The following is a 72,089-nucleotide window of genomic DNA, read 5'->3' on the forward strand; positions in this document are numbered from 1 at the left end:
CAAGTAGCTACAAGTAGTACAGTGGGGCTTTAAAAGTTAAGTTGTAAGTTGGGCCAAACGTTTCCCATAGATAGAAGATGGAAGGTAGCAGGAACCCCCCTGTGGTATAGAGTATGTTCTTGCCAGTAAAGTTGAAATAATATTTAGTTCTATATATTCATCAAATTAATGATCGTGACAAAACAATGTTCTTAATAGATAAAGTTTATATCTTCTCAGAAATTCTCTGATAAATCGCTATAATGTCTCTTAATTTGGATTGAAATAACATATTTAAAATGGGTTACAGCGTATACTTTTACTATTTTTTAGGTGATGCGAAAAATGTGTTATAATACCTTTATGCAGCTTTAAAAATAAATATCAAACAAAATGATGTCAAATTGCAACTTGATCAATTGATGATATCTGTGCTAGCCCCAACCCCCCCCCCCTCTCCCCCCAAAAAGAAATAATAATAATAATAATAATAATAATAATAATAATAATAATAATAATAAATGAAATAAATACATAGAAATAGAATAAAATAAAATTACAAGTTTAAAAAAAAAGATAAGATTTAAAAAAATGGTCCCCGGATTTTTTTTTTGGGGGGGTTGCAACCCCCCAAACCCCCCCCCCCCTCTAGATCCGCTTCTGTCAACCCACAAGTTTGACATTCCACTCTTGTCTAGGATACTTTTAACTTTCACAATCCACCTTGATTCGAAATCACCACTTTCATGTAGCTTACGTAACAGACTATAAATAATGTATGAAAGCTTAGATTTTTTACCCTGACTAACCCTCGCCCAAAAATTGATCATACGTTTCTCCACTTTACTAGCTAAAGCAAATCTACCAACTTCGCCATAAACCATACAGTTTGCAGTTCCACGGTTGAGTTAAAGCAAGCTTTTAAGGAATTTTCTATGAAATATTTCAATACAGTCTAACTTCTGAAAACCCCAAGCTTCACTACCATATAATAAAATCGGAACAACTAACTGATCAAAAAGTTCACATTGAATATCAAGAGGTAAGCACAACTTCCTTGCCTTGGAAGTTAAATTGAACATGGCTCTCCTGGCTTGATTAACCTGTTTGTTTATAGCCTTATTGAAAGAACCATTATAATTGAAAGTGGTTCCAAGATAAGTATAATCATCAACAACATCAATTGTACTAGCACCAAAATTAAAAATTGGGTATTTACGAACTTTCCCTCGAGAAAAAAAAATCATTATTTTACTTGTTTTACTAGTATTAACAGACAATTTCCAGAGCTCACAATACTGATGTACGGCTGATAAGGCAGCTCGCAGCTCATCAGCCGACTCAGCCATAACTATTGTGTCGTCAGCATAAAGTAACACATAAAGTCTTAGAAAAACTTCAATATCGTCATCCCTGAGGTTTTTCCTAATCTCGGAAGCACACATATCAAGACCCCTATAACTCCTGCTCACGAAATATTCAAAGTCATTTAAATACATAGCAAACAATAAAGGCGATAAATTTTCTCCTTGTCTAACTCCAATATTACATGCAAAAGAATTAGATAAATTGCGACCATGCTTAATACAGGACTTGGCATTTTTATACATGTTATAAATAACACGGATGACATTACCACTGATGCCATTCGAAATTAGTTTAGACCAAAGGCAAGACCTATCAATTACGTCAAATGCTTTTCTGTAATCTATAAAAGCAAAATAAATTCTCTTATGACGATGCAGATGTAAATCAATTAAACCATGTAAAGTAAAAATATGATCCATTGTGCTATAACTTCCTCTAAATCCAGCTTGTTCCTCACCAATTATTCCAAACAATCCAAATATCCAGTTAGCCTTGCATTTATACAGGCAGTAAACAATTTTCCTACACAACTTAGAAGTGTGATACCCCTATAATAATCAGGATCGTCCAGCGAGCCTTTCTTTTTATACAATGGTTTAATCATACCCATACACCACACGGAGGGCACTAAACCAGATGACAATACAATATTAAACACTTTAACAATAAGTGAAACTAACATAGCTGGACAGTTTTTCAAGTATTCATTAATAATATTGTCAACGCCATATGCCTTATTGTTACGCAGTTTCTTAATAATGGTTATAACTTCCTTTTCAGTAAATGCTCCATTAATATACTCATTAGTAGAATGGTTTATAGTTGTAGGATAAAACTCGGCCTCAACTTCAATATTCGAATTTTTAGGCTTGGTGCTTAAGGTTTCAAAATGCCTCATGTACTCGTCAAGTGAAATATTACCAGACTTTTCAGCTGAATTAGATGCTTTATTCAGAATATTCCAATACTCCTTCGGATTATTGCTTCTCAAATTACGCATAGATACATGTAAGTCTCTGTTATAGTCTCTAAAAGCCTTTCTGATAAATTTCTTATACTCCTTGGCTTTACCCCTCAATGCTGATTTTGCTTCATCGGTATTCACTCTTTTCAGTTTATGCTTATCCTTTAAGTACTCTTTCCTCTTCAGGTCACATGACTTATCGAACCAAGGTTTATTCTTTGAAGGACTGGAATTGTTGACATTACGAGACTTATGGATATTCATTACCTCTTTACACATACCAAGAGATTTGGCAGTATCAATGCATAAATTGTTTAAATCATCTACAATACTATCCAATTCACACTGAGTAACAGAATTACAGTCTAGGTCGCTAAGTTTTTCATCAATAGTCTCCATCTCATTAACATTGAACTCATTTTTATAAACAACCTTAAGGTCATTATTCCACAGAGTTTTAAGAGATTTAAATGTGACATCAGATTGGTTTACCGGTTCATCACGTTGCGTATTATCAACATGATTTATGGTGACCCGATTATTTGTGTTAAAACAAAATTGAACAGCGACAGCACTGTGGGCATCAGACTAGCATTTATCCAACACATCTACATGAAAGTTAGTTATCTTGGGCATAAATATTGATGAAACAAGAACATAATCTACTACACTGGACCCTTTTGCGGTATGACAAGTATAGTTCCCAATACCATCATCACTTCCAAACCTTCCATTTACAATTTTTATATCAAGACTTTTACAAAGTTCTATTAAGCCGTAACCATTATTATTAGTACACTTATCCATGCTACAATGCTTGGTTTTAACATTAAGCTTTTCAAGGTCAGATTTGATACTGAAAGAATTATCATTTGCCAACTCCAAACCAATAATATGCACATTAATTTCCAATTTACTGAAACGTGTAAATAGGCTGCATGATGGCACCTCAGTAACAATTTATTAATTGTCATCGGACCGACAAACTGGAAGGCCAACCATTTGTTGTCATTTCGGATCAATCTCATAAAGATAATTAGTTTTATAGTAATATAGAATGGGAGATGGTGTTTTAACGATCGAGCTCTACAATGCGAAGGTTAGATAGGCATATTACTGCGTTCTGTTAATACAACATACAATGCAATACAATACAAAACAAAGACAATACAAATTGGCTTCTTACAACTCTCATTTATTATCATTATTCTTTATATTATTATAATTATTATCAATATCATTATGATTATTATCAATATTATTATTAGTATTATCATTATTATTATCATCATTACAATACAATAAAATACAATAATTTTATATAATACAATTATTATAGCAGTACACGTACATGTACTTCATAGGCGCCTTGAGTTTTCGTGGGCTGCATTATCTATGGGCTGTACCTATTAATATCCTTCGTCGCCATTCGGCTCTCACTCCGAATCTTAGTCTGTGAATGAATACACCTAGCATTGTAAACCACGGCGTATCGTAGCTCGCCTATCATTGGTGCCAGCTTAACCACGTGATCATTAAGACGGCCAATCAGAGCACGTCCTTCGTCGTGTGTACTAAACACTACTACAAGCTGAGAGCGCAGTTAGCTACCAAACACGTACTTGTTGGGCAGAGTAACCTTTTAAAATTCTAATTTTCAAGATGACGTCATTTCGGCCTTGCCATCAGAAACCTTCTTATTGCGCTCTGTCCTTATGATGTCTTACATCAATCGTTTATATGATTAATATCTGTGATAAATATAATTTCATTTTGGCAGATCAATACTTTGCAATAGCAGGATAACTTGTGTAACAGTTTTTAGAGTTGTATCGTTAAAGTATCGCAGCAGCTTCTCAATATGTGGACAATAATGTATATTATTAGGTATAGCACACCAAAAATAATTACAACAAACACATGTTATTTGATGATTGAAAATGATCAAGCTTTATGAAAGCTTCAAAAAACAAAAAAACAGAATTGAAATCGGTCAATGCGTTGTGATTTTATACCATTTTTTTGAAATCGCAAAATTACCGAAAAACCTGCCAGAAATGGTGTCAAAAATGGCATAATTCGACAAAGTTGACAACTTAATTCATCACTTTCTGGGACACAAATAATGAATTAAATTATCAGACACTAAAATATCATCTTTGTGGTAAAAAATACAAAAAAGAAAATACATATATCTATTACCGTTTTGAAAACAGAAGCCAACAAAATAAGTCATTTTTGCCATTTTTGCGAATCTGCAGATATAAAAAAGTTGTGAAAATAACTAAGTCCGCCGAATTAATATGCGCATATGTAATCAAATCAAAACCGAACATGATACATCAGTGAAACCTACGTATATCAGACAGGTATGGAAATATATTTCATTTGAAATAAAATAAAATCATGAATATTCATCAAATATGCAAATTAGGTCATTTCAGCTAATTATATATTCGCGCACTCATTATGCAAATTAGGAAAGTCAAACTGTTCATTTTTGGGGCATTTTTTAAATCATATATTCATAGATCATAATATTTACACCAAATATTTACCTTTAATTCCTAATATTTTTGCAATGCCAATACAATATGGCGATGGAAATTACTTGGATCACCGTCACAGCTATTTCCCCATTAACAAATTATTCAGAAAAACCGATCATATGATAAGAATTTGTAGACTTTCAGCTACATTACAGTATATGTTTTTTTTCTTCAAAAAATGTCAGATTTGAGGATTTATGACGATTTTCCGAGAAACCATTCAACAGGCCACAACATTCCACTTCAACAGGCCATAACATTCCACAGGGACTGAATTTCAGAAAAAAACAAAATTTGGTGATCCCAGTACAGTTGTGGCTACCTTGAGTGTAAATAACAAATTGATTCAATGAGTGAAACACATGGGAATATTGCATGTTTGTAGGGGAGTTTTATACATTGAGGTGCAATTTTTTCACCACGCAGAATAGCAGCGCGAGTCAATGGGCGATCAGCGGGCCATGTCACACATGGCTGAAAAGACAATATTCTAATTCAATAATTAACATATTTCCCACATGCCTATAACAATGAAACTACACAGAATTGTAGTTAAATTAGGTATGCTTGAAATATATGTGAAATAAAAATTTAAAAATATTGTTTAGTTTTTTTTAAATACATTTACAAAAAATGCTTTTTCTACCAACTGACTGCTGTTGTGTGTGTGTGTTCGCGGGGCAGACTGTTTGCACAGGCAGTGCGATCACCCTAATATTATACTAGTCGACGATATGTATACTTTAATATCGTGCATGAAATGGGCCAGCCTTTTACATGAATATGAAGGGAATTCTTGCGTTATGATTTCCTGTTAATTATTTAATTGTCGCTTTAACCATTTGCCTTAGATAAAGGCTGAATTTTTTTTTGAGGGGGGGGGGGGGGGGGTGATTGATAGAGATAGTTATCCGATAATATTTATGGATAATACCCCAATCATATCACAACTATATTCTTTCTTCCCCTTCATCGGCATGATCAGGTAGGTCATACGAGCGTAAGAGGAGAACGCCTACTTTAGAAATGTTTCAACATACCTGGAAATAGAAAAGAGCGTGTAATGATATTGATATTTCTGTATGATTTTTGTATAAAGAGTTTCAGGCTTTAATTGTCAAAATTACACGGGAATGAGCGACTTGTGAGTAGACTAGTATGCCTTTTATTCCGCCCACGTAAGTTTAGTGTCGTTAAGTTTAACATCCATTTGATATCAAATATTTCCCTTTGTGTTCTCTACATAATCGTTAGAATAACTCATGATTTCGCGCTTGATTTATTACTGGTTAATGTTTATAGTTGTGTATCCAAGAATGAAATATGACTTTCGGTTTCGTCTGAAAACGTTCATGATTATTGTTTCCCGAACCTATATTTCAGTTTTCATTACTAATTAAAAATATATATGATAACCACAATTTGTTATGGAAAAAAGATCCGAGCGTGTTTTCATAGCTCAAAATGAGGCTGACCGTCTGCAGCAAAGGATACAAATTTGTTTACGCTTATATTATATGAGTGTGTTATCATAATATAATCAAGATCGATATATTCCGACAAGGGAGTACCTTTCCTTCTCAGAGGTGATATATTGACGTCATGGCAAACGGCTCAATCTTGTACCCATTGCTCGTCGTTTGTCTCCTCGTCAGCTCGTCCTTCCAATCTTTACATCGACACGATGGAGATTCGGAGATGCCATTCTTAACACTGGGCATGGACAAATCTTTCCATGGATGTGATCAGAACCTTGAACTGAAAGAAGCTTCTTGCAGCAATAAAGACCTGGACACGGTTCCCCAGAATCTTTCTGAGGATACCGAGGTGCTTGACTTATTTAAGAACAATATCACCAAACTCTTGAACTCCTCGTTTGAAGTATACCCTCTAATCAACACATTGGACATTTCTTATAACGATGTAAGAACGATAGAATCCGCCACTTTTTACCCCCTCAAGGGCTTAATGGACCTGGACCTATCCGCTAACTCGCGTCTTGTGCTTCCAGCTACAGGCGTCTTTATGATGTCTTCACGTCTTTCCATTCTCGTATTAGCATCATTAAACTTGGAGTCGCTCCCCAATGACATTCTAAAATGGATTCCAAATCTAGATGTTGCTGATCTGACCTCCAACCAGCTTTCCTTTATCAATGTAAGTTCTTGTGGAATGGTCGACAGTGTACTCCTGACTGGTAATCTACTACAACACCTTACGGCGAGCGATTTCACCTTTTCGTGCCACACCGTTACTCTAGATCTTAGATATAACCATATCCAATCAGTAGACCCTGGTGTGATCGCATCACTACATGTTCGCTCTCTGTATCTAGGTGGCTACCCTTTGAGTGACAAAGTGTGGGCGAACATCATCCTCGGAATCTCAAGATCAGACATCGAACAGCTTACAATCCTAGAAGGCTCCATTGGTGCGTTTCCTAAAGGTTTCTTTGATCCTCTACGTGACTCATCCCTCTCTGTTCTAGACTTCTTCAACAACGAACTGCAAAGCCTCCGTCCTTTAGTCTTCTCAAATTTGACAAAACTCAGAGAACTCAGATTCAGATATAACCAACTCCCCATAGACGAAATTCAACCAGATTTTTTCGAAGGCATGAATGCATTAAAGGTACTGACAATCCACGACAACCGAGTAAGACAAATAAATCCTCACAATCAGACTTGGACAGTGGACATATCGGAGTTTGACTTATCCGGTAATCTGTTTACAGAAATATCCGCATCTGTATTTCGTGGTTTAGGAAATTTAACTGTCTTAGACATGAGCATGAACGAATACCTTTCTGTCTTTGAGCTGACAGCCTTTTCGGGACTTGACAATATTCAAATCATTGATTTGACCGGAAGTAAAATTACTGTTCTGGAATTGAAAATCCCAATATTAAGATCACTTTCCCTAAACTCTCTTCGAACATTTAACTTGCTTCCTTTGCAACCAGGAAAATCTTTTCAACATTTACAATCCCTTGTTAATTTAGACATAAAAGACTCCCATCTTTACATGGGGAACTTATGGAATTATAATATAAACGCGTCTCTTTTCGATGGATTATTGGATCTTATTCATTTAGACTTGAGTGGTAACCGTTATCTGAGTTTGGGAAGTGAGCTACCGCCAGGGATATTTGGTCAACTCGCTGTTTTACAAGAGCTAAATCTGGATGACTGCGATATTACAAATCTACATCCTCTTGTCTTCTCGGGGTTGGAATCGCTTCAGAAGTTGAGTTTAAAAGTAAACAACATCCTACATATTCATGTTGATGTATTGTCGGGGTTGGGTCATATACAAAGTATCAACTTTGAAGGAAACCGTATCGAGTACTTAGAGGAGCTAATGTTCTCAAATAACCGGAAGCTCACAATTCTTTCCTTGGCCAACAACAGATTAACGCGCCTTAACCAAAGCACTTTCAAGCCGATCTTTTCCTCTATTTCATCACTTGATCTATCAAAGAATCCAATTGATTGTAACTGTGATCTAAAGTGGCTTATTGATTGGTTAAATGAACATATACGCCTGAAAGAAAAGGACAAGACTATCTGTTCGTCAGCATCTCTGGAGCCTCTCCGTCAGAAACCCCTGCTTGATTTTGAACCAAATGAACTCTGTATAATAAACTATGGTCTATTCTCTCTGATTCCCCTCGCCTCCATTAGCTTGGTTGTAATCAGCGTGCTGTTGTACCACTACCGATGGCAGTTGAGGTACAAACTATTTCTCTTGAAACTGGCCGTACTGGGCTATAAAGAGATGCGAGACGCTCGAGATCACAATGACTACGAGTTTGACGTGACCATCATTTTCTACGACGATGACGAAGAATGGATTCGCGAACAGCTCAGACCGGCCCTCGAAGAACGGCTTCCACAGTTTCAGAGGAACGTCTTCGGTGACGAAGACCTTGTATTGGGTATGCATTACTTAGATTCTGTCGATTACGTGGTGAGCCATAGTTACAAGACCATCATAGTGCTTAGCAGAGCTGCTGTGCGCGACCACTGGTTCATACTCAAGTTCCGTACGACCATGGACCACGTGAGTGACACTTTGACTGAATTCGTAGTCGTGGTTTTCCTCGAAGACATCCCAGATGATGAAATGCCATTCTTGGCGAGGTTGTATCTCAGTGATGGCAGACCCTATATTCACTGGACTGAGAACGTAATAGGACAACAATATTTCTGGGTTGAATTGACCAAAAATCTTACCATTAATCTAAGGACGAATGACTTGATCCCAAACGAGTAGCAGTCATGTAGGAATCTAGAAATACATGTGATTGTTATCAGTAATGAATGTAGTAGTAATAATAATTAATAATAATAAACCGTATATATAGCGCATATCACAATATGTCTCTTTGCGCTGTAAGAAAGAGTAAGAAGGAAAGGTGGATAGAGTAACATAAAAACAGAGAGGTATGCTAAGCATACTTCCTCTCGTTAACATTGTTTTAAGACGCGTCTTAAAATTGTCAACAGTACCACAATTTTTTTTAGATTTTCCGGTAGTTTATTCCAAAGTTCGGCCGATGTGACCTGCAAAGAGCGAGACCCGTAGAATTTAGTTTTGATATGTGGAATGGTGAGGAGAGACATTGATTATTATTATTATTAGTAGTAGTAGTAGTAGTAGTAGTAGTAGTAGAAGTAGTAGTAGTTAGTAGTAGTAGCTGTAGTAGTAGTAGTAGAAGTAGTAGTAGTAGTAGTAGTAGTAGTAGTAATAGTTGTAGTGGTAGTCGTAGTAGTATAAGTAGTAGTAATCGCGCTACTTATATTCTTACTATTATACCATTATCATCATAATCTTCTTAATTTTCTTAATCACTATCATCAGTATCATTATCACCGTTATCATTAATAATTATTATTATATTCCACATACTAAGAATCTTGCTCTACGATTGGTCAAAAGTAAATCACGTGATGAAAGATAGTTCGCCCATTATTGATGGGAGAAGCAAAAAGTTTGTTACACTGTGTAGATAGTTCTACTATCTACACGGTGCAACGCACTTTCACTGAAGATAGAGGTACTATCTACACAGTGCATCGCACTTTCACTGAAGATTATCCAAAAGCGCACTAAAACAGGCGTAGTTAAGCGCGCATTACCAATGAGCGCAATTAAAGCAAACACATGCGCGCACCGTACCCTCAAGGGGTTGGGTTAAACTTTTAACTTTTTTGGTGAGAATTTGGGCCTAGGTGTCTTTTATGTAGATGCATATACACGTCCTTTTCTTTTTGTAGTTAAATTGTTTTAGATGTGGAATATAAAGCAAATAATCACCTTTTGGTTTCAGGCGATGGCAAACTATCACTTCCTCGTCGATCAGAGTGTATACGCATATATCTTTCCTCAGCTTCGCTTCGGAAAGATAGCTACATCCAGATCGCCTCGGAAGTGATAGTTTGTCCCATCACCTTCACCAACGGTAGTTATTTGCTTACTATTGTCATTATTATTATTTTTGTTATCATCATCATCATCATCACCGTCGCCATTAGCATTGTTGTTGTTGATATTGTTGTTCTTGTTTCTGTTAAAGGTATACATTGAAATTAAAATATGTTAGAAAATCGGTAAGATATCTGGCAATCATAGACTATGACGGCTTTATGACATAGTCGTATGCAAATCTTTATAGTACTTGTATCGGCTGTTTCTTTCAAAATGATGATTGCAATCACCATGACTGTAACTGTATTAGCGCACACTACACGATCTGACTGCGATCTGATTTTGGAAGTATTTACAGCAGCACTTTTATATGAACATTCCAACATGTTAAATCTTAATGATAGAGGATCTGCTTATTCATGTAATTAATACAATTTAATTTTTAGGGAATTTCAAGCCTACTTGACGGAGGAAAAGGTCAATCGTCTCAGAATCTTAGTGACGTCATACCAGTATCACGATTGTCTACGATTTAAAGCCGTTTCGGAATTAATTGTGACTAAAATGCTTAAAAGCACTGAATTGATTGTTGTTCAAATAGTATTCTTATCATTATTTACAATCGAAATCAGTAAAACGTTCTTTGTTTACATTTCCATTACTAATATAATTGCCATTTCTTCAAAAATCGGATCGTGTAGTGTGCGCCGGTAAGTCGTGTACGTATTTATGGTGAAGTGAATCTCTTAAAGATAACCAAAAATCCACGTCCATTAAATCTCTTTAACCAAGAATTTTCCTGTAGGCAACGATTTGGAACATAACACGAGGATTTATATTGATAGTTCGACCTAAAATTAAGTTTTTTTCTCATTGTCTCATTGGCTGTTTTACAAAAATTAATCTTAAATCTCTCGGTGTCAATGAGATTTCCTCAAGAATACCGATCTCTGAAAATATAGAAATTCTCGCCATCGAACACGTCGTCAGCAAACACGTTGAACATGACAATGTAATAGTTTAATGCTTAATACATGTTTATATTTTATGTACATTTCTGTAAATGATGCCAGTCGCAACAAAATTTGCTTGTTTTCAACAGCATTTTTAATACTTCACGCATACTTTCACATTGTTGTATTGTAGTTCAACTTGTCAGTGTAAAACGCTGTGTCAAAGGAATATTATATTGTATTACAGCAACATTAATATATACCTGTCTTTCTCACAGTTTAAACGAAAAGGTCACAACTATGGGTGTACCGAGCGAGAAAAAAGGAGGATGGAGTGTCCCCGTCCAATTTGAGTATTTTTTAACATAATCAAAACTGTGTTGCACTTTTTAAGTAACTGAATTGGGCCCTGATTCACAAAACTTGTTATCAATACAGTGAATGCAATAACATTCATGCCTTAATATCGATGTATTGTGTTATTGCTTGGTGTGTTTTATGTTGTCTTTAGACTGTATAAATGCTTCTAAACATTACGGGATCATGGACATAATTATGGTTTACATGATTTTGTTTTATCCCGCCATATTTACATTGTATGTTTTTCAAGTCGTGTAAATTTGTCCTTTTATCTTCTTAATTTGCATGTATTTGATGTTTGTTTACTTGTTATGCTTTTATTTTGTATATAACTGTGTTCCTGTATTTTTAATGCAAATGTAGAAATAAATTCAATTCAATTCAAAACAATGACAAATGCTAAATTTCTATTTATTATTTGCTCTCAGCTAATCATATGTCAGGATTTTCAGTAGCTCATTACAGTTATTCTAACTTGTTATTAATTGATGACAAGTTTTATGAAAGTAACACAAAGGGCACTTGTTTTCTTTCTTTGTCTATTAATATGACCGTTTGAGAAACTGAAAACTAGCAATCTTTTTCCTTTTCGGAACGAACTTACAAAAGATAGTTATGGAGTGAGAGGGATTTCCCTCTGACCTGCAGGAAAATTTAGGACATTATTTTTACCCGGAAACACGAACGATATAACTGTATTAAAGGGATGTGCTCCTGAAATTGTTTTAACAATTATAGTCATGCTAGCTACTATTCGCATTAAAATAAGTATTTCTTTATTTCTTGAACAAAATTCTTTAAAGGTACTATGTCCCATTTGCAGGCCAACAAAATGAAAAGGTTAAATTCCAACAACATTTGAAAGATAATACTAATTTAGAACTTCCCTTAAAAAAGGGGTGCTTGAAAATGTCTTTAAGTGGGAAAATAACGACTATTAATTGTCGAATCGACTTAAGAGCTATAGAGCCAGTAAGTAATATTCTGATTTCTCAGACCATTGTACCGAATGGCCGTACGTTTATGCTGCGCAAAGATTCAATCAGTTAATTTTGGCCATTACAAGAAGTGGGTTATTGATGAAGACAAATGCTCATGTACCCTTTACAGCTCATTTTATGTATGTTATTTATACCAAAGAAGAACAAAAAGCCAGTCAGTTACTCAATAGTGTCTGACAGTGAAGTCTAGCAAGCAGGCGCGGATCCAGGATTTCTTAGGGGAGGGGGCCCAACTTTTTTTTTTTTTTGCTCCCGAAAATTTGAAAATCGCGCCGGCCGAAAAGTCGCTCAGTGGGGGGGGGGGGGGGGGTACAGAACACAATTTTTTTTTTTTTTTTTTTTGCTCTCGAAAATTTGAAAAACGCGCCGGCCAAAAATTCGCTCAGTGGGGGGGGGGGGGGGGGGGGGGGGGGGGGGGGGGGGGGGGGGGGGTAGTGAGCACATTTTTTTTTTTTTTGATCCTCAAAAAAATTTCAATTTGCACCCCCCCCTTGAGCGCCAGGGGGGGGGGGGGCCCAACCCCCCAAAAAGGTAAAAATCACGTGATTTTACATGATTTTTTTCTCAAGGGGGGGGGGGGGGCCCGGGCCCCCCGGGGCCCCCCCCCCTGGATCCGCCACTGCTAGCAAGTAAACGGGTTTCCTTGCATAATTTGAATATAAGGACACTGCTAAAGTTTAAATTTCACAGATAGGACATAAATGACATATTCATAATTCCTGCAAAGTTCTACAGAAATTGATGTTGGCTGCAAAAGGGACATAGTATCTTTAAAGTATTAGTCTTTGCTAGATATTTCAATTTGTCCTTTAAAGGATATGTGCTCTCTATACATGTAATTATATCATACTCGCGGGAGTGTTCGAAACCTCGAACCCCCTGCCGCCAGTCCGTACATAACTTCGTAAATGTTATCAGCATAACTTGGAAGATATTACAAAAACACACACCATGATATCATGAGAAAGAGAAATGGATTGGGACAGACATTAAGGGAAGGAGATGGTGGGGGGGGGGGGGTGGAGAGGAAACAGAGACAGAGAGAATGGAGGTGAAATATAGAGAATGATTATGATGATATATATAAATAAAGACAGAGAGAAAGAGAGAGAGAGAGAGAGAGAGAGAGAGAGATCGTTAAGAGGGAGAGGGGGATATGGCGGAGAGAGAGAGAGAGCTAGAGATAGGGAACAGGGAGAGATAGAGAGAGAGAGAGAGAGAGAGAGAGAGAGAGAGAGAGAGAGTTAGTTGTGTGCTCGAATTCACGGGGTATTCTAAATTCTTAAGGTAAGTCTTAATTCACTGGAACCGATTAAGAAATAATTTTAGATGAATTAATGGAAATAAATTGATTGGCAACATACCGGTATCAAAAATTAAATTAAAGATATGTTGTCAATTTAAATGAAAACCATCATTCTGTTCAATATATTTTCGAGTTTACATCGTTCAGACTTCAGGATATATATATATATATATTTGGATGGTTTACACGAGGAAAAAAGAGCTTTAGATTTATTTTTAGCGAGGGGTATTATATTTATTTTCCTATTTTATTTGTTTAGTCAATGACACCCTATTTCATAGGAGAACTCGTGTGAGATCCGTGATTCTGATTTGAAAGGACAGAACTGAAACGAAGAGAAATGAAAGATCCAGTTTTATATGGTGAATTTAGGAGACAGTTAAAAGCAGTTCAAATAGCCATAAGAGTACATGGAGCTTCTAATAATAGTTTTACTGACAACTGTCAAGGGTAAGTAGTAGTACGTTAGAAAGTAAAGGAAGTTGCCGGTCCGCGACGGTTGAGGCTTTGTTTGAGGGAGCTCAGCTCCGCCGCACCTGGAGGCGTGGCGCGTCGGTGGCGCGTAGCGTGGCGAAGCTTCGCGTATGATGTTTGCCAGCAACTTATTCGCCTTTGATGGCTTTGCTAATGCTAGCACAAGATTCCGTTCAAATATTACAATCCATTCAAATCATTTATTTTTACACTCTTCAAGGATTTTACAATATTGATAAATAAATGGACCCTTGGCCTTGTTCTAAACTAAACCTGTATTAATTTTGTGCATTGCCATGGTCGCACAGGCAGCACAGCACAACTCAACCACCCGGCATTTGTCATTCAATACATGCCATTGCCATTGGTTTCCCATGGTCTTTCCCACTCCATGTAGACTCTACACGTAACTTGTGTGTGAGGGAATGAAGCACACGTACATACCTCCCGGTGCAAAGGTACATTAGTGCCAATAAATGTACTAGTCTAGTGTTCATGGTGTTGTAACATTACGGATATTTCCAATTCCGTTTAACCGCTAGTCAAAACCGGACGTTGTTCGGTTAAACAAAAATTATTCACGTTTGCCAAGGTCGCCGCTGATTGAAAGTAAGACTACCACACACCAGTGTTCTAGCTCCGGTGGTCGGCACTGAGCGGGCCCGATCTTCACGGGGGATTTAGGCCCACCACTCCTGATGTAAAAACACTGCTTCCGACCACCAATAATTTCACATAAAAACTGCTTTAAATGTAACTATTTGTGAAGAAAAGTAGTACTTGCATTCATATTTTCTTCTTTAATCGTGTTTATTTGCAATTTTACCAGAATCATGTTTCAATGTGACGATAAATAATTATTTGCCAAGTAGTGTTATCTAATGTTACGATTCATGAAAGCTGCCTATTGATAGGGGTTTCAGAGTGATGACGTCATGAGTTCGCACTGGGCGATCGAGAGAGCGAAAGTGTAGTATTCTCTGTGTGTCTTTCGATTATTACGTAAACTCCGTAGCCACACACAACTTCGCTCTAAAAATCACGGAGCGTTGCGAAGGCACCGCAATATCGTACTTTTCGGAAAACATCGTTAAGACTTCGCCTCCTTTCGTCTCTCCCCCGCTCTTAGTATTTGTTGACAAATAAAATCCGAACATACCCGATTGAAGCCGAGAAAGTGCCCTCCGTGCTGATATAACCTAAGTGTTTGTAGTGCAAGGAGAACTGACGAAACAATGCCATGAAGTTTTAAAAGCTACGATTTCATCATTTTCCCGTAATCTGCATCCAACTTAGGATGGTGAGTATGAAAATATAGAGTCTGCTGATTCAGAAAATGTATTCATTGTCGATGTTTTATCAAATTTGAAGAGCGGAAAAAACAATTATTAAGGCCCGATTCATGAAAATAAACGATCGAATTTGAGCTTCGTCGTGAGCGAGCTGTGCGAAGACCGCTTGAGCTTGCACAGACACATGGGCAGGTCCATTTTTCGGGTGGGGGTGTTAAATTCAACAATATGACAAATACGTAAATATTTACGTTTTTAAGCGAAATTCCACGAGTTTAAACTAGTTCTAGTAGATAATTAAGGACTTTGATTATGTTTGGTAACATTTAAAGCACATTTCTATATTTTTATTTAAAGTTCGGTTCGGGAAAAAATCCAGATAAATGCGATAGTTACCTGTGTGAAAAAATGGTATTTACCACAACAACGATAAATTTTTGACGGAAAATTCTTGAAACAAATCGGATAAAATGTTGATCTTGTGACTTTTTGGTTATTTTGGAGACAAAATATTACATGGTATGTATGTTTGGTCATATAAACATTACAAAATGCCACTTTTAAAAGAATAAGACAATTTTAAGGACGGAATTGAGGCCTCCGGATTTTATTCTTGCGCAACTTGTGTGAACTCACTCTAGTCCCATACGTTGAATGTTACGTTTGCTTGAGTTTATAGTTGCATTTCTCCACGATTCTCTGTACTCCCTAGCAGTTTTCTGATCATAAATAATGTGAAATCTATGTTCTTTGCGCAAGATTCTCGTTGATAACATATTTTATTTATTGTGTGGAACTTCTTTATTGATCCATTTCTCATTTATTTACCTCCTCCACCTGTCTGAAAACCCGGCTGAAAACTAAATCACTGTCAATGAATGTGCATATTAATGTTAGTCTAGATCTATTTGTTATTCTAACCAAATGTTTCTGTTCAAATATTTCACTGATTGTTACTTCTTGAACTGGATAATCAGTTACATAACTTATTGTAGACCCTAATTTTAAAAATTGTTATAAAAGTACTCAAAATTACAATCAATTTTCAAGTTCGACCGAACTACATTAAGTAGACTACCCTAGACAGTAATTATAAATAATCAATTTTTTTTTCTTCTCAAAAATAATTGTGCCTTCGCTAACAAAGGGGCCGGAGGCATTACTTATTATTATGACAATATTACATTACATGTTTTGTTTCGGAAATGAACGTTATGTGAACATTTCTTTGATTGATTTTAATGTTTTATTTTATATTTGTAGATGGCAAACACAGAGTCAGAGGAGCCAGCAAGTGCAATGGATGAGGCTAAAGACAAGGGGATTTTGTCAGGGACTAATCTTGAACATGATGAAGCTGAAGGTAGGTATCATCTTTCATTCTTTATAAATTAATTAGATTAATTTATTTTTGTTAATGAAATAATATTAAGTGTTGAAGATAATTTGGTAACCAACTTATATTATACTGTACAAAGAGTCTATGTTTTAATTCATTTAGTTTGTTGTTGGTTAACTCAATTTCATTGCCCTCAATCTGGATAATGATACAAAATTAGCTCAGGAAATAAGAATGGCGTTAATTTATTTATCTTTTCTAATTTTGTTTTGTAAATAGTAACAGCTCCTGTATCATCAGCAGCGGGATCATCAGCTCCAGGATCGTTAGCTCCTCAAGCGACTTCAATCCCAGGAGGAAGCAATGGTAATTATTGTTGTCACTGTTTATTTTCAAATGGTAAATCATGCATGAATTAAATGAACATTTTAGTTTTAATTAATAATTGTTGCCTTGAATCTTTATAGTAGTATTTATCATGACAAAATACGCTAAGGAAATAAGAATGGTGTTATATTATTCATCTTTTCTAATTTTGTTTTGTTAACAGTAACAGCTCCTGTAGCACTAGCAGCGGGGTCATCAGCTCCTGGAGTAGCGGCCGGATCATCAGCTTCTCAAGCGACGGCAATCCCCGGAGGAAGCAACGGTAATTATTGTTGTCACTGTTTTTTATTATGGTTAATCGTCCCAAAATTAAATGAACATCTTATTTGGAATCTGTGATTTATGATGAATGGAATATACATATGTTTTCAAATTTTAAGTTCATCCAATCCTCATCAGTAAATAAGCATTGTATTAATTTAATAGGCAGAACAATCACAATGAATACACATATGACACAACAATTACTCAGTTACTAAATTAAAGCTATTGACTTGACAATAAATGACATAATATGATTCATAAATTAATAGTTTGCTTTTCTCTTTTATGTTTTTCCCCTGCAGATATTGGGCCATACTGTACAGCCATGGATCTTCACCGGGACCTCTTCACGGGACAGGAGGATTTGCCCACTGTGGAGAAATTGCAAAATGGTCTTGTAGTAGAACTGTACGACTTCTTGAAAGAGAATAGAATGTCAAATATGGGAATTGCTAGAATATTGATCAAGTTAGGTGGTGTTTCTGCTAACGACCATAAAGTTTGTAATTATGTTAAAGAGGTTGTAACAAAGTACAAACATATTAAAAAAAATGCTAAAGGTATTGTACAGGTACAGAAATTGTCAAGTCTTCTAGATAAGGAATTCTTAGTCTTGAGAAGCAAGCAATTGAAGGAGCCAGACACACCTAGGAAGAAGAAAATGAGAGCGCAAATCGCTGAAATCAAGACAGACAACAAAGGAGTGAAACGGAAATTGGCAGGAATGGAAGGAACAATAGAAGACCAAAGGCATCGTCTGGAGTTTTTAGAGGAGGAGCTCGACATGCGCAAAGCAAGACAGAAAGAAATTGCTGATTTCAGCACGCTACAGGATAGTTTTGTATTCCTGTGCAAGAAGATGAAGCAAATCACTGCAGAGTTCGATCCAACTTGTCAGGAACTGAACGCATACAAGAAAAAGTATGAAGAAAAAGAAAAAGAACTGCTCGAATTGGAGAAAAAACTTGTAGCATGTCAAGGAAAACTTCAGAAAGTAAATGCCAGGAATGTTAACAAGAGGATCAAAAGGAGAGATGAAAGCATAACAAAGCTGAAGGATGATAATTCAGAATTATCTACTCTCGTCAAAGAGTTAAAAGAAGATCTCGAACAAAACAGAAACCAACTCAGCTCATCAAAAGATAGAGTGCAATCCATGGAAGCGCATTCCAAACATATCAACCAGTCTCGGAGAAAGGTCTATGACCAAGCCAGGTATCTCCGGCGACGACATACATCTGGTGCAGACGTGCAGGATCTGATGGACCTGAAGGAGAGAGTGTCGTTCCTAGAGAAGAGGGAAAAGGAATTGGAGGAAGTGATAGGTTTAATGGAGGACAATACCATCATGACATTCGAAAATGGTAGATATAACGACTGCATCCGCAAAACTATCATGGAGTTGCTTGCGCAGAATGTGTCCTTACGGAAGGTTACTTCCGTCATTAGAACTGTCATCAAAAACTTGACTGGAAAAAACATCGGGCGTCTCCCTTCGGCAGGGACAGTATCGAGATTGGCCGTGGAAGCAAACCATCTAGCAACGATTGAAGTTGCCCTGGCAATGAAGTCAGCAACACCAGAAAAAGCACTTGGAAACTGCATTCACGGAGATGGTACTACCAAACATCATCGGAAATATCAAAATTTTCAAGTGACATTGCCAGATGGGACATCGCGAACAATGGGCTTAGTTGAGATGGCTGCAGGTGATACTGAAGCTGTAATGGATGCCTTCAAGGACAGAATCAACACACTGGCTTCATCTCTCGCTCAACTTGAGGGTGGTAATCAAGAAGACATGTACAAGGAATTGGTTACAACTGTGAAGTCAACAATGACTGATCAAGGGGCTACCATGCCGCAATTCAATGATAGGTTGAGAGCACTTCGTCAGGACCTCCTTCCTCAAGTTGTCAAACAGTGGAATCAGCTTCCAGGTGATGTTCAAGCTTGTGTAAGTGACTTCGGGAAATTTTTCTGTAAAATGCATCCCCTAATAAACTTCGCTGAAGAAGTGGACAAAGCCCTGAAAGCGTTTGAAGATATTACAACATCAGGAAGGCATGCACACACATTGCAAACATCAGAATCTGGCGCCACAAGACTCATCAGGATATCGAGTAAGGCCTTTCATCACCGGGGATGTGACAAGTCGGGAGTTGAAGATGTCTTTTCAGCCTTTCTGTCAAACGCTTGTGGGACGAAGAATCATCTGGTTGATTACATTGGAAATCGTGCGAACATTCTTTTTGAAGGTGCCTCCGCCCTTTATTTCCACGTTCCTCACATTCAGGAGTTTCTTTCAATGATTCAAAATCGTAACAACCTTCTCCTGGCAATCGAAGAGGACATCAATGAGAAGCTCTTGGTGGCCGAGATACGAGCACTTGGCATATTTTACATCGCTGCCATCAAGCCCCTTTGGGAAAGGATTATCAGCTCGGGCAACATTTTCGACACGAATGAGCCACTCCATCAACTCCAAACCAAGCTCATGGTATGGAAGGAAGACGCATCCCCTCTCCTGGCAGGTGACAGCCCCTTCAACATTAGCACAGGAGATGACATCTCAAAGAAGCTCCTAGACAGTACTGATGCTGAAGCAGAGATGCTGACCACCCAAGCCCTTGAGTTGATAAGCTGTGCTGTCCTGCTCATCCTTCAACGCCAGTGCAAAGACCAGCTACCTGGAGGAAAGTATTGGGACCTGGCTGATGACGTCAAGGCAGCATACCACAATGTCCCAAGCACCAACATGATTGGAGAGAGGGATTTTGCACAACTCGATCTGCTTGTCCGCAAAAAACCCTCTGCCAGAATCACCACTCTTGAAGCACTCATCATGTGGACCAACAATAAGATGCCGGAGTGGCTTGACTCTCTGTCAGAGAAAGAAAGAGGGAAATATATGAAGGCGGCAAGGCAGTGCTCAGACGATGTTCTTAGGAGATATGCCGAACGGAAGAAGGCTATCAAACAGCAGAAATGGGAAGCTCTTCAAAAGGCATCACAAAAGAGGAAGGATCTTGAGGAAAAGAGAATGAAGTCGACAGCAGACTTGGTCAATGAAGTAGTTGAGCTTGGTGGAGTGTGGACTTCAGAGCAGAAGATAACAGAGATGGTTGGAGACATTGAGAGCACAAAATCAGACGAACAAATAAGAAGAATACTGTACACACAGCTGTTATTCTTACAGAAGGTCCTTAAATGTCAAGGTCCGTCAAAAGAACATTTCCAGCTATCTCATCAAGGGCAGCCGTTTACAAGAGGAGAGATGATGCAACATTTAGTAGATGTTGTGAAGCACAACAATCTACAAACCCAACCACAACCTGACCCAGTAGAAGCCGCTGCAATTCAGCAAAGGGAAAGCAGTGCTGGAAGCAGCTTCGAGTACACAGCACCTGAAGATCAAGTTGAAAGCTTTCAAGAGCAGAAAAATAAGATGTTCAAAAAAATAGAAGAGGAAAAGAAGAAGAGAGCAGCAATTGCATCAAAACAATATCTGGATGAACTTCTTCTGAACCCAGAGTTACTTGTAGGCAAGAGGATCGAACACGTCTTCCTAATTGAACATGTGAAAGTCTGGATCCATGGTGTGGTGACTGGTATTAGTTCTTACAAGACTGATAACCTGAAGACCCTCTTCTTCATTGATTATGAGGATGAGGATGAACTCAAGGAGTACAACCTTCTATCTGACTTGAAGAAGAATGAATTAATTGTGAAAGATTGATTTCTGCTCAAGCGATTAATAAAGTTTGAAAAGAGAATTCAAAACTGAGCAGTATTAGGTTGAGCAAGAAGGAATTGTTTAATATTCATTTCTGATCAACTGATTAGTAACATTTGAAAGCAGTTAATCTGAAAATTCGAAGCTGAGCAGAACAAGAAGGAATGAATTGTTTAATATTATTTTCTGATCAAGTGATTAGTAACATTTGAGTCAATCTCACAAGTCAAAGCTGAGCAGTGTTAACTTTAACTAGAACAAATTAATTTTAATTTGGTGCAAATTGAAAATTGAAGTATACCCGAGAAGTTGTGACGGAACCAAAACAAATTATCATGCAAAGAAGATGTAACAAAACAAAAATAATTACAAAGAAAATGCAATGGAACCAACCTTTAAAGAAAAGAATAGCAAATAAATAAGAACAAATTCAAACATTAAATATATTAGTCTTTATTGTATGTACTTATATGTTTGGAAACTTGTATGGTATGAAAGTTGGAAGTCTCTGTTAATTGTTATTGTGTGTGTATTTGTCCGTATGTGGTTATGTTTGTAAGTGAGTGTGTGAGCATTCATGTTTGGCGGTGTGCATAAAGCTGTACATGTGTTTGTTTTTCTTTATTTGAAAACAAGGATTACATTTCTGTATAAATTTGAAAAACCTTGAATTAAAATATATTGTATCTTGCAAAGATAAGTACACAATAATGTGAGAAAAAAAATGTCTGATTCCTTAAATTTAAGGGATATCATAGTTTTTTCATTTTATTGAATAAATTCGCATAAATTTGCATATTTAATTATTACTCACTAATGTCAAGAAATATGAATTACAAATTCCTGTATCTTGCAAAGATATGCATAACATTTGTGAAAACTAGATTTCTGACTCTTTTAATTCAAGGGATATCACCATTTCCCATATAATTGAATAAATTTGCATAAATTTGCATAAATTTGCATATTTAATTATTACACACTAATGTCAAGAAATATGAATTACAAATTCCTGTATCTTGCAAAGATATGCATAACATTTGTGAAAACTAGATTTCTGACTCATTTAATTCAAGGGATATCACCATTTTCCATATAATTGAATAAATTTGCATAAATTTGCATATTTAAAATATGATTAATAATGTCAAGAAAATATTAATTACAATCTATTGTATTTTGCGGAGGTATATACAAAATTTCATCGCTGTTGGATTCTGCATCTCAGAGATATTGATAAATATGTTGTAAACGTACATGCCAAATTCCTATACAAAGAGTACCACAATGGTGCCATCTTTAAAACAATAGGAATAAAAGATTTGATCATGTGACCTCTGTGAAAAAATTCCCTAAAAAATAATTCTTAAAAAAATTGTAACTCTTTAACGCTTTGACCGATTTTCAAAATTTAAACTGCATTATGCTTCTAAAATTACATTCTATCAACTTTTGAAGGAAATTAAGCTTCAGCTATAAAAGACAAAAATCACCTGAAACCCCTACTATTGATCATAACACTGATAACATTGACCAGTGTAAAAGACAGTGTTAAAATTTCAATTCTAGAGAAATATAAGGGGCTGGGTTTCACCCACTTAAGAACAAGAAAAATTAAATTTTTGGACTGTTTGTTCCAGAATTATTTTCACTTCTTATTGAAATCATGGAAGTACATTTTGTTTCTCGGCATTGCATCGGTAGTATTCAGCCACATATACTAAGCCCATAGGGAGCTCGCTTGCTCACTGTTTGTTACAGAGAAACATTAAAGGCCCACTGTACTACTTGTAGCTACCTGCTCCCTCTATATAGAAAACAATGCCTAATCAGTGACCATTGGTCCCCATGATCCTCTTTTTCTTATGTTCATTGAGAGCTGAGTTGATGAGATCTGCCACCTGTCAGTGACCTCCCTGGGTGGTCTAATTCCTCCTAGCTAAACTAGTACAGACGGCCTTTAAACTCATCTCATATTTGCAGGAATCCCCATCAAGCACCATACAGCATAGAAGTTAGATCAGATGCCATCAGCCTGGTTCAAGACAAACCACTCAAACAATGGACATTTCTCCTCCCCGAGGGGCTCCGAGCTCTGCCTGGATCCTGTAGTGGACTGGAGTGGATCCAGGGAGAAGGGATCCAGATGAGACTCCAGCTGGAGACTGATGATTTAAATGGAGCACAGGAGGCAGAGCCAGAGAAGGGAGGAGAGCTGGATGAAGAGACTGGTGACCTGTTTCTCAAGGCACTGGAAAATCCAAGCTGTGAGGTGTCTTGCTCAAGATGTGGTGCGCCTCTTGTTCAACCTTCTGGGTGAGATACTAAAGCCTCATTTAGATATAGTAAACAGTGGGATTTAAAGCCCCGTCTTAATAGAAATTTTTGATCTCACCTGAGCGATGAGAAACAGTGGGGGGTCTGATCGTAAAACATGGGGTGAGCTTTTGGACACCGTCTTAATCAGCCATCTGCGAAAACCTCACCCAGGTAGGTTACCAAACAACCGCACCTGTCTTATCGCGATCAGCTGGCGCGGGCTGTGTGTATGTATACTTTTTTTCACGCCGATTTACCCGGGTACAGTTCCGCGAGCGTCTTAATAGGCTGTTTATCAGGATATCACCCTGGCTCGACTAGAGTGAGTTTTACCTCGATATTGTCCGGACGTTAATTGGAAGTGGGTAAATTTCATCCAGCCAACGTCCGGACGTCACCGCTACTTTATTTTCCAATTAAAACGGGGTTTTATATACAAGGATGTAAATGTATTAAATGTGCTTCACATTTCTGTATTATAACTAAGTGAAAACGGGTTGAACCTTTATTGCAAGCAGTTTCCATTCATTGACGGTGGCTTACTGTGTCATATCAGAACCTAACCTTTAGTCGAGTGTTTGATATAGGAAGCGTAGTGACCAATGTAGCCTTTAAATTAATGGGATCTCCGTAATCAATGCCTGGACGTTACTATCATGCCCCCATTTAAAATGCACTCTGGGATGGCTTGATGACTTAGTCCCTTCTGGTCTATTTTGTGCGGCTGTACTGTGCTGTCATGTCTCGGCCGGCACTGGGTGGCAGCAAAATTCCAAACAAATCCTACACACAGGGCTCTAATTAATTTTTTGTCCACGGGGGCTCTTCCCCCAAAAAAGAGCCCCCATGAGCCTTCTCACAGGGGCTCTTTTAGTACTGACGGGGGCTCTTGTTTATACAAATATCCATACAAGCTACATAGCTGTTACTGACTTTCATCCCCTGATGACATTCTCTCGATTTTTTCCCGTTCTGCACATTATTTCCTCCTCATTATTCGGAGCAACCTTTACATCCTTTCTTTACTGAACCGCATAGCGGCGAGGCGATTTTGTGTGTGTGCTATTTTGGACAGGCGCGGATCCACGGGCCGATTCTACCGGCCACCCCCCCTAGCCTCACAAACCGGTAAAAAATAGGATAGTAACGTACATTTTACCTTAAGAAATAAAATAGAAAACGCCCCCCCCCCTGACCTGCCAGTGACACAAATGCGGCATCAAAATATTTTTGCTTCTCTGACCGTAATTAAATGCCTAAAACCTCTGGACCCCCCCCCCCACCAATTTACGCTCGCTACCCTCTACCTGATCGTAAATACTTTAGACCCCCATTTTGATAAACGTTCCGCGGGGCCTGTGTATATAATATATACACATACAACACTGATCTTTATGATGTCTTTAACGTGGCATATCTTCTTCTCCCCTTTCAAACGAGAAAGAAAACAAGGTCATCAAAAGGGATTAAGCGACAAATAATGATTGTGATTCAAATTGATGCGAATATTTGTTTGAATAAGCACTGCTATTCACCCGAATCTTCTTTGTAAAAACAACTTTTACAAATCTCTGCCATGCTTACTGAGTTGAGACGTTCCATTCAATGTAAAATACTCATTAAAGAATACATTTCTCCTAATCTGAAAGTGATCCTACAACACAGTGGCAGATTTGCATGGCTGTGATTTGTAAAAGTCGTTTTTTCAAAGAAGTTTCTGGTGAAAAGCATTGCTTATTCAAAAAAATCCTTGCAACAATTTGAATCACAATGATTATTTGTCGTATGATCCTTTTATTAAATAACCTTGTTTTCTTTTTTGTTTGCAGGGGGAGAAGAAGCTATGTCACGTTAAGAAATCATAGAGATCAGTTGTATTATGCGTATATACATATGATGATACCAGAACAAAATATTGATTATCAGAATGTCATTTTGGAATACCTCTATACAAATACTTTAGCTCGTATCAGTATTAGTATGAGCCAATATAAAGCTATTATTCTTCATTCAGTTCAGTATAATGATTTTCCTCAAAAATAGTTTTGCTATTTTTTTAGGGTTGAGACGCTAAGAAATGGTTTCAAATGTACATTACACAAACCCTGAACCATTGCAAAATGATGGTGGTTCCCTCTCTCTCTCTCTCTTTATTTTAATCATGCATTATCAACTAAAGCAGCAACCAAAAACTTAGGGTTATCTGAGATAGGTGAAAGTAAGAGTTAAAAAGAAAGTCATGCTAAAACGGCGCTTCACTCCCCCCCCCCCCTTGAAAAAAATAAAATAGATCAGTAGTCCTCCTCTCCAGCATCCCCCCGCTTTAATATTCACCGGCCGGCTGAGTCGGCCCAAAAATGTTCCCAAAAAACTGGACCCCCCAAAACAAATATATGTGCATTTATCCAGCCCCCTCACATCTGACGTCCTTTTAAGCACTGGCAGTGCCTTAAAAGGAGGTCACACGTTGCAGTCCACGTTCTCATCGTGCAAATCTAAAAGTCCCTAATATTGATTTACTGGTCGTGGTTCATTATTTGCTGGTCATTTAAAATTACCAGATTTTAGCGGGTTTACGCTTTCACAACAAAAAACTTCTCCATGACCATGTTTCTGCCCTTGCGCGATCGCCTCCAGCTCCAGCAGACATGGCGCGGCAGCGTGCACACGTACCGTTACTAACGGCGCAGTAGGCCTATAACCACTGCTGACGGCGGCACTGCACTGCAAGCTGAATCGGTAATAATTAATAGGCCTATTCATAGAACGGGAAATCTTGCACGCTAATCTAATTTCCGTTTCATTGGTTTAAGGTTTGAAAATTGAAACTAAATATTGTGTTAAAGTTATAACAGAAAAGATAATCTTTATTCTATAATTCCACGGGGGCGATTTTTAATTTTGCAATCGCCCCCGTGAGCAACCTGACGGGGGCGATTATGTAGCTCACGAGGGCGAATCGCCCACCGTCTCCGTGTATTTTGAGCGCTGCCTACACAGCTTGCGACCTGGAAAAGGTTGTTCCGAAGGAAGGACAAGTTTAAAAACACTCCACGATCGCGATTCTGTTCACGGCATTTTGGTTATATCTACATCCAAAACTTGAAAAGTTATTAATTTTATTCAAGAGGCGACTGCTAAGCTCAGTTGTACACATATATTTTGATTTGACTAACCTTAGATTTCAAAATGACTTGTATAACTATTTACATACGTGTATTTCTAATCATGATCCCTGCACGACCAATCAACATACTTGTCAGTGTAAATGATGCAGTTATTTGAAAAGTTTTATAATGATTACTGTTGTTCTGATTTTGTTCCAGTGGTTTCAAGAAGGTTCTTCCACTGCCGTCAGGAGACTGGGGCGACATGGCCGCCGACATGTGGTGCTGTAAGAGCAAGGTCATCGCCGAGGAAAGAGGCAAGATGAGCCCTCTACAGTTGAACCCAGAGGAAGGATCCATCATGGTGGATGACCTTCATCTACTGATTAACTCAAGAATGCTGACCAAAGGGTCAGTCCAGATTGAAGTAAAGAAGATGACTGGTCTGTCAAATACCAAGGTAGTGTACAGTTGTTGTACTTCATCATATGCACTAGTGACAATAATACCTTAGTCCAAAGGTTAAAATCCTTTTCCTGTATTATACTTTTTGTTATCTGCTAACCCAGAACCCTAGCCTTAAAGTGACTCAGTAACTTTGTCTCAGATTCTGAAACAAAATTCTGGATTTAGCTCATGCTGCATTCATAATTATAAACCTTTAGGTCAGTCAGGAATTCCATGACTTTTACAAGCAGATCACCTGTTTAATTATCAAGATATTTACGATTGGAAATCAAATCCATTTTTTGTTTTTTTAATGGTTTTTATAACACTACAGTATATTGGGGAAAATAGGTATGGTGAAACCGGTCACTCACAGATTTTTATTTTTTTGAGGCACTTCATGATCATTTTGATGCTCAACTTTTTTTTAGGGCTTCAATATTACACCATATCACAGACACTGATAACACGTAGGGCCGTGCATCTCAGATTTAACATTGTAAAATGATGCCTTTAACGAGACCACAGTCTGCATCTGTAATGAAACAAAGCATGGAGCAGATGTTGTGGGATTCCCTTATGTAATACTTAAGAATGTAAACTGTACCATAGCCTTAAAGGTAAAGACCAGTTATGGTCATGCGATTGCATTGTGAAAGAAATGTGGAATCGATCAGAAAAGGTTGATCATTTAGCTAGCATATAAGTATTGGAGTGCACTGCAAGGTTCTGGAATCATCAAAATGATAAGAAATTTGGCCAAGTCTTCGTAAAGTTACAAGCACTGTACACAGAAAGATGTATATGGGACTATACGCACACGTGCGCGACACGTACGTTTATCTCTCACAGACCATGTAGGATAAACTAATTTACCAAATATATCAATTAGTAGGCGATTTCCCGGTAAAATTTTTATCATCATGCATTAGTCAAAACATATTCTTTCACATGATTGGTAATAAGAGCTTCCATTTCATTTTTTGAAATTGGGGCTTTTCCAATACTGGTCTTTACCTTTAAGACTGCCCAATTCCCTCTTATTTTATTTTGATCATCATCTGAATTTTCCAATGGAATGAATAAATGTACATTGTAATAGCAGTGCATGCGTCTCATAAACATAGACGTTAATCATTTAAGACGATACATGACCATAAATATTTTCAACCAGCAATTGCAGTAAATACATTGATTTTGTGTAATTAAGTATGTATATTACAAGAATTGCATTTTTTTAAATATCACATTCATAGTCATTTTCTTCTGTGTATCTTATGTTATGCAGCAGACTGGTAAATCATTCAATGTGCTGTGTCAGAGATGTGGTAACATTCTGGGATCTATAGATAACTCAGGTGAGTAAATGATTTAAATAATTAATTCTTCAATATAACTTTTGGTGAGACAGGGTCATTAGAGTCTTTCATGCTAGCAGGGTTAATGAAACCTATGGCGAATGCGAAACTGTTCAGTGAAAACTGATTTACTTTTAGGCTTGCTCTTTGTAACTCTGATGTTTGAAGGTAATTTATGGGTACCACTAGATTTGTTACAACTTTTCAGTCATGAGAATACTGAAATGTTCTAGTGAATGTTTTTAACTCTATAGCATTCATCACAAGATGATAAGTATCATGTCTTATTCTTGTCAATAGGGGGCAGCAGTCAGCTAGAAACCACAAAGCTCTACCGCTATGCAGTCTGTATCCAACACAAAAGAAATCATCTCTCTGATAAAATGTAAGTTGGTGATCCAATATTTTATCCAGGCTTTATTTTCGTCCAAGATTTAAGTTAATGGTTTGGTTGCAATTAGGTTTTAGCTTCAGTTTTTAGAGATAGGATTAAACAAATATTGTGTGTCATCTAGATTTCAATCTAGGAATTCCAGCAATTGTTCCAGGAGCGTATACTGTGAGTTGCTTGTTTGTACTAAAATGGATTTTACCTGTTTACCTGTTTACATTCATGCATAAAACCTTTAAGTTTTTGAATTGTTCATGATAAAAGGATATTTAACGATTAATCAACTGGAAATCGGAAGTTGCCAAAATCAGAATTAAAAAATATTGGAAAGATAATGAAACAAAGATATAACTTTACATTAAATGTGTTGGTTTTGAACACTGAACATGATTTTGTAACATGATAATGATGAAAAGCAACATTTTATGTTCTTAGGAATAATCCTCTCCAGCAAACAATATGCAGTGTGATGGTTTCTCTGTTCAAGAATCAGATGACCTTCAAGTATATCATTGAGGATGAAGAGGAACATAAACCAAGGTTACTGGTGAGTTAGAATTTCAGAAATAAAATGATTTCCTTTAATCACCAATAACAATAACTGTGATCCAGTGATCTATGTTATAGAAAGAATTAGTCAATTAGTTTATATGTAATTGATAAAAGGTAGAGGGCGCATAGTAAATGATAAGTTTACATAGGATGAATAGCAATATTCTTTAAGTGGTATAAATGCCTAATTACTGATGCATATTAGCATTAAAAAAAATAGGCATGATTGGGATTGTTTTCTACATCTTGTTAATACATGTACATCTGAATCTGTAGAAAAAAATGAGACATGAATATCATTTCAAATGAAGATTTTTTTTTCCAGCTAGTAAAATTTTTAACAGTAAACTGAAATTAAGCTTCTGGTATGGTAAGATTAAGAGATTATTACTACAGGGTTCTTACTGGGAGTGGATTTCATATTTCCTTTTGTACTTCGAAAAAGAGATGGTCAAAACTTTGTAGTAATCGTGCCATTTTGAAATGCTTTGTTTGAAATGCTTTGTTTGATAAGATTTCTTCCAGTAATTTCATAATTTTAAAATGCAAATATAAATTTGTTCTCCTCAGATATGGCTGTTGGGAATAGACACCAGACTTCTATTTGGAGGAGCGCCATCTACCATCAAAGATCAAGCAGGCTCTTCATCTCTTCATCAACCTTCCCCTCCTATACCCCCTGAGGGCAGCAGATTAGAAGTTCAGCTGAAGAGTCTACCAATCGTCAAGGTCCTCTATCAGACATGCAACAGTGACACGGGTCAAAGGTCAGGATTTATCTTGTGAAGTCGTATTTTAAATTGAAACATAGAGCAGCTGAATGTGAGTTCTCTACCTGCACCTTCAGAAATATCAAAATTATTATGTTGGTTTAGTTTCCCTTCAACTCTCATATCTAATACATGTATTACCCACTTATACTCTCAATGACACTAGCATTTCAACAACATTTTAGTTTTCATGTATTTTCATGAATATTTATGAATTCTAATGAATTTTCATGAATTTTCATGAATTTTCATGTATTTCCATGTATTTCCATGCATTTCCATGTATTTCCATGCATTTACAAGTATTTTTTGTGAATGTTCTATGTACTCGCATACAAAAATCTGTTTTTAGGTGAAGGTAATTTGTCATTCATGAAAGCTTTTAAATCCTTCTCTGCCTTGAGCTTTCAAATCCCTCCCATGAATACTTATGATATTCTATTTCCTCCTGAAACTGAAACAGGCACATGCATAGTATACAATATTCCCTTGGAAAATACCTATTAGTAGATCAAATTAAACAATAATAAAAAATTAAAAAATATAGGAAAAAGACATATACCCCTAATTTGGATCTTGAAAACTCATTTATATCAATATTTGATGAACCTAGTTCCATTGTGTACTGCACAAGTTATTTCCCACAGGTTTCTACATCAATTAAAACCCCTTGACACTTCTATAAGGTAATTATCCAGTGTTCCTACTCTCCACAAAGGTCTTGCGTTCTTATTATAACTTAACACAATAAGTAGCTGGGTCTAATGACATCAGCATATGCCTAATTGTCTGGTAATTAAGAATGATTGCAGTAAGCTAAGGTAATGCCACATGTAGATGACGTCAATGTAGAGATATCAATAACAGTCTTTAATCACCTTAAAAATGTCTAGATCAAGGTCAGTTATGTTAGCACTGTCTAAACAGAGAAGCAGCCTGGATACCCATTATCATTGTGTTGGGAAAATTGATATCTTGCTAATGGTATGGCTTTGCAAATTCTAGTTCAACTCTTTTGACTATTTGGTTATAAACTTAATGCCCTCTGACCTTTATCTCACATGAAGTACTCCAAAATATGATATTTTACGTCATGAAATATAAAGATTATATTTGAAGAATACAGGTAACAATTTCTATTTCTGTTAATAAGTTTATCATGTGAATGTGGAATGTCGGTATACCTATTTAATTTTGATTTTTACCCAAATTCATAGTTGAGTATTGTTGACCATTTTCTCTCTTTCTGCTTTTTTCTCCAACAGGTTAGGTCAAGAATGGAACAAGGATCTGATGGTTCACGGCATCACACTCACCATGGAGGCGTGTTTACAACTAGGGTTACTACTAGCAACCAGTACACTCCAGGCCCCGCCTTCTATGAGGCAAATGAATGGATTTAGGGTGAGTGGTGGTTGGTGTTGTTTCAAAAGTTCCCCCTTAAAAAAAATATATATAATAATAATAAAATAATGAATAAAAAAATATATACAGTGCATCCCAGAAAAAACGAAACCGAGAACTATCAATGTTTTATCATAACTTAGTCATAATTATAATTGATAAATGACACATGTTTGGAAAGCTTAGATCCTCTTCTTTCATTTGATGCAACTCATATGATGCATATTTCACGCATGAGTGATTAAAATCAATTTGAAGAGAGGAAACCAAAAAGTCATTTGGCGGAAGGTATCTGAATTTCAAAGAGAAAATCACATTTCTAGAAAGTTCAATTTCTGCCCTTTCATATGACACCTCAATCATGAAAAATGAGCAAAAAATAACAAAGTTCTGTTTGTTTAAAGTAGTGCTTGCATTTTCATAATTTGATTAAACTAATTCATTTTCACTGGCTGCCTGCCGTAGCAACAAGCAGAATTGACAAAAGACTTAACTCTGTTTCGTTGACAATCAGCCGTGCATAAATTATTTCGACTATGGCTGATCTTCGCTAATTCTCGGTTTCGTTTTTTCTGGGACGCACTGTATATGTTGCCAAATATGCCTATCTAAAATCATTAATTTACCTGTCCATATCTTTGTAGTTAGTTTTTCATTCGTCTTTTTATATAATTTTTTGTTCACACCTCTATACATGTATGTGTCTGTCTACACACATCTATTTATTATCTTCAATAAGTATATTTTTATATGAAAATTGAATTCATTTTGACATCTTTTGATGTTAATTACTTTTTATTCAAATCTATTTGTCCCATTTTTAAAAATATGAACTTCATCACTGAATCCACAGTTTGATGAAGCAACAAATCATGAAAGCCTTGAGGTAGATAGGATGCATCCTTGGAAGTAATCTTTTGCTCTAATGTCATGAAGACCCTGTTATTCGTATTGTATACCTGCCAGTAAAGCAGTATCTTTGGCTTGGCCTCAGAGATGATTTAGCCCCAAATTTGATTTGATTTGATTTGATTTTATTTATTCATCATCAATAACATCAGTGATTAAACATTTGAATACATCGTGAATGGTACATGTTCATAAATGAATATTATAGATCATATTAAAGAAAAACCTAACAAAGTATTGATATGCTAGACATATGTCTTTTCTCATAGAATATAGAAGGTGATGAAAAGGAGCCAAATAATAGCACATGTGCTAGTCGAGTCTGGCCCCTGTTCTTAGCACACACTTGGCAAAAATAAATATATCATTATCAAAAAATAAAACTTGACAGTAGAAGTATACATGTTGAGTAATACCGTAGCACAATTTCTACACTCCAAATATAATTATGAAGAGGATATACCAGGTTAAAAAGTCATAGATACATGTATCTACAGATTATTTATACAAAAAAATTGCATTTTTTTGACAAAAAAAAAACAACAAAAATGTAATATGGAGATTATTTACAATATATACATGTGTACTTGCATAATTCAATCACTTATTCATCAAGTAATCGTTGAGATGTTTACGAAAAGTGTTTCTAGACCCTTTGTTTTTGATTTCATCAAATTAGCCTATTAAAAATCAATGAGTATATGTATTACAGTGCATCATCTTCATACATTAAATATTTTCCCCCTTTTTTATATTCCTTTTTCCAGGTGGGATCTCTGAAGCTTTGATGGAGGTTAATGGCTCTTGCCAAGTATGATGAATTACCATGAAATGTTTCAAGGACTGGTACAGTGTCATCTAATGTTGCACCCGTAGTACAAGTAGAAGGAGGAGGAGAAAGAGATGAAGAAGAAAGAGATGGAAGAAAAGAAGAAGATGGAAAAGAAGGAAGAGGAGAAGAAGGAGGAGGGGGAGGATGAGAAGAAGAAGAAGGAAAAAAAGCAAGAGGAAAAAAGGAAAAGGAGAAAACAAATTGATAGAACAACAGTGCCTTTTTTCACTAAAAAGATAAAAATGAATAAATGAAATAACATGATTGTCAATGACAGTGTGAATTATTTTTGTAGACAGTGCAATATGAGCGTTCATTAAATGACATGGCATGTAAACAGTTGTTTTGTTGATGTGATTCGTCTTTTAGTGAGTGTTCATGGTCGGACCACATGAGAGAGACAAGTGAAAATAAAAGATTCAGGCACCTTGGAGCGACCTTTTCACTTGGGATACTGAAGTTCATAACATTTTATACCAACCTTTACATTCCAAAATGTGCTGTCTCTATAGTGTGTCAGCACAACAGGCTCCCAGTTTAATGCCCTTGCTATGGGTAGAGTTTAGATCTTTCACTCCTGAGTATTGTAAAACTAGAACATACTAATATATTATTGAGGCTCAGAAAACAGTGATGCTTACAGTCTTTCAATAATTTATGTGTGCTTGGAGTGTGTCTGTGAGTGAGAGGGAGAGGCAGTGAGAGAGAAGAAACTGTGTGAGAGAGGGAGAAGGGAGAGAGAAAAGAAAGGGGGAGGGGAGAGGGGGAGGGAAGGAGGGAGGGAGAGAGAGAGAAAGAAAGGCTGGCATGATGAGACAAGTAGATTATAAGTGAGTGAAAGAGAGAAAGAGCGACATGAATTGAGAACGAGAGAAAGAGGCAGTGAGAAAGAGAAAAGTGTGTGTGTGTGTGTGTGTGTGTGAGAGAGAGAGAGAGAGAGAGAAAGATAGAGAGAGAGAGAAATGGAGGGAGAAGAGAAAGAGGGAGGGGTAGGAGAGAGAGAAAGAAATGCATGATGAGATAAGTAGATTATAAGTTTATAAAGTGAGTCAGAGTGTGAATTAGTTGCATTTACAAATGAAATGGGATACTAACTCACCTAAAGGTATTTAAAAAAATATATATATATAAGCCTAGAAGGTATGCTCATTTTAAGTAATATGTGAAGTACAGTTGCAGCTGACTCCACATGTTCAGTAGTTTCATTAGAAAGTGAGGCTCGTCTTGGTACATGACATTGATTTAAGGACATTGTCAATCCCTATATTTTCGTATAAATTACTGTATTTTATGTGAGAGATGAGGAATTAAAATGAATAGGTCATGAATTGAAACCAAGGAAAACATTTTATAAAGATAAGATTTTGTATCATTTTACATTCAGTTACAAAATTATGGTGATTTGTAGAGACTAAAGTTGTATTGACAGAAATCCAAAAAGTGTTGGACGATCGTCACGCATGTTAGCGATATTTAACCTATCCTAAATTAAGTCTGCTTCTGAGAACAGTCTTGATGTCCGGATGTACTCCATATTTTATTTATGAGGATATTTGGATTACAAAAATCTATGTAATGATACACCTTTTGAATGTTCTTGACTACATGAAATGCTGAAATGTATTCGATTCAGAAGAGTCAATTTGTAAATCAAATGAAAGCCTCGGGCCTGCATGATGGCGCTTTCTATGGTAATGTCATGGTCGATGTCGCTATGGAGATTTATTCGTCGGTGAATTGATATTTCACTCATGGTAGCGATCCCACGTGTTCAAGTGATTTTAATTTTAGTTGGCGGAAAAGAATGTTTACTTGATTATGTCCAAGTTCAAGTGTGTGCGAGCCCGGAGTCTGAGCATATAGGTGAATTAAGATAGTGATATGTTATCCGCCGAAAGGTGCCTAGGTCATGTTTAAGACATTAATAATAATAGACGCAGAAAGATGATCGTTTGTCAGCATGGTAATTTGTTCCTAGGTGCTCTGTCGGCAGGTTAATATTAATTCAATCGACACTATTCCCTGTCAGTCGTAATTTTTCAGATATTCTCTAGTATGTGCCATGGTGTAGTTAAAGTCAGGGGTTTAAGGGGGGGGGGGGTGGACACGTGTCCTCCAATCGAATGGCGCAAACAAAAAGCAAATGAACTAACAAACAAACAAAACCAGAAAGACAACGGATAAAGAAAAAGAGGGGGGGGGGAGAGAGACAGTGACAGAGAAATGGAATTGGAGAGGGAAGGAAGAAGAAATAGAAAAAGCAACTTAAAGATAAAGATAAATAGAAGAAGAAGAGAAAGAAGGGATAAGCAGATGAAGAAACCACAACAATATCCTTATTTTACTCCGATGAATAACGTAGTACTTGCAAAGACCTCCAATGTGCCCCAATCAATATCTACAGATTTCTTAAAGCCCCTCTAAAATGTTGGGAGCCCCAATTCGCCAACAATTTGATGGTAAAATTTTACCTTGATTGTATCGTAATGTGTGAGAGGATGTCGCTTGAGACACACTTCTGCAAAGATCCCCCCAAATGTCTATGAAGACAAATATCGATAAAAGTATGTAATTTGGGTTTTCTGTTGTATGCAAAAAACCTAACTTTTGTATTCTTTCATCAATATTCGACTTCAAACACATTTGTTTATGACACTCCTTGCAAAAATGTGTCTTAATTGACATCCTCTTTCACATTATAATACACTTGATAAATTTGAATGATCTCAGTGTTCCTAAATACAACTATCAATTATCTATGAAATAGGTTGGAAATAATGCTTCAAACAATTTGTTCAAAATGCAGAAAAAGAATAGCCTTGCAATGTATCCAAGTAAGCTCCTTATTAATATAGTTTTCAATCTACATGTATGAGGGATTTCATCTGTCGGTTTCGTAAGCGTTTTGTTATCATTTACGCGGTTAACGTAACGAGCAATGGCATTGATGATCTTTATGATATGACTTGGCAGTATTAAATGTCGCATCTTGTTTTGAAATCCGATTAATATGTGAATATTGCGGTTTTATGATCACGCACAACTTGGACTGATCTGTACAGTGATGGGAATTAAGATCAGAGAGAGATGATCGTCAAGGAAATGAAAGTTTAGAGAAGTAGAATGGCTAATAAGAAAAGAATGGAGATTAGAAAAATTGAATAAAGTCATGAAGATATCATAGGACAGAGGAGATAAAAAGGAGCAGTGTTATAACGAGGGGCCGGCAAATGAGGGACACACACAGAAGAGGGGGGATGGGGGGGGGGGGGACACCGGTCCTTCTAGGTTTGTTTAATGCGATAAAAGAAGGCTATCGAGTGAGGGCGAACCATTTTCTTATCACTTTAAATTTCACGTTGCTTCCAACTTTTCTTTTTGTTTCCCCTCCCCATCTCTCACTCGTCATGATTAGGGTCAGAATGGCTTCACCACTGACAAAGGGGGCTTGAAGGGAAAGTCCGTACCGAAATGGGAATCTAAATGGAGAGGGTTATTTATGAAAAGTTACAAACCAGAATCTAAAATACAGCTGCCATGGCCAGACTTCTAACGCCCCTTGAAAAGACATGAATCTGTATAGGCCTAGTAGGCTTACCTGACAAGAATTACTTGGATTCTTAAGCGCCTATTTGCGATAGCTAAGCTTAATCAAAATCGCTTTACGAATCCAATACTGATATTCCAAAATGAACAAAAGGGTTAGTTTATTACGTTAAGATTTTCAGACAAAACTAAAAGACAGATAAAAAGATGATGATCAATAAACACCAAAGGGACCTTTTTTTTAGGGGGGGGGGGGGGGGCATAACTACAAATGACAACAATATATTAAACAGAAACTAATGCTTTAATACAAGTAAAAAAATAAATATGGTCTGTTACTGGCCAGTAGATATGACATCTTATACCGGAAGATTTACGTTGACCTCTAGTTGAAGAAATACTTTAGAAGGAATACTTCATAAGTTTTTCGAATTACTCGGACCAATGCTAAAGTCACTGACCATGCACCTAGATTAACTCGTCAATATCACTATTTACGACTAGGACTGGTCATCTATATTAACAGCTGTAGAAAGTATCATAATTCGTTAATGAACTGACTTGCACTTGGAAGCATCTTCGGTATAGAGTTACTCATTAATAATTTCCGCATACTTGCACTTCGACAAAGTCATTTGATCTTTATCTATTTGCATTCCTTGCCCTCGCCATATTTCCCTCATACGAATAAAAACAAGAAAGGGGGGGGGGGGGTGTACTACTGCCCCGTTCCCCTATTATACACGCAAGTGTGCATACCAGTAAGTACAAGAAAAATGTGCCCTCTTTCAAATGTTAGACCCACAATTATGATAACCTTTATTATCATCAGTTTTGCTTGTCTGATATTGTGAAAGTAAATCAGCAGCTAAAACATGAATATCTATTTCTTTGCTTGAGGGAGTTTTCCGAAACATTATGTTCTCTTTAGAATTCCTGGACCAGCTCCTGTTTAGTATATAGTCTCAAAGAATAATCTATCAAGAAATTTTACCAACGGAGTGGGGTGAAATGTTCTCCAGAGAGGGTATGGGAAGCCCTTAGCTAGGAGCCTCGTGTAACGTATTCATGTTGAGGATTGTCCTTATTTGTTACCCTATTTGAGTAATAGCAATCAGTCACATTATTAACCATTGTGTATACTATAGACATAACTTCTAAAGCATATGATATTAGCACTTTTTTTTAGCGGGATAGAGTTAATGTAAGCATGATCTTATATTTGAAATAAAAAGTGTTTACTGTTGTATAAATTTTGATAGTGCATTATATATTGGCTGAGATTGTTTCACATCTCATATAGATAACATCAATCATCACCCCTTTTCCTACCCTTCTTTCCCCGCTCCCTTCCTATTCTCTTTTCACCTTTTTATACACCTTCTATGTCTCTCCATTTCCCCTCTTGAGTTCATCAACCTCCTTTTTTTTCTTGCTTTATTTTGCGTCTGTTATCATTTCTGTACATATTTTTCTGCTCTCGTTATATTTCTAATTCCTCTAACGTTTTTTCTTCTCCCCTTCTTTCCCTACTCCCTTCCCTTTCCCTCTTCAACCTCTTACACACCTTCTCTATCTCTCCACCTCCCCTTTTGAGCTTGCCCTCCTTTCTTTCCATAACTCTTTCATTTTCTTTCTATCCTTTCACAGTCAAGCTCCTCGTTTCATCCTTCAGCTCTTCCCTTTCTTGTCCCTCACCAAATCAACAAAACCTCCCCATCTCCATTTCACCACTCTAAACCTTTTCTCACTTTATTACGATCAAAGGAACACCCCCTCGCCTAAATCACGAGCCAAATGTCAACTATTACCCATATTGGAAAATGGCATTATTGCGAAATCAGATGATGCGAGCCCTATATTATATGAACTTTGTTTTAAGCACTTCTATCGGAAATGTATTTGTTTAGGATCCGAGTGAGGAATATCGTCTGATAATTTGATGTGTATACGTATCCAGTTTATTGGATTGTTCTTCAGCTGTATGTCATGTACACAGCGGCACTCGATATTAGAATGGTATTATGATGATCACGTAACTCCCTGGCTTGCTGGGGTATCAAACGGTGCCCTTTTAAAGGGGCGGTTTAATAAAAAGTAGCAGATTCTTGATGGACTTTTCGTGAACTTTTGTTTTAGTTTACGCTACATATTGACAGCTAGTACTTGCAGGAATAGACCCTACACGAATATAATTTTTAATGAAAGATTATCTGAACGGGATTTTAAATATGAACTGAAAAGCCAAACAGAGATTTCGTGGATTTATATTTTTTTTATAGATATTTTAAAGGTAGGCTTTACTACTTCAGCCAGAAGGGATTAGACCACACAGCGAGCTATCGAGGTCACTGTGACAGGTGGCTATCTCATTAACTCAGCTCTCATTTAACATAAGAAAAAGAGGATCATGGGGGACCAACAGGCACCGATTTGGGAAGTTTTCACTATAGAGGGAGCAAGTAGCTACAAGTAGGACAGTGTGCCTTTAAAGAAGTATGCCTGAACGTTGATCACATTTTGCAATTGAGCTATCAAATTAAAGTATAACAAAGTAGGACAGTGAACTAACAAATCTGTCAATTCTTTTTCAGCTAGGATGCTCATTTTCATGAAATTCTCAATTTGAAATCCTTTTAAGACGGAAATATTATAGTATATTATCTTTTATATTTTATCTGAGGTCACTTAATGTGTTAAGTGTAATTATTGTTATATTTAGGAGCTAGACTGAGACCACGCATTTGAAGAAAGGCAATGAATTTACAATGAATGAGCGTCACCTGAGTATCAAGTCCGACGTCACAGTCTCAACGTCATGAATGCTACATAGGAACTCGTCATTAATGGTTGTATCGACTAGTCATGATAGCCCCTTAGAGAGATTCAATGCTAAGATAAGGTATCCTTATAGGAATCACCATGATTTCATTGACCTCATTCTCCCTACCTTGCTCTACACGTTATCATGATGGCGATGTCACACAGGGAGTTCTTCATGCTTGGCGTTGGCGGAAAAAAGGAGGTTGAAAATGGATGGTGTGGTATCATAAGAGATCTACCGATCGCGATGTCTTGATCTCAGTTTGGGTCTCGAGCTACAGAGGAACAACTCGTGACGTAAATGAGATGGAGAGAGAGAGAGAGAGGGGGGAGAGAGAGAGAGAGAGAGAGAGGAGAGGAGAGTGAGAGAGAGAGAGAGAGAGAGAGAGAGAGAGGAGAGGAGAGGTTAGGAGAGAAAGAGAGAGAGAGAGAGAGAGAGAGAGAGAGAGAGAGAGAGAGAAGGGGATGGGAGAGAGAGAGTGACAGGGGCATAGAGGGGCAAACGGAGACAAAAAAGGGAGAAAGAGTTCACCATGCATTATTTGGATGGAAAGGTCAAAATAGAATTTCTCCAGCCCGTTACATTGGCTTGATGTTTTCTTTGTCACGTCTAAGGCGGTATATAGAATCAGTACGACTTCTTAAAAGTCACCTGCCGATAAAACCAAAATACTCTCTGAATATGGTAAGTCAGACAATCGTACACCCTAAAGCAAATGCCAAGGAGCTGCCGCATTGGCAATAGTGTGCTGTTACCTGTACGAATATCCAACGTATTGTGATACACGCTTTCTGCCATGTATGACATAGGCCTACATCTCGAAAGTGAATAAACTTATAACTTTCTCCTTTTTCTTGCCTTGCCTCCAATTTCCCCTTTATTAACTGTAACCTGTTCGTTTGTTTTTCTACTAAAAACGACCGGAGTGTATTTATTATATCACGTTGGTAGTGCCAAAAAGGAAAAGTAAAATGAGAAGAGGAAATTTCGGACTTAAAAAAAGATCACGGTTAGAAACATTTTAGTAGATATGATGGCGGACAAAGGATTTTGAACAAAGGGTCGTCGATGCAACTGCTATGCTATGAAGAAACATACAGTATGAGGAGTACTGCACATCCTGTTCCCCTAGCTATCAACATAAAATCATTCCTGAGTCGAATTCGTATTCTCGAACTCCATGAACTATTAAAGTTCTTTCCTGTGAAGCAAGTGTAAAAATTGAAGCGATCTTTCGCCTCCATCCATCGCATCACTCGTACAATTATCACGGCGCATCAAGTCAGCTATCCATGTGCAACCAATATCAATTCAAAATCAGATAGTACTAGAGAGAGCGGGTTCCAAAGTTTCGCTGCTTAATATACAATGTTTGACCGCACATTTACAACAAAAAAAATCATCAAAGAAAGTTATAAAAAAGCTGTGTTTTCAGGCAGTAGTCTAGCCTTGACTTATTTTTGTTGTTTTAATCATGAAGAAAGTAAGTGACAATAATAATGATTTCCAAGAACCATACAAGCCCAGTTAAAGATATTTATCGCAGGCACGGTTCTAGAAGAACCATGGGGGGGGGGGGGAGGGGGCTTGGGGTCTTGCTTTTATTTTGTCCATGTGATGTTTCTCTCTCCCGGGGCCGGGGTGGATGGGGGGGGGGGGGTGGGAGGGGTGATTCGATATAAATAGATATTTTCTGTCTTCTGTACGTATATCCACAAAATAAGATTCAATTCATCATTATCCTCAACAAACATCCAGGTATCGTCCGTGGTTCAATTTCACGCTAGCCCGGCTAAACAGCGAGCGGCTTCATTGAATCAAGTGGAAAGAAATCAGAAAGCTCATCGCATCTACCTCTCTGTTTATCTCACCTTCTATACAAGATGAAGAAATGCTTTCCTGCTCAGGCATTCGTCCGTGGTTCCACAGTTGTTTCTTGCCAGCTCATTTGATCTAGCAGCAAACATCGCGAGGAGGTTCTTACTAACAAGAGGACGGAAGTGAGATCTTTGTCAGCCCAGCCCAGGGATCGATTCGAATTTTAAAGCATCAACATGGCGGGCTAAGAAAACCCCGCTCTGTCTGAATTTATTCATATCCAACTTATTCATTTCCGATATGCCTCTCTCAATGAATCAGATTACATGTAATAGTGTCATGTGATAGTGTCATGTGATAGTGTCACGTGATAGTGTCACGTGATTATAAACTGTTTATCCAACCTGATAATCATTAGCATGAAGCAATGATGCCTGTATAAGCACGTGCTTGAACTGTAGAGAAAGGTGTAATCACTTTAGATAAGTATTCAGTATAAATAATATTCTGAGTTAGAGCCTAACAGATGGTCGATTTCTTTTTTGTCAATCTTGGATTCTTAGTCTCATAGTCTTGAAAATGAATATAGGCCTACAAGTACCCAATTGAGAAGATTGGTGAAATGAAGAAGTACAAAAATGCACCCGATTAAAGTACAATATAAAACAGGAATAACAGGTTTTCTTCTTGCCCTTTAAAAACGAAGTCTTATTGATATTAATACATGTAATTCGAATTCAAAGTCGAACCCTAAAACAATCAAAATCTAATTTCCGGATTGTTACATGTATCAAGTTCATATACCACCAGCTACTCTGAAACCGAACCCCTCACATACCCCTCACACACCCCTCACACACCCCTCACAAACCCCTTCATTACCCTCCCTCACCCTCCCGCCTTACCCTCTTCTCTTCTCTCCCTCATAGATGAAAGTCTCTTTTCGACTTGTTATTCTATTACGCTTGTCAGCCTAACTCGGTTGACAGATCGTGGAGAATTATTCATCGATGAACTCCCTCCCATAGAAATAAATTATTGTCACACGCATGGAAAACGGAATCTTTCATTCACCGTGGTGTCCACTTCCCGGTTTTATCTGCCATTTGATATTTATAAAGCGGCATTTTTAGTTCTTCAAAATTTTGGGCGAGTGAACGATGGAGCATGGATGACACTTTTGACGAAAATAATTATGAAAACTTGACAGTTTGGATTTCACTAGGTTATTTTAAATATCCCTCCGGTTGATTTTGGAAAGTCTTCGTCAGAGTATATTAAAGGCCCACTGTACTACTTGTAGATACATGTACTTGCTCCCTCTATATAGAAAAAAAAATGCCCAATCGATGACCATTAGTCCCCCATAATCCTTTTTTTTTAGATAGCCACCTTTCAGTGACCTTCCTGGATGGTCTAATCCCTCCTAACCATTTTCATCAATATAGGACTGAGGTCTCTTCGGAAAATCAACCTAAGGTAAATTCAATACCCTCATTACTTATAATTGAAAAGTGCTAATTTTACTATGACGTATTACGTAATCCGAACATTGTCCTTCAGATGATTTATGGAAAGTGTTTGCGACCATATAGGAGGTAATTTTCGAGAGGGTAATGGCATAGTTTGGAAGTCGTCAGATTCGCTTCGTCTACACCTTCTTATTAGCTGTATCATAATTATTAGGCATAGCGTATAATGTCCCGTAAAATGTACACAATTGATTATAATTCTAGATGTGTGTGATAGGAATAAACAACGACTTTGCAATTCCAAACACAATGTGATGAGGATCATTGTACTCATGCCTGAATTTATTTTAATAAATAAAACCGTTATTTAAAAAATTGTTTAATTCATGACATATCATTTGAAATTTAATATAACATACTGCTCGAGAGCTCTTGTAAAACCTTTCTTCCAACCGAAGTAAAGTATTATAAGCTTTCCTCCTGGTAAGGTTTCATGAAGTAGGAATGCCATACACTACGATTTTATGTCATATCCCTGAAGTAAAAGAGTAAGAGAAAAAATGTTTAAATCATGTTTGTAAATGCATACATCAGCCTGAGGAAAGAGATATAGAAATACAGACGGAAAGTCAAAGACCGAAACAGATTCAGAAGCGGGGAGGACGAGGCTGGATGTAAAGTAGTACGGTGTCATAGATCACCGTAGAAAAGTACATGAATTATGCAATCAACATATACCTGTATCAAAAGACAAGTGGGCGTCATTTGAAACTTTGCCTGGATGTATTCCCCCTTTGCGCTCCTTAACGTTTGAACTTGAACGAGACCATGTGCTTCTTAATGTCTTTGTATTGCATTATGTACAAGGTGATGGGAATTGTGGTGGTCGTGGTGGTGGTGGTGGGGGGGGGGGGGGCTGCATTATCTGTTTTTGGGGTAGTATTGGGGTATAGTGGTGAAGTCCCTTGACTCTTATATACGAAATGTTCAGGGCTCGATCCTCCTTCGATCTAATTCATCTACGATACTAAGTCAGGATCATGAGGGATCATGAAGTTGGGGTTACTATTAGGAGATGGAGTAGGGACGAGGTGGACGAGGTGGAGGAGGAGGAGGAGGGGAAGAAGAGGAAGAGGGGAGGGGTAGGATGAGGAGGAGGGAGGGAAGAGGAAGAGGGGAAGGGGAGGAGGAGGAGGAGGGAAGGGGAGGGGATGAGGCGGAAGAGGTAGAGAGGGGGATTTACTTCAAGCTTGTAATGCATTAGACCCCTTATCAATAGAGCTTCTATAGAAGGGGTAGTACACATAGCGGATAACGATGGAGGTAGGTGTTGATGTCTGATGCATTATGTACATCTACAGTTTATCTCGAATCGGTTTTGCCGTCATGGTCACAGTTATAGTTATCATAGACAGAATATAATTTTTTAATTGGTCTTAAAAGAAAAATACTCAACGGAAAACGGGCAGTGTACATGTACATCTCGCGGCAAACGTATACAGATCATCAAAAACAAATGAGGTTTCCTTCACCATGTGTGCTGAATCTCCTTGCTAAATCTTCATCAAGCCTGTGTGGGAGGAATGCAATTACTTTCTGATCTATTCTCATCAGGACAAAGCCCATTTTTCATCTTTTTTATAGTTTAATCATAAAAATCATTAAAACATAGAAATAAAGATTATGATGATGAAAACAGATTAATCTACCATCACAACATTCATTTTCACTTTTTTACGCCAGACCATCGTACTTCTATGGAATGGATATTTAGCGAAAGACAGGGAGTGTAGGGATGTGGCAGTATGCATATTTTATGTCTATTTTGACTGGAAAGGTGCAGGTGGTCTCCAAGCTTTTCCATAATTATGATGATGAAAGGGTTCTATACCTCAGGTCTTCAATGCTCATTATTAATTCCGTCCGCCCTTGAAAAAAATAAATCTTTGAAAAAAGGGGGTGAGCGCCCCCTACCGCCCATGACGAAGCCTTTGATATGGCATAAATCATGATCCTGCTATACCACACTAGACGGGGAATTTATTCAAAAACATGTATTGGATATCTCACTTGCCAGGCACGAGAAACACGTTTGAATCTTTCATATCTCACTCAAGCGTTTCCAAACATCTCTATTTCACGTCGGAAGGCAGGTTTGGACTGAATCCCTAAGTCGGGATGTAGACTATATGGGGCCAGACAAAATGTGGGGGGGGGGGGGGGGGGCGTGACGAGTGTATGTACGAGTCATTGGAGTAGCGTGGGTCATGGGGGCACTTTTAAAATTAGATCGGAGATACTCGAGAGACTAAGATTCTCGAGTGGAGGTGAGGATGTAAAAATGGAATCATTTGCCTTTCACATTGCTACCCCTCTCCCTCCTGTTGTCCTCTTTTATATTGTTCTTTCTTCTTCCTATTTTGCAATTTACATGGAGATTATCCATAATTATATTCCCTTTTAAGCGCGATGGCTCAGTGGTAGATAAGTGGTCTCGTAACAGGGAGGTCCCGGGTTTGAAACCAATTTGATGCGCTAGTGCCCTTTGGTAAGGCATACTTCCTCATTACCAAGTCCCATCATAGAGAGGACTTAAAGCCATCGGTCCCTTATCGTTTACTTACAAGCATACACATGCTTCTTAGCAGCCAGGTAAAAAAAAAAAACTTAAAAAAACCCCACCAAAATTTAATAATTTTAGATATAATAGGCCAATAGGCAAAAACATACTCGACCTCTTTGAAGTTTTGTAATCACCGGAACGGGGCGTTTGTAACCTTCAGCTCTATCTGCAATATCTGATTTTAAAAATATTTTTATGGGGGCGTTTTCGTTGTAAAGCCTACGACGTATATTAATAATAGAATGGGCACCATTACGGACCTCCAATTATTGAGCGACATTTAAACGTCTCACGGTCTGTATGATTAGTAAATGATTACAACACGAGCCCATTTGTATTCTGAAATCTTACGTGCTTTCTTTCATTTAAACGACAAAGTCTGACTCTATCCTACAGTGACAAATTATCATTATCTGCAATTTTCTTTTTCCTCATCTCCATCTGCATAATGAACATTGTATACTCTTGTTTCTTTTATTTTGATCCATTTACCCTCAAACGCTTTCTTTATCCGAATTCATCTTACAACCGTGCGTAATCTCTTTCATTAATATTCATGAACGATTTTATTAATTTACCTCGATAAGCCGTGGAACCTGTACCCATAATCCTCATCTATAGCTAATAATTCATTCTACAAATCTCATCATCTGCTTAGAGATTCGTGAATACAAAATAAACCGTGTAGTAGTTAACCAAGCTTTGATGAGTCCAAAGTAGGTAGAGAGGAATCTAAGAAGGCACAAATATAGTGGTTTCATCACTATGTTATTGTTTTCGTTTATATTTAGCCGAATTGAAGGCCCAATTTTTTAATTCTGAGCGTTCTCATAATGCTGAATAATGCATTACTTTTTTAATAACTTTCGTTTTGGTATTTATAGTCACTTTCAGCGCACTGTGTATTTTCGGGAATAAGTGATTACCATACAAGGGCTCAGTAGAATTTTTTCAAGGGGGGGGGGGGGGGTTAAAATCGGGCCAAAATTTTCGCAACGACTCAGCCAGCCGCTGAATAAGCGGGGGGGGGGGGGGGGGGGTATTGTCCCCGGGTCAATTTCCTATGGGATAGTAGTCCTATAGCAAATAGGAGTATATGGGGTGGATGCCTGGGGATAACCCAAGTTGTCCTAGGGATAGCTGTCTGCATGTAATTGTCCATATGTATTTGACCGGATCGGAGGTAATTGCCCGGGATAGAAATCAAGGAAACCAATTTCCACCTTCACATAACCTTCACCAACGACCAAAACTGTAATCCTCTTTTACCCATTACTCTTTCATGATAACACCCTTTCCCTTACGTTTCCATAATTATTATTCCCATCTCAATGAATGCTACAGAAATAGTCTTTTATTTAACTTTAATCCATTGGGAAACACAAAAATAGCTCTCAAAGAAACACGATAGTCAGTAAACATGACTAGTGCTTCGTCTCAAATAAAGATGCACTTGACAACTAGACGATGACTTTGTGGTTGAATATAATTGTACGGGTTGGCACGATAAGTCTAGATATTAGCACGATTAGTATTCATGAACCATTAGTTTAAGTAGACCCAGGGGACATATAAAGCTTCCGAGGATGAATGCATTTAAAAGAATATACATCTACTCATTTGAAATAGAGCATACATGTAGGTATAAGTTCATGTATGTGCAGTTCATTCATATAAAAAAATTCTGACATATGAGGGAGCGGAGGGGGGGGGGGGCGGCACCGGAGCAAGCAATCGTCTCAAAATATAATGAAATTAAAGAGAAAAAAAAGGTATTATTAATTCATATGTTGATTTATGTTTATTATAATTTTCTAATTTGCACTCAATTTTATCTTTGTTTAACTTTAATTTTAATTGTTTGTTAACTTTTGTTCAAAAAAGAGAATGATCCTACATTATTGTAGAAATAATAAACATGATAAATATCTTGTTAAGTTGAATTTGAAAATGTTTGTAATATGTTGAGAGAGACATAGGGGAGGGAGGATAAGGTAAGGGAAGAGAGAAGAATTGGAAAAGAGAGTGACGCAACATATATAAATCGCTATTTATGAAAACACCGCACCTTACGTATTTAGTTATATTGGTCTACGACATGGCCAGTGCCCCTTTCTAAATCTTAATAAATGACCAAGTGATACGCCACAGATATATGGCTATGGGGGCATCACTAGACCCAGTTCCTTTTATAGGACACTTGCAGTTCATTTCATCTACACAATATTCTGCTTGACCTACTTTTTAAAGCCGGATTTGAATCTTCTCAATCATTATGGACAAATAAGTAGGTCATAAGCTTACTTCAAGATTGTGAGCAATCGTTTTTCTGAACAATTACAGTTGACAGTAGACGGCAGAGGAAATTCAAAGTCAATGTAGGTCGTAGTTACTGCTCGTTCAAGTGCTCAAGTTTTCTCAGAATGATTTCCATTTTTATCCAGGAGTACCACATTCATTGCATACCAATAGAAAGCTGAGTGCCTTTCGATATCAAGAACATTTCTATTTTTAGAAGGGGATAATACATTTTGTGTTTGGAAAAGAAATAGAAGATCTGTTGTTCGGAGGAATCAAATATGTTAACATTTATAAAGATTGATAAAGTCAAACATTTTAAATCGGATAGATCAAGTTCATGAGCAATAACAATCTAATACAACGTATTTTTTTCTTCATTTAGTGTTGCTCTTGCATTAATACCTGCAATTCTCAAGCCATGCTAAGTGACTTCATACATTGAAACAAAAGAAGAAGAAGAACAAAAACAAGGAGAAGAAGAAGAAGAAGAGGAAGAAGAAGAAGAAGAAGAAGAAGAAGAAGAAGAAGAAGAAGAAGAAGAAGAAGAAGAAGAAGAAGAAGAAGAAGAAAAAGAAGAAGGAAAAGAAGGAAGAAGAAGATAATGGCAAATAGGAATAAAAAATTGGCAAATTGTGATAATAATTATGTAAGCCCGGTTAGCTCAGTCGGTAGAGCATGGGACTCTTAATCCCAGGGTTGTGGGTTCGAGCCCCACATTGGGCGAATCTTTTGGTACGGATGGAATTTCTGAATTTGTTCAAGCTCATATCAAGATTTCACCAATTTTCGAGATAAGACATGCAAAGATGAAGATTTCTGGTACATTTTTTATATTTCGAAAATTACATGCTATATTTTGTAATTTTGCATTCGAGCCTATTAGAGAAAGAATCAACTCCAATTTTTCCTATCAGGATCTGAAAATGTCGTATTCAACCAGACCGGTCGTCATAGAAATGATCGTCTCTATTCAAAAGGCACTAGATAAAATGTATTACACTGTAAGTATAAGTATAAGTAAGTATAATAATTTATTGTCCTTTTCAGGAAATTTGGTTTCCACTGGTTACAGAGTATTACAATACAAATATATAAATGAAATATTACAGGACAGTGATGAATATCTTAGTAAAGATTTAAATAAAAGATAAAATTCGGTGTACACGCAGGATATCTAGAGAAATGTATGGTCTCGTGCAAAAAACATAGGTAAAAGAAGAAGTAGAAGAAGGAGGAAGAGGGAGAAGAAGAAAAAGAAAAAGAAGAAGAAGAAGAAGAAGAAGAAGAAGAAGAAGAAGAAGAAGAAGAAGAAGAAGAAGAAGGAGAAGAAGGAGAAGAAGAAGAAGAAGAAGAAGGAGAAGAAGAAGAAGAAGAAGAAGAAGAAGAAGAAGAAGAAGAAGAAGGAGAAGGAGAAAGAAGGAAAAGAAGAAGAAGAAGAAGAAGAAGAAGAAGAAGAAGAAGAAGAAGGAGAAGAAGGAGAAGAAGAAGAAGAAGAATAAGATCATGATGATAAATTGTGCAAGCCCGGTTAGCTCAGTCGGTAGAGCATGGGACTCTTAATCCCAGGGTCGTGGGTTCGAGTCCCACATTGGGCGAACCTTTTCCATTTTGGTACGGATGGTATTTCTGAATTCGTTCAAAATCATATTGAAATTCGCCCATTTTAGAGAGTAGATGAATGAAATTGAATTGTGCTATGACAGAGCAAAGATAAAGATGCAAGGAACAATGTTTTAATAAGTTTTGCAAATTACGTGCTTCTTTTTTAATGTTGCATTCCACCCTATGCGAGAGAGAAGCAACCCCAATTTTTCATATCGGGATCGGAAAATATTGTGTTGAACCAGACCGTTTCAGAAATAATAGGCTCTATTCAAAAGGTCCTAGATAAAATGTATCATATTGATTATTTTAGTACATATTTAAAATTGAAAATAGGTGTATAGAATATCAGTAAAGAAGAAGAAGAGGAAGACGAAGAAGAAGGAGGAGGAGAAAAGATTGGAGCTGACAGGTATATTTAAACAGTTAAATTAAAAAATCTCCCTAAACAACTGAGCAACACATTATTTTATGTATTATCACAAAACCAAAATAGATAGGCTATTCACTGTATAAGGAAAAAGGATGCATAGAAGAAGACTAATAAGAGGAGGAGGAGGAGAAGAGGGAAAAGACGACAGAGGAAGAGGAGGACGATGGCATGCAGGCATGCACGGATGAAGTGTCGGAATTAAGATGCTGTTTTGGTTCAATAAATCTGGATATCTTCAAGTCTTGTCATTTCAGATGATCACAGTATGATGATGAACACACGAGACATCATTCATCTATTTTCGAGTCAGTCTTTGATTACTAATGGCGTCACAGCGGGATTTTAAAGAGTGGGAGGTCGCTTCCCCTAAAATGTTCACTCCCCTCAGGGTTATTTACTTATGTTTAGTATCTCCTTTAATCACTGATATTGCTCACTACGTTTTACCAGGATACTCTTGTGCTACCAAAACATTGCTTTTATATCCTGACATCATAAAGAACCATTTGCACTCTTTGTATCATTATTGTTATTGTTGTTTTTATTATTCAATTATTTTAATAATCTTACTGTCATTCTGGTACCAAGAGGATGTAGGGTAGGCGTGGTTTGAAATCACGTGATATTTTACAATACGTACTAGTTTTAGCCATTCAAACTCCCTCGACTAGATTCAGGAATCTTCAGGAAAAGAATGGGAAGATACCTGACCCCCCCCCCCTCCAAACCATGGCAGACAGACAATATGATGTCTTGAAGGCGGTAAGAGACAGATAGGCTGGGGTGCTCTAAAAGCCATTAGAGTTATGAGTGTTTGCTGCTATTAGACAAACACTTTAAGATTCATAACCTTATGATAGCAGAGATGATGATTTCCAGCCGGTCAGAGATAGAGAGTAACCAATCTTATGTGTAAAGAGAGAGATGGAGAGAGATGGAGAGAGATGGAGAGAGAGAGAGAGAGATAAAGGGAGAGAGACAGAAAAAAAGAGAGAGACAGAAAGACATAGACAGAGACGGAGACAGAGACAGGGAGAGAGAGGGAGAGAGAGAGAGAGAGAGAGAGAGAGAGAGAGAAGAGAGAGAGAGAGAGAGAGAGCGAGAGAGAGAGAGAGAGAGAGAGAGAGATGCCGAAATAACAAGGCGTTGCTGAAACAGAAATTAAGAGTATTCGTATTGATGGTCATTTATTTAGAAAAAGATATGTAAACTGAGAAATATAATAAGTTAATAGACACAATTAAGATATATTTTAGAAAAGACAAGCAAAAACGAGAAAGAAATACATTGAGACAGCCATGAGGATAATGAGGAAAGAGAGAGAGAGAGAGAGACACACACACACACACACACACGCACACACACACACACACACACACACACACACACACGCAGACAAACATACAAAGGGGAAAGGATAATGAAGAAAGAGAATAAAAGGAGATGAAAATGAATTGAATAAAGAGAGAAGGGAGGGAAGGAGAGGAGAGGAGAGGAGAGGAGAGAGAAACAGTGATAAAGGGAGAGAGACAGAAATAGAGAGAGGAAGAGAGAGAGAGAGAGAGACAGAGACAGACAGACAGAAACCGAGAGAGACAAAGACAAAGACAGAGGGAGAGACAGAGAGAGAGACAGAGGGACAGACAGAGGGACAGATATACAGAAACGGGGGGGGGGGGGGGGAGGGGAGCACAAAATTAAACTATATCATAAATTACTCATAATGACTGTCATGAAAATGTATTAATATTAATAATCATAAATGTAAATTACGTATAGCGCCAAATTCATTCTGTGGAGTGCTCAAGGCGCATGTAGAAATAATTAAGAATTAAACGTTTTTACATGATTTTTTAAGGAATCGGAGGTTAAACACTTTTTGATGTCTTCGGGAAGGCTGTTCCATTAGGTACATGTAAGACACGCGTGAGCAAAGGACCCCCCCCCCCCCTTCCCCCACCCTTCCAAGTTTTTTGCAACTTTAGGAATCACAAGGAAACCGGAAGTGGATGAGAGTAAAGATCTCGCGGGGGTGTAATTTTGGATTAAAGAAATATTGTACTTGTCTGGGGAGCAGAACCGTGAATGCAGTGAAAAGTGAGCAACAAAATCTTGAAGATAATGCGATCTTTATCAGGGAGCCAGTGCAGCGACTGCAAGTCACGTGTGATATGGGTACGCTTTGTAGGCGAAGGGACAATGCGAGCCTCACTCGTTTAACTATAAATAGTTTCCCCAAAACTATTCAGAAGTGTATTATTCAATAGCAGTTTAAGTTTTTGGAATGGCGTTACAAAGTAAACCAATTGCAAACATGTAATATATTATCCGTATATCATTTAGCATGCAATGTCACACATCGAAGAATATACATAATGGAGCATAATAAAGTTACTAAGGCTTTCTGAGAGCTCATTGAAGCACTCTGTGGTTTTCAATAGTCATTAAAAATCCACTGGTGTGTAGTATAGGAGAGAAAGAGGAGTATAGATTTCCAGATTGTCTTTCGAGATGCCTGTGATTATAGACGTAACTCTGTCTTACTCTTCGCCTCATCGCAGACTGAGAGGAGGCTTAATATATGGATGCCAAATGAGGATGATACAGGGAGGTGATCAACGCTAAGCCATGAATAAGAATCATCTCACTTCATTTCAATAATTCTGCTTAATTTAAGATATGATGTTACAGGTTTGAATGATTGAATTTGCATATAATAAAGGTCTTCGAAATTGACGGTTCGCGCAGGGGGGGGGGGGGGGTTAAGTCCAAGGAGTTAGAGAAGAGGGGAGGGAGGGAGAGGGTTTTGGGGTAAATTTTGTTTTTTAATAAAGGAAATACTCATGACTTCATTCTGTATCATAATAATGTTGGGAAATATGAAACTAATTTGTATTCAATTTTATTCTGGCAAAAAGGCAATGCTTGTTCTAGATTTCGGGATGAAACAATTGTGGAGTGCGGTAATATTTCCCATTATGTAATTGGGCCATATTTTAGTCATATGTACTGTGGAATTATGAACAATGAATTATGTTGTAGCTATGTTCGCTAATCAAATTAATGATAAAGAGCTTTGTTATAACTATGTTTTAGTTTGTATAGGACTATGGAAAATGTTTTGCTTCTCTGTTATGTACCAAAAAAGTATTGGAGTTTTGAGAATTAGAATAAAATATGTAATAAAGACAGTGATATATCTACTACCAACACTACCCTTAATACTTCTCATTTACTTCTTATACGACTACGTTCGTATCTTCGCCTGCAATTGTATACCACTCTCCATTTCGATCATAGTATTGATACCCTAAATATGAAATATATACCCGGTTAATAAATATTTCATACGAACAGTAGTAGGCATTAGCTTGAAAAACTGTAAAGTTAGGACACCATTGCCGTGGCAGAATTTGCCTATGTATCCGTTTATCTCGCCTGCAACTTACAAGAAATTGCACCTCTATTAAAGCGAGAATATGATTTGATTATAGGGTCGTAATGGGGTCTTATAGATCGATACGGTGAGCGCGATGAAGGCGAGCACCAAATGCGGATACAGTCAACTGATTTCATATACTGTACAAACTTTGTAAAAAGAGGGAGTTATATACGGAGTGTATGACAAGACCCTAGAGACTTTTGTCTTCCGATTCATAATTTTAGAAATAATCATTTTATTATTATTATTGTTATTTTCATTGTTAAAAAATGCAAAACTTTACATTATTAAAAATGTATTCTACTTTCGAAATGAGACATTTACGCTGGTACCTGCATGCGTGTTATTTTTCATCTGCTCATTAATCTTCTTGTATAATAATTTCATTGATTTATATTCATGCTTGATTTATATTTTATATTTGGATAAAATAAAACGCAATCCTGTTTTAGGGATAATACCATAAATACGGTTATTCAAAGAGAGCATGCATTTGTCAAAGTAAGAAACGTCAGCAAATTTCATCACGTTCCTTTATATCCCAATGTAATTAGGAATTTGCCATGTTGGGTTTGTATGGTTTTTTTGTTTTTTTTATGTTGTTATATATTATACGAGTTTTCTTTGGGGAAAAATAAGTTTATGTAATTTCATATCTGTATTATGTTCATTACATTTTGTTCAATTACTTTTTGGGGAGATATCTTGACAAGCTCATTAATTTGGGTTTGTACCACTTTCCTTTTTCCATTACTGTTTAATATTTTAATGTACTTATGTATATTTTAGTGAACATTTTTGCATGTTATTTACAGTACTCTTTCCAAATGTATATGTTCTTGTAATGTGATTTTTATGGAAATGAATAAACTTAATTGAATTGAATTGAATGTTAATATTTTATGACCCAGAATTTGGAAAAGGGAATGTTAATACATCTAGGCCTACATACATTCAACGATCTTATTGTAACAGAAAGATATACAAATCTATCGGCTCGTTCTGATATGACGCACAACGCGGCGCTTCCCCCCCCCCCCCCCCCCCCCCCATTCATGATGACGTAAAGTGGTATACGCTTCACAGTTCTGTATCTTTCATTACAGGGATTGGGTAACTTTGTCTCAGATTCTGAAACAAAATCCTGGATTTAGCTCATGCTGCAATCATAATTATAAACCTTTAGGTCAGTCAGGAGCCCCATGACTTTTACAAGCCGATCGCCTGTCTGATTATCAAGATGTTTATGATTGGAGTTACAAATTTTGAAAACCGTTTGCCAAACGGTTTTCATAACACTACAGTCTATTGGGAAAAACGAGTATGGTAAAACCGGTCACTCAAAGATTTTTACTTTTTTGAGGCACTTCTTGATTATTTTGAAGCGCAATTTGTTTAGGGCTTCAAACTTACACCATATCACAGACACTGATAACACGTAGGGCCGTGCATCTCAGATTTAACATTGTTAAACGATTCCTTATTTTTTACACGTAAAACAATCGGAGAATTATTTTTTTTTGCGGCGGTTTACCGAGCCATATGTGAACAAGCTTTAAGTGTCGAATAATCGTTCCTGGCGTCTTCTTTCCCAACTTGAACATAGTAATATTGAAACAAACATCCTCAAAATGCTATTCATGGGAAAATGCATCGGTAATAAATCATAAAAACAACAACAGGAAATTAGTATAAAATAAATGCTCAAATAGTGTCACATTTGAAGTCGAACCAAAACAGGACAAAACAAAGACAAAATCCAACAGTCACCTGAAGAAGTTTCTTTCAATCTTGTTCAAGCTTTGAGTATATTGACCCCCCTGAACTGGACTGGAGGGGGTAGTTGAAGTGAAGTATTGTTAAAGGTTAGACAATCTTAGATGTCACGCTGCAACTCTGCAATCTAAGACGTGGTTAAGGACCATCTTCTTTACGTGTAGAATCAAGTATGTACCTGTTTAAAGTTAACATTCCTGTCAATATCCATTGATTGCATGATTGTTCCCGCTCAGACAAATAGTATGTGTCTCTTTTAATATTTAAAAGGGTTTCTTCTAGAATAAACGCAGTGCGTTACAAGACAGTAACTGCAATTCGACTCCGCTTTAAATGACCACTGCGTACGCAGTTACTGAAACTTTGCAGTGTCGAAAAGATCATCGCGCTATCTTGTAGTTCATGCCCATTGTGAGGATAGTTCAATGGGAAACCAACTCAACTAACATCGAAAAATAGGACTAGTGAGAAAGGGCCCCTCCACTCTCATCCTTTGAGTAGAAGAGTCTTGCAAGATTTTGATTTGGTCATTAAGAGTTTCCTGTTTTATTGCAACTGATTGCAAACGCCGTTCAATTGGTAATGCTCTATTTAATATTGAGTGTGCGTACTTCTGTACTCCTCGCGTTTGAAGTCGCTTGTTTGATTTAATGAAATCCTTCTTGATTATATCTCCAAAAAGAAGAGAAAGGGGAGCTCCGATGAGGAGCGATAAAGGACGCTTGAGGCCGTCCCATCAAATTGGCAGTGTTAACTATCACTCACGCCAACAGCATTTTATGATTGAAACAAGGTAGAAGTACAATATTAAATAAATGTCATTAGACAGACGACGCGGTACAAATCTGTCTCAGTTAAAAAAATAAAAAATAAAAAAAGCACGTACTGTAGATAATTTTGTTATGATTATATTTCTATGAAAAGTTAGACATGTTAGCTTCACTGTGTTCATGCAGGATCTATATGTGCTAACATTAATTTAATTCTCCTTTTTCCATCCCCAGGCACTGCTGAATTCGTAGAAACAATTTTGAAAATCGTCATTGATTTCATGAAGCATTCCAAATTTTTCTTCATAAAAAGCAACGAAAGAGAAATTGTTGGAACCCGACGATTCAATTTATCTCCTTTCTCATCATCTTCCACTCTTCCTTATACATTTCATAAAATGCTCATTAATACTCATATCTCCATCTCCTTCCCTACATTAACCAATGATGTCTCGCATGCCTCGTTCAAGCAATTTACAGACCTGATAATGTTTCATAATCAAATTGCTAGAACTGGGACGGGTTCACGACTAAGACATAAAGGTTATGCAAGGGCCAGATGTACTTTAAAATCACTTTTACAGTCACGATCTTTTGACATGGTTTGCAGCTAAGCTCAACGTCTACCGGCTCTCCTTAATTTAAACTTGGATCAAATGTCTATTATCGGAACAACCTATCAGAGATTTGTTATTTTCGTCGCCTCAGCAATTACATGTACCTTCACCTAGTAAATATTGTAAAGGCTAAATTGGGATCCAAATATTGCCGATTTGCTACTTGTGAGTCAGCTTTCAATATGTCTTGTCACGCTTCGATGACCTTGGCCTTGTGATGCTGTTTACAATCTTCCAAGCATTTTAAAAGAGAAAGATGGCTGTTTGGAATCCCGTTCACGTTTTGTTAAAACCGCACTTCACCGTGTTGGTTGCAGACAAGGTCGGGTGCTGTGTCCGCGCGCTTTTTGGCGGGAAATGTTAGGCACGATCAGCGATTAGTCCTGATGGCGCCGATGGTGTACTCAAAGGAGATTTTGAAGAATAGAAGAAGAAAAGATTTGAATACATCATTACAGCGTGGATGCATAGGAAATACAAACAAGATTTAAACAGCAAGAACACGGTACAGCCTATTCGCAATATGAATGTGACAGCGAACCACATCGAATTAATTTACTGCTCTCTGTATTATATTCTTTATTTCCTGCGGCAAGCTTTCACAAGAACCACTTCTGGTCGTCTCGATTCGCAGAGGCGCAACGAAATTTGAACATTATTTTGAAGCATGTAGCACCTCCCTGAATCCAGACGATTTGCAAGACTTAAATAGAAGGTTTATTAAAACACAAAAGAACGAAAAGAAATTAAAATACTTAAGATCGCCTAAAATAATATTGTCCACCAATATCAGATCATGGTTTTGTTATTGTTTGATATAATTATATTGTGGAGAAAAGGGGATATATAATATAGATATGATTATTGCACCAGATGTTTGTGATTTCCTGAAAAGTCGCCAAAGTGTCACCAATAATAATTTATGATAAAGAAATATTTGAACTGTATGTAACCTGAGACTATGTATGTAGGGGCATTTTCAAATATGTATCATCATGTAATGTTTTAGCCTGGAAGCCCAGAATTCCTTCCCTTTCAAGAAATGCAAAAAAAGAGAAAGAAGGGAGGAAACCCAGAGCACTTTAATGAAACGTGACAGGAAAATATATGAACAAAACAAAATCAATCTAATCCTCTGCACTTGTCGTAAATCGGGGAAACATGTTCATATCGCAAGTCAGTGCATAAGAAAGGAAAAATCGTTTCGTGAATCTTCTGCAAACAGAGTGAGAATAATTTTCATATACATAAGAATCGTAGGAGATAAACAAAATCAAGAACAGTATTAACAAAGACTGAGAAGAGAAAAGGGAATAGGTGAAGTAGCAGTAAGTCATTCTGGAAAACAGAAAAAATAATAATTCCATAGATAGGGAAATAACAATTGAGATATAGTAAAAGAAAGAAAAGAAAGTAGGAGATTATGGTGGAAAGATAATTGGGAATGTTAAATGAAAAGATTTAAAGAAAACCTGACAGACAAAATGCTAAACATTTCACCTACTGCACCATTTGATTATAAATGAATTAAAATCAATGTATTCGTACAGACACTCCCCTCATTCATTACCCAACCGCCTTTAGACACCCGGTTAAACCTCTAGCCCTTTCACGCATAATGTATTACTCTTGGGGATCTAAGGAGTTAAGACATTTACGGTTCGGTTTATCAATTCCCTAGTAAACAAAACCGAGAGATGGGATGAGAGGGAGGAAGAGAGAGAGAGAGAGAGGAGAGAGAGAGAGAGAGAGAGAGATGAGAGAGAGAGAGAGAGAGAGATGAGAGAGAGAAAAAAGAGAGAGATATGAGAGAAAGAGAGAGAGAGAGAGAGAGAGAGAGAGAGAGAAAGAGATAAAGAGAGAAAGAGAGAGAGAGAGGGGGGGGGGAAGTCAACAAATCGATTAAAACTGAGTACATTATTTCCCCACGCAAAGTAAGACATTTCAAGTTCTTACCTACTTTATACGACACAACTCTAGCGAGAATCACCTTTCGATACAGACTTTCTATTCTCATGATTTGTGGTAATCTTCAGAGTGAGTTAGAAAAACCAATAATTCACTCTGGATTTGGCTTTGAAAAGGCTGATTATTTTTCGAACATTCAGGCCAGATCTTAAGGATTATCCTTACTTCAAAATTTTCCCTTTTAAATCCCGATAGGGGATTTAATGTTGAAGATCATTACATCTTTCCAAATCCACAAAAGGAACATAACCCTGATTATTTGAAGAAAAAAATGGGACCTTCCTATGTATGAATTATGTTCTTATTTTCACTTCTTGTAAGGATATACAAAATGATCTACGTAATACAAATTCTCATCCATTTGTATTATCTTTATAACTCTCTAGCAACATTATGTTACCGACTGGTTCATATTTTCTACACATGTCAACTAATGAATAAGATTTGTCATATTTTAAGATTTTATGTAGCATATTTAAAGTTTTGTTTCAAACCATGATTTATGAGGTTTTATTTATAACATTCTATTGCTCAGTTTATGTTATTTTTTTGTAGTCGCGATAAACACTAAGTTTTTTAGTTTGATAGTACATTGACTTGCCCTTTTGCATAGCATATTCAAAATTCCTTAATCAGGTTGATACTGGATTTGATTCAAAAGATTTAAATGATTTTATTACTCATGCAAAATATAATACAATGAATAACTATATTACAAAAATATGCAATAAAACGACAAATATAATAGATAAAATGCACGAGAAAAGAGGAACTAACCAGAAGCAGAGCTTGTTGAAGTGTTAGTTCCTCAGATACTGTTTTACAATATAACATGAACAAAGTATGCTTAGAATCAATAATTAGAAACAAATATGTAGCTAAGAAATATTATAGGTTTTTTGGGGGAAAATGTTTAGTTTTGTTTACCCGCTGAAAAGGTCTGAGTGCAGGGGGTAAGGACTCTTTTCCCTTCTCCTTTTATTTTCTACGGTCTCCGCTGATAAAACGTATGGAGTTATCTTTGTATTTCATGAATAAAAGTCTTGATTGAATTGTTATTTCACTGGAAAGTCGTGCAATGACTAAAGAGCAAAGCATAGAAATAGAATAATCAACGCCGTGCAATGAAAAGTTGGTCAGCGACTATTACAATTTGTATTCATGGACACAACCTCGTTCCCGGGGTGAAATAGAGACATCAATGTTTGACAGGTCTAGCATTTGAATTAACTGTCAGGCCACTGGAGATGAGATGGTTTGGGAATATTCCTGACGATTTTTAAAATGTATTCAAGCGTTATTTTTGACCTCGCTAACAGAAATAACTCAAATGATCGATACAACTGAATAATTTTGTTACTGCCGACGTACCCATACTATTTTTAAAAATAATTATCTTACAACTTTTATATCAAGATTCTTTTTTATCCAATTGAATGAATATATTAAAGCTGTTATGATTATGCAGAAGTTATTGATATACAATGAATAGAAAGTATCCGATTTTTAATGAAACGTTTTTTTTCCGAGGAGGCGGGGGTATCCTTTTCATGATATAACCATTATTCGTATATTTTTTTTTTGGTATGTTTTTCATCTATTTTCAAAAACTGTTTTAATGAATTATTTTATTGCATTTATTGATGTGTGATTCTAACAGGAAACCTCTCAAATTTAAATTTAGATGAAACGGTATTCAATTTCATCCAACTTATCTTATGCTAAGAGTCAGAAGCAGGCTTGGTCAGAAGAGTATTATAACATTTTAAGTAGTTAACGACATTCTGGCTCTCAACATACGATATATATAGATATGAGAGAGCACAGTAACGTGTTACATTTCCTCAATTATAGTTTTAGCACAATCTAACATGTAATCTTCATTGATATGTATAATTTAAATTCTGTTTGGATTATCAATTTTAAGTTATGATACGATTTCAAGTCGATACATTTTGCATAATCCATCCATTTGTTATAATGTGTTCATGTCAAGCAACACATTTTTTTGTAGTGTGTAAAATGTTCTACCTTTCAATGATATGATATTTGTAATATACTTTTATTTTGTTGTTCAAAATACATAGAAATGTATATACATACCTCAATCTTTAGTTATTTTGTTTATTGTTGATCCTTTAAAAGTGAGAAATGAAATAAAGTTCAAGTCCAACATTGGTTTAGGAGACGGGATGTTTCTGGAGGTAAAGTAGCTTTGGTAGAATCAAGAAGCTTCTGTTCATAGTAGAATTGAAAGAAGCCGATGCAGTTGCCTTTCAAACCACGTGACCTGTAGGCTTGGCGGGAAAGCTTTTAGCGATGTTTACCCAAACCACATCCTACTTACTGAATAAAGGTGGGAATTTACAAAATGCATTCTTCCTCTTCTTCTACTTCTTCTTCTTCTTCTTCTTCTTCTTCTTCTTCTTCTTCTTCTTCTTCTTCTTCTTCTTCTTCTTCTTCTTCTTCTTCTTCTTCTTCTTCTTCTTCTTCTTCTTCTTCTTCTTCTTCTTCTTCTTCTTCTTGAGCATAAAAGCATGGCTCAAGTCTATGCCACAACTTATATTGGTGAGCCGCAAGTAGTATTATACATTGATACCTCGTAATGGTAGGGACGATTTAACAAACGAGATCCTTTCCACGTCTGATATTGCATTAGGAGCAAACGCTGTGTCACCGGGAGAAGGGATGGATAACATGAGAACAAATGTAGAAACAAGGGGAAATGAAAAACGGAAAAAAGAGGGGAAGGAAGAAGAAGAAATTGGAAGGAAAAAGATGTTGGGAGAACAAAAAGAGGAGAAGAAGAAGACAGAGAAGAAGAAGAAGTAGAAGTAAAAGAATCAAAGCAAAAAGAAGAAGAAGCAACAACACAATAAACAAAAGAAGAAAGAAAAAGAGGAGATATCGATTTTGCCTTGGTAGGGACTTGAAGGGCAATGATATTTTACAACAGTATAGCAATGGTGGCCGTAACTCTCGCATATTGTTAGGAAATGAAAATAAAACATCGCAAAAAACGTGTTCCATCTGGTATTTAATCTGGTCTGGGAATGTTGAGGATTGATAAATTACTTTGGAATCCATCTTATTTTATTTTCATATGCTTCCCAGATTGAACGAGTGTAGCATGTTGTCTTGCAAGGCCGAACTCAATGAGGTTGGTATGGCAGTAGGATAGTGAACCTAATGTGATGTTCGGAAATGATTGATAACAGACATTTCTTTTATTTAGAATGATAAAACAGCACCGAGAAAGGTCACTTACAGAATAGTACGCAAGGAAAATGAGAAGAAAAGAGGACAAGAAATGCACATGGACGCTATTAGATAAGAGAGAGAGGGAGAGAGAGAGAGAGAGAGAGAGAGGAATTTGGAAGATACATTATGCTTGCACATAAGGAAGCTTGGAGAAGAGATCAAGGAAAATAAGAGCTAATTTTATTATCATTCCAGTCCATTTCTTCCCTCCAGGTAACTAAAGTCTTCAAGTAACCTCTGGTTCCCTTGTATACTAGATAAAAGGAGAATGAACTATACGTATTCAAAGGTGAAATACCAAGAAGAGCGAAGTCAAATATATGTGAAATGAAAAGTATTAGAACTATAGATAGTTGACATACTGGACCGTGTGATTAGAAAAGATGGGTTCGATAAAATAATGTTTGATAGGGAATATAGAGGGTATAAGAAGAGGCAGTTGGAAGACGAAGAGGTATTTCTATTTTACATAGTTTTTATGAAGAAAATGACAAAATAGGCAATGATTGAATAAGAAGAATAAATTAGGAAATGGAAATGGGAAAATGTATGAAAAGCTGAATGTGACAGAATCATTGCAACATTACTGTCCTATTGTGACCATTTACACACCAACGGCAACCACACACAGAATAAATATCATTATGCGCAAACAACAACAACAACAACAACAACAACAACAACAACAACAACAACATCTCCACCACAAACAAAATATAAAACAGTAACAACAACGAAACCAAGAACGCAAAGAATTAATATCAATACGAGTGTTTTTATTACGAAATCTTAGCTACATGACTATGTATCTATTTTTTAAAATTCAAACTATGTTCAACTTTGCTTTAAATCCAATATGACTTTAATAATATAATTCTCCAAATTCTGATGACGTCAATATTCACTGCTTCTCGTGTATCAAGCCAGGTATCAAGAGACTCATTTGAATTCTTTATAGTGTCATTTCAAATTAATGATTCATGTCACGGAGTTGACGTCTGTGAGAATGGCTAGAATGAGGTGCAGAGATATAAAGAGAGCAAGAGAGAGAAAGAGAGAGAAAGAGAGAGAGAGACAGACAGACGGACAGAGAGAGAGAGAGAGAGAGAGAGGGAGAGAGTGATAGACAGAGAGACAGAGAGAGACAAGAGAGAGGGGGAGGGAGAGAAGGAGAGGGAGAAAGAATGAGAGAGACAGAGAGAGAGAGAGGGGGAGAGAGGGATAGAGAGAGAGACACAGAGAGAGAGAGAGAGAGAGAGAGAGAGTGGGGTGGGGTGGGGTGGAAGGAGGGGAGAGATGGTTTGCAGACAGAAAGACAGCACAGAGACGTATATGAGGAGCAAATACAACGAGAGATCGACAGGAGGGTTAACTAGATTAAATTGAATCCTACCGGGCGTCTAGTTACAGACCTGGGTAGAGGGAATCAATTAATGTCCAAGTTGTTATGACTGATAAATTAATATGTCCAGTCGCGATCAGCTGTTATGAAATCCTTTTCTTAATGACATTGAAACTAAAATTGACATTTGAAAATGCTTTTAGTGGTATAAAGCTTTACAAATAATGTTTTTACAAATTAAGTGGTCATAATGCTGCTGTTATAACACTATCATAACGGTGGCATTCATTCCTTATCAAATTTTGTTGATTTCTTTCAAATGTTGTTATAATTTTTTTCTTTCTTGCTCTGCTCTGCTTCCAAACCAAATTAACTTGCTTTGGGGCTGAATTTCTATTTCAATACATCGGATTTCAATTTCGCCCACTTGTCCCTATTACGTTTCCTGTACAATGTAATCGGAAAATACACTTGAAAGCAAAATATAAACCTAAAGAATTTTGAACTATCTTTTTTGCCCGTTAATGTATTGCATTTCTCGCTATAAAAAAAAAACCTCTGTCGATTTTCCCCCTCTCCTCTAGCACTTTCATTCCTTTTGGAACCACAGAAAGGTTAGAACAGAGAAATATCATTTATTTTTTAAATTGTTTACATGGAAAGGTTCACTGACCGATCATCTATTTTTTTGTTACCAGCCAGCCATGATAGTTACACTGGACACGCAACAAGTCTATTTCCGATGTGCAATGTGAGCTATCCGCCCACGATGTCTGTAAGAGTGATGTGTGCAGTCCATCTCTTATAATGAACACGACAAAAAGGAATGCATGATCAGATGCATCCTTTGTAGCGGACCTCATTCCAATCAAATATCTCTTGCATCAAAATTAAGCAGAACATTTTTGCCATATGGACGCTAGATATGAAATCTGATTCCTGTGTTACCAGAGATGTATACATGTATGAATGCTCTAATTGCGTTGCATGAAATGCAGTAGACATGAGTTGTTTTGAACATCAGAAAGCATTCTAAAAATAATTTTCCAGAACCATTTTCTAGTTATTCATTTCTGATGATAATAATGGAGTGAAAATATGAAGCCCGATGAAATTGAAATGAATGTTAAAACCCTTTTGATGTGTTGGGGCCTCATATTTGCCAAACATTTGATGGCAATTTCACTTAAATTGTATCATAATGTGAAAGAGGATGTCACACTTCTGCAAAGATTTTACCCAAAACAAATTGATTGAAGATAAATATTGATAATAATATTCGGCTTTTATATAGCGCTTAATACATCAACGATGTGTCTAAGCGCTTTACAGTATAATTATATTACTACCCCGGTCATCGGATTCAGGCTTACCCGCACACAATGTATGCACATTCTCCACTCCCTGAGGAGTATTCCAGCTAGGCGTCGTTTTTACAAGCGCATGTACTAATTGCTCATCTAATTGTCCTAGAACCGTTAAATGGGTACCCGGTAGGATGCGAAAGTTAACGTGGTTAGATGAGCAATTAGTACATGCGCTTGTAAAAACGACGCCTAGCTGGAATACTCCCCAGGGAGTGGAGAATGTGCATACATTGTGTGCGGGTAAGCCTGAATCCGATGACCGGGGTAGTAATATAATTATACTGTAAAGCGGTTCTATAGGACAATTACCCCCTGGGCAATCACCCCCCGGAAATTTACCCCCCGGAAAACTACCCCCGAAGGACAATTAACCCCCGGACAATTAACCCCCGGAGAATTACCCCCCGATGACAACTACCCCCTCTCCCGAGGACAATTACCCCCCGGAAAATTACCCCCCAGACAACCACCCCCGAGGACAACTACCCCCCGAGGACAATTACCCCCCGAGGACAACTACCCCGAGGACAATTACCCCCCGAGGAGTACCCCCGAGGACAACTACCCCCCGAGGACAATTACCCCCCGAGGACAACTACCCTCGAGGACAATTACCCCCGAGGAGTACCCCCGAGGAAAATTACCCCCCGAGGACAACTACCCCCCGTGGACAATCAGGATTCAATAGCAAAAGACGATCTGATACATTGAGAGATGGCTACGAGCCTATAAGACCCCCTTCATGAACCCATATTCGTTCAAATACTAGCACGTTGTCTTCCTCGATAATAAACATTTCCCTTTAATACATATAAGTTATACAACGGCAGTGCGGCTGCTGATTTCCACGAAGGATGTAAGTTTTGGGTAATTGTCAAGCGCTTCTCAAAATGCATTTCCCTTGAGCAGCGTTATTTAAACTTTTTGAGTCATGGTACCCTCTTAAGAAATGAAAAGTTTCTACCAAATCCCAAAGTCTTCACAGACTATCTATTTTGCATGACTCAGGCACCCGCCAAGTTCTATGTTCATGGGTGTCGATCCGGGGGGGGGGGGGATGGGGGGATATATCCCCCCCCCCAATATTTCAGGTGGGGGGGGGGGGTGGCCCGTACAATCACCCCCCCCAAAAAAAAAAAAAAAAAAAAAAACAACAACAACAACAATCCACCATCAAAACAAAAAAATGAAGAGAAACATTAATGATGAGAGCCCGATGAGAGTAGTTAATGGTTATTACTCGCAAGATGACCATCAATATACACATTTTGCTATCTCACTTTCATAATAGATACGTAAATGAGACATCCCTATATGAGACAAGAATAAATTGAATTCTCGCTCATACGGCTTCATCAGGAATTGATGAATTTATTCAATTTATTCAATCAACAGCATCATAGAAATGCAGTGCGCCAAATGCAAAGCCGCAGCGATAAAAAGCGACGAGCTAAATGTCAAGCGCGAAGCGCAAAAGTGCAAAAAAAGAAGTAGAGAGTGGGAGAGAGAGATAATGAGAGATAGAAAGGATACAGGCGCGTATGCAGGGGGGGGGGTTACCCCCCTCCCCCAAAAAATAGAGAGAGAGAGAGAGAGAGAGAGAGAGAGAGAGAGAGAAAGAAGAAAGGAAGAGGACATAGGAAGAAAAAAGATTAAGAGTCGAGAACGGTACAACGAATCGTCATCTTTCTCTAATAATGTAATGAAACGTCAAAGCTTTGCGCGGGAGGGGGGGGGGGAACTGAATTCAGACAAGGATTAAGAGTCGAGAATGGTATAACGAATCATCTTTTTTCTTTATCAATTAAAGGGGAATTTCATTCAAACAAAGATTAAGAGACGAGAACGGTACAACGAATCGTCTCTTTCTCTAATAATTTAATGGAAACGTCAAAGCTTCGCGCGGGAGGGGAGTGAACCATGGCCCTTGAAAGCGGGGGTGCTGGGGGTGCTGCAGCACCCCCGGAAATTTTTCAGGGGGTACATAGCACCCCTGCAATTTTTTTGTATGATATATTTAATGTAGACTACATCATTATGCTTCGTTTACAAAATTGTCACAAAGCCGACAGCCAAAAATTATGCTTTTTACTATTATTTAAAAAAATTCTTTCACAAAATCCTATAACATACCCGCGACACACGTGCGTGGTGACAGCTAATAGTACATGGGTCTGGTGCCATGCAAAGCTTGCAATATGCCAATCTATGTGTACAGTGATGATTGCAATTTGTTTGTGTTGACAATGGAAACCAGATTGCTGGAAAATGAATTCAGACAAGGACACGATACAACGGATCGTCTTCTTTCTCTAATAATTTAATGAAACGTGAAAGCTTCCGCGCTTCGTGCGGAAGGGGGAAAACTGAAAATTCAGACAAGAATTAAGAGTCGAAAACAGTACAAAGAATCTTGTTCTTTCTCTAATAATTTAACGAAACGCCGAAGCTTCCGTGCTTCGCGCGGGAAGGGGGGGGGGGGCTGCATTCGGACTTGATTTAAGAGTAGAGAACGATACTACGAATCGTCTTCTTTCTCTAATAATTTAATGAAACGTGAAAGCTTCGCGCGGGATAGGCGAAATGATTTCAGACAAGGATTCAGAGTAGAAAACGGTACTACAACGAAATTATTTATGAAAGGTGACAGCTTTCGCGCTTCGCGCGGGAGGGGGCTCAGGGGGATACTGAATTTAGACTAGGAATAAGAGTCGAGAACGATACCACGAATCATCTTCTGTCTCTAATGATTTAATGAAACGCGAAAGCGTTCGCGCTTCGCGCGGGAGGGGGGCAACTGAATTTAGACTAGGATATAGAGTCAAGAACGGTACAACAAAATTATTTATGAAACTTAAAAGCTTGAAAGTAGTGAGCACTATTTTTTTTTTTTTTTTTGCTCCCGCAAATTGAAAATCGTGCCGGCCGATAATTCGCTCAGGGCCCCCCTCCTGGATCCACCACTGGTGTCCAACAATTTTCCACAAAATAACTAAAATTTCTATCGTGCAAAATGTATGACTCCGGAGAGTCTTTGCATTTTAGAGTTCCTAGATAATATGCTTTCCATAAGACTCTCATTACCTTAGCCTGCTTATACACTCTTTCAATTCAATGGACTTGAAATTTCTCTGTGCATTAACCTTTTCAACTATAATTACTTTACTTCATTTATCTCTAATCTTTTTTTTGAAGAGCACCTAAAAAGTTTGTAAAATAGGTTTTTGTAGTAATATTTTAATCATGAAGTTTGTATCGTTATGCACATAATCAAGAAACTAAGGTTACCTGTTTACGATTCCATTCCATATGGTGTTTTAATTATTATGATAATCAGAAAGATTTGATTGCCGTGCACTAATCAAGAACCTAAGGTTACCTGTTTACGATTTAATTCCATATAGTGTTTTAATTATTATGATAATCAGAAAGGTTAGATTATTATGCACAATTTTATAATCAAGAACCTAAGGTCACCTGTTTACGATTCTATTCCATATGGTGTTTTAATTATTATGATAATCAGAAAGGTTTGATTGTCGTGCACTAATCAAGAACCTAAGGTTACCTGCTTACAATTCTACTATTCCAAACGGTGTGTTTATTGTAGCTTGTTTTATATGCTAAGGAGTATAATCAATCCATCGGAGTGAAAACATGATTGGAATTGGTACATACAAACCATGATTGTGCAAATCGATATCTGGGGGCAGGCATCGTTCGGTCAGATTTTAGCTTTATATTCAAACAACGTTTTGCGTAACTTTTTAAAGTTTTGTTAATAAAAAAAAACCTATAGACGCCCTGTATATATTTAAAATGTTGGTTTATTTTGCTGAGAGAATATAAAAAAATTGTTGCTGAGACATGTTGAATGGTCAAAGAAAAAATCCAAGAAAAATGGTCTAATTGAAAAAGGAATAGATTATACATTTCTGCTCATTATTGAATACAGGGAGGGGAAGTCCACCCTGATATTAAGTTAGCTTCATTAGAAGCAGAACAATAATTTGGGTTTTCTGTTGTACGCAGAATTTTCTTTTATTCTTTCATCAATATTCGACTTTAAACGTATTTGTTTTGAAAACCCTCGCAGAAATATGTCTTAAATTAGATCCTCTTTCACATTATGATACAATTTGAGTCAAGTTTTACCGTCAAACTTTGGGGCTCCCAACGCTTGAGAAGCTCTACACCAGGCGCGGATCCAGGATTTCTTAGGGGGGGCCCAAATTTGAAATTATGCGACCCAAATATCGGTACGTAATGGTGACCTGCATTGACGTAGTGAGGGGGGGGGGGGGGTGGAGGGAGGGGCGATTTCCCTCTCCCTCCTCCGCAAAGCGCCGAAGCTTTGACGTTTCATTAAATTATTAGACAAAGAAGACGATTCGTTGTGCCGTTCTCGAAAATAATGCTCGTCTGAATTCAGTTTACCCCTCCCCCTCCCGCGCGAAGCGCCCAAGCTTTTACGTTTCATTAAATCATTAGATAAAGAAACCGATTTGTGGTACCGTTCTTGACTATTAATTATTGTATGAATTCAGTCCCACTCACCCCCCCCCCCACCCCTCCTGCGCGAAGCGCAGAAGCTTTGACGTTTTGTTAAATTATTAGAAAAAAGAAGACGATTCGTATTACCATTCTCGACTCTTAATCATTGTCTGAATTCAACCTCCCCTCCTGCGCGAAGCGCGGAAGCTTTGACGTTTCATTAAAATTATTAAAGAAAGAAGACGACTCGTTGTACCGTTCTCGACTCTTAATGCTTGTCTGAATTTCAAAAATGTTTTTTTGTCTGCTCATTTTTCTTCCTACGTCTTCTTCTTTTTCTCCCCTCTCTTTTTTTGGCCGGTGTTTTTTTTTTTTTTTTTTTGGTGATTAAAGCAATAAATTACGGTCAGACAAGCATTCAGGGGCCCGCCTTAGGGGTCGAGGGTGCGGAAACCCCGGAGTCTCAGGGGTTTTAGGCATTTGATTACGGTCAGATGAACATAATTTTGTTACACTGGCAGGACACTGATTGGCGTGAGGTCCAGCGGGCGGAGCCCCAAGAAGCTCAGGGGTTTTAGGCATTAAATTACCGTCATATTAGAATCCAGGGGTCCACCTTAGTGCCCTAGGCGGGGTCCAGGGGGCAGATCCCTCAGAAGCTCTGGGGTTTTAGGCATTTAACTACGGTCAGATGAACATATTTTTATACCTTATTTGTGCCACTGACAGGACACTGATTGGCGTGGGGTCCAGCGGGCGGAGCCTCCAGAAGCTCAAGGGTTTTAGGCACTAAATTACGGTCAAATGAGTATCAGGGGGCCCGCCTTATGGCCGTTGGTTGGGTCCAGGGGGCAGAGCCCCTAGAAGCTCGGGAGTTTTAGGCGTTTAATTACGGTCAGATGAACATATTTTTATACCTCATTTGTGACACTGGCAGGACACTGATTGGCGTGGGTCCAGCGGGCAGAGCCCCCAGAAGCCTAAGGGTTTTAGGCACTAAATTACGGTCAGATGAGTATCAGGGGGCCCGCCTTAGGGCCGTTGGTTGAGTGCAGGGGGCAGAGCCCCCGGAAGCTCAGGGGTTTTAGGCGTTTAATTACGGTCAGATGAGCATTTTTTGATACCTTATATTGTTGTGACACTGGCAGTTTACTATTCTTTCTTTCTTGCTCTTTTTCTTTCTATTTCTCTTTAATATACTTTGTCAAAAAAGTGTAAGGGGGGGGGGGGGGGGGGAGGTGGAAGCTCCCGATCCCCGCCGTTCCGCGGGCCCTGACATGTAGGCACCTCAAGAAGCATATTTCTTGCCTGGCTGTAAATTTAGGAATTGGTCATTTTACAACAAACGCATAAAAATGTATAATTTACTAAAAAATGAGGAAAAATCTCAGAAAATTATGTCATTTCAGCATTATGTGTAAACCACCGTGACGGTTATGGAATCAGAAATAAACCCCCTCCCCGATCAAGACGCCAGTGCCCCGCCCCCTCCCTGATCTACACTTTGTTGGCGGAAAAATCGCAACTGATCTCCCCTACCTTTCTTCTTTCTCTTTTTTTTTCTTTCCCTAATTTCTCTCCACATTTTTTTTTTTTGGCCCCGGAAATTGGAAAAATTACGTCGACAGATATTTCGTTCAGTGGCTTGGGGTAACACTTCCCCCTTTTTTTTCCTTGTTTTATTTTTCCTTGTTTTTTTTCTTCTTTTTTCCCCTTCTTTTTTTCCCCAGGGGGGAAAAATCTGCTGGATCCGCCACTGACCAGACCACCGTCTTTGTGCAATGTGCAGCAACAAAGCATATGCAACGTCTCGAGGCGTGACAGATCACTTTTCTCTAACCTCTAACTAATCAGAAGGTCTCGTTTTTTTTCTCTCCAGGAAGTGCAGGTGGACATTAATGCGCCAAATGTGGTTCTCAAATTTCCAAAAGATCCCTACTCTTAGAGGGGGTAGGAGAAACCAATTTTACATCATATTACTCAAGGAAGTGTGTGAAAATGCAACTAATTTGTGGTTATAAAGTTGCAAATGCTTCCTACTCTGGATATATACGTGTATATATATATCGCAGCACCCCCGGTGAAAAAAATCGTTCCCAGGGCCCTTGGGTGAACTGAATTCAGACAAGGATTAAGAGTCGAGAATGGTACAACGAATCGTCTTATTTCTTTATCAATTTAATGAAATGTCAGAGCTTCCGCGCTACGCGCGGAGGAAGGGGAACTTCATTCAAACAAGGATTAAGAGTCGAGAATGGTACAACAAATCGTCTTCTTTCTCTAATAATTTAATGAAACGTCAAAAGTAATTAAATTTAGACAAGGATTAAGAGTCGAGAACGGTACAACGAATCGTACTCTTTCTCCAATAATTTAATGAAACATCAAAGCTTCCGCGCTTCGCGTGGGACGGGGAAACGTCCTTCCTGCAGCCACCCCCTATAAGGAGCGCGTTTGGAAGGTTCGCATGCTCACCACCGCCCCCCTAAAATAAAATCCTTGCTACGCGCTTCAGAGGATAATAACCCAAGTTGCAAGCCCACATGGGTCCCATATTCTCTGAAATTTTATCTTTATTGAGGGTGACTTGAAAAAAATTAATAACTTGTAAGGGAAGGGGTGCAACCTGCCACACGCTTCTACCTCTCGGTTGCTTTGATCCATTGCCGAAAATATTTTGGCACCTATCATCCCCCCCAACCACGGATAAAAATCGACACCGTTGTGACCAAAAATGACGGTCGCATACTACCGGGTACCCATTTGTCACCTGGGTGGAGAGTAGCAAGTGCAGGTTAATATCTTGCCAAAGGATATTAGTGCCGGTGTCGGGATTCGAACCCTCGACCTTCGCATATCATACTCCCGCATGACAACATATAACAGAAATATATAGATAACGTGAAGAAAACCTTAATTTCGGATCATGGACGAGGGCCCAT

At 37.5% G+C, this 72,089-nt stretch overlaps 3 protein-coding genes and 2 non-coding genes across 6 annotated transcripts; all 5 read left to right on the forward strand.

Annotated features, from left to right (window-relative positions):
• Positions 1 to 6,462: 6,462 nt before the first annotated feature.
• On the forward strand, positions 6,463 to 9,135 carry LOC587496 (slit homolog 2 protein-like). Its single transcript, XM_030995094.1, has 2 exons — positions 6,463 to 7,515; positions 8,242 to 9,135. The coding sequence occupies exons 1-2, from the start codon at positions 6,463 to 6,465 to the stop codon at positions 9,133 to 9,135; spliced, it is 1,947 nt and encodes a 648-aa protein (XP_030850954.1).
• A 5,067-nt stretch (positions 9,136 to 14,202) lies between these two features.
• LOC105447173 (E3 ubiquitin-protein ligase E3D-like) lies at positions 14,203 to 33,828 on the forward strand. Its single transcript, XM_030995034.1, has 9 exons — positions 14,203 to 14,360; positions 23,386 to 23,718; positions 27,048 to 27,288; positions 28,564 to 28,633; positions 28,934 to 29,018; positions 29,460 to 29,571; positions 30,147 to 30,343; positions 31,612 to 31,750; positions 33,427 to 33,828. Exons 1-9 carry the CDS (start codon positions 14,251 to 14,253, stop codon positions 33,445 to 33,447), a joined length of 1,308 nt encoding a protein of 435 aa, XP_030850894.1. The 5' UTR covers positions 14,203 to 14,250; the 3' UTR covers positions 33,448 to 33,828.
• LOC105447354 lies at positions 15,392 to 22,467 on the forward strand. 2 transcript variants are annotated; one of them, XM_011685266.2, is made up of 5 exons: positions 15,392 to 15,684; positions 16,940 to 17,039; positions 17,295 to 17,381; positions 17,566 to 17,664; positions 17,969 to 22,467. In XM_011685266.2, the coding sequence occupies exons 1-5, from the start codon at positions 15,682 to 15,684 to the stop codon at positions 21,403 to 21,405; spliced, it is 3,726 nt and encodes a 1,241-aa protein (XP_011683568.2). In that variant the 5' UTR covers positions 15,392 to 15,681; the 3' UTR covers positions 21,406 to 22,467. The 2 variants fall into 2 exon arrangements, with proteins under 2 accessions (XP_011683568.2, XP_011683569.2); XM_011685267.2 differs by lacking the exon at positions 17,566 to 17,664.
• A 14,897-nt stretch (positions 33,829 to 48,725) lies between the features above and the next one.
• Positions 48,726 to 48,798, forward strand: TRNAK-CUU. Its single transcript has one exon. It is a non-coding gene; the product is annotated as a tRNA-Lys (tRNA).
• A 799-nt stretch (positions 48,799 to 49,597) lies between these two features.
• TRNAK-CUU lies at positions 49,598 to 49,670 on the forward strand. Its single transcript has one exon. It is a non-coding gene; the product is annotated as a tRNA-Lys (tRNA).
• The last annotated feature ends 22,419 nt before the right edge of the window (positions 49,671 to 72,089 follow it).

The sequence above is a fragment of the Strongylocentrotus purpuratus genome, unplaced genomic scaffold, assembly GCF_000002235.5.
Source record: "Strongylocentrotus purpuratus isolate Spur 01 unplaced genomic scaffold, Spur_5.0 spur5_scaffold_21, whole genome shotgun sequence".
Lineage (NCBI taxonomy): Eukaryota > Metazoa > Echinodermata > Echinoidea > Camarodonta > Strongylocentrotidae > Strongylocentrotus > Strongylocentrotus purpuratus.

What these genes read in the sequence shown, in the direction of transcription:
- LOC587496 (XM_030995094.1), top strand. Translation starts at nt 6,463, where the DNA reads ATGGCAAACGGCTCAATCTTGTACCCATTGCTCGTCGTTTGTCTCCTC. An exon ending in TGACAATCCACGACAACCGA is followed by an intron (nt 7,516 to 8,241) that starts GTAAGACAAATA and finishes AATAACCGGAAG; the next exon opens with CTCACAATTCTTTCCTTGGC.
- LOC105447173 (XM_030995034.1), top strand. Translation starts at nt 14,251, where the DNA reads ATGAAAGATCCAGTTTTATATGGTGAATTTAGGAGACAGTTAAAAGCA. An exon ending in TTTACTGACAACTGTCAAGG is followed by an intron (nt 14,361 to 23,385) that starts GTAAGTAGTAGT and finishes TCATATTTGCAG; the next exon opens with GAATCCCCATCAAGCACCAT. An exon ending in AATCATCTCTCTGATAAAAT is followed by an intron (nt 29,019 to 29,459) that starts GTAAGTTGGTGA and finishes TTATGTTCTTAG; the next exon opens with GAATAATCCTCTCCAGCAAA.
- LOC105447354 (XM_011685266.2), top strand. An exon ending in TGAACATGATGAAGCTGAAG is followed by an intron (nt 17,040 to 17,294) that starts GTAGGTATCATC and finishes TTTTGTAAATAG; the next exon opens with TAACAGCTCCTGTATCATCA. An exon ending in AATCCCCGGAGGAAGCAACG is followed by an intron (nt 17,665 to 17,968) that starts GTAATTATTGTT and finishes TTTCCCCTGCAG; the next exon opens with ATATTGGGCCATACTGTACA.